This window comes from Hippocampus bargibanti, linkage group LG02 (assembly GCF_051943395.1).
Source record: "Hippocampus bargibanti isolate YZ-2025 linkage group LG02, ASM5194339v1, whole genome shotgun sequence".
NCBI lineage: Eukaryota > Metazoa > Chordata > Actinopteri > Syngnathiformes > Syngnathidae > Hippocampus > Hippocampus bargibanti.
Window position 1 is genome coordinate 31,509,643 of NC_142735.1, and position 71,277 is coordinate 31,580,919.

The 71,277-nt window shown below is 44.9% G+C and overlaps 3 protein-coding genes across 5 annotated transcripts; 1 reads left to right on the forward strand and 2 right to left on the reverse strand.

Annotated features, from left to right (window-relative positions):
* Positions 1–11,920: 11,920 nt before the first annotated feature.
* On the reverse strand, positions 11,921–36,444 carry arap3 (ArfGAP with RhoGAP domain, ankyrin repeat and PH domain 3). 2 transcript variants are annotated; one of them, XM_088991001.1, is made up of 35 exons: positions 36,287–36,444; positions 30,628–30,767; positions 29,818–30,528; positions 29,684–29,724; positions 28,231–28,316; positions 28,102–28,163; positions 26,767–26,889; positions 25,291–25,360; positions 24,341–24,461; positions 23,999–24,183; positions 23,070–23,176; positions 22,802–23,001; positions 22,609–22,694; positions 22,343–22,525; positions 22,013–22,154; positions 21,528–21,632; positions 21,303–21,456; positions 21,127–21,229; positions 20,849–21,047; positions 20,703–20,766; positions 20,468–20,631; positions 20,185–20,397; positions 19,990–20,095; positions 19,758–19,905; positions 19,597–19,665; positions 19,439–19,513; positions 19,230–19,347; positions 19,034–19,162; positions 18,823–18,959; positions 18,670–18,752; positions 18,002–18,037; positions 17,861–17,924; positions 17,640–17,777; positions 13,333–13,371; positions 11,921–13,261 (listed from the first exon to the last, which is right to left on the reverse strand). In XM_088991001.1, exons 2-35 carry the CDS (start codon positions 30,708–30,710, stop codon positions 12,956–12,958), a joined length of 4,650 nt encoding a protein of 1,549 aa, XP_088847127.1. In that variant the 5' UTR covers positions 30,711–30,767; positions 36,287–36,444; the 3' UTR covers positions 11,921–12,955. The 2 variants fall into 2 exon arrangements, with proteins under 2 accessions (XP_088847127.1, XP_088847126.1); XM_088991000.1 differs by having other exon boundaries at positions 29,684–29,727.
* Positions 36,445–44,163: 7,719 nt separating this feature from the next.
* On the reverse strand, positions 44,164–64,768 carry noa1 (nitric oxide associated 1). Of its 2 annotated transcripts, XM_088991003.1 has the most exons (9): positions 64,230–64,768; positions 54,445–55,353; positions 49,749–49,889; positions 49,567–49,680; positions 48,052–48,146; positions 47,849–47,980; positions 44,994–45,110; positions 44,804–44,921; positions 44,164–44,740 (listed from the first exon to the last, which is right to left on the reverse strand). In XM_088991003.1, the coding sequence occupies exons 1-9, from the start codon at positions 64,636–64,638 to the stop codon at positions 44,502–44,504; spliced, it is 2,274 nt and encodes a 757-aa protein (XP_088847129.1). In that variant the 5' UTR covers positions 64,639–64,768; the 3' UTR covers positions 44,164–44,501. The 2 variants fall into 2 exon arrangements, with proteins under 2 accessions (XP_088847129.1, XP_088847128.1); XM_088991002.1 differs by having other exon boundaries at positions 44,804–45,110.
* An 8-nt stretch (positions 64,769–64,776) lies between these two features.
* On the forward strand, positions 64,777–69,831 carry nipsnap3a (nipsnap homolog 3A (C. elegans)). The gene is made up of 6 exons (XM_088991004.1): positions 64,777–64,931; positions 66,160–66,364; positions 66,460–66,621; positions 69,222–69,371; positions 69,447–69,509; positions 69,595–69,831. Exons 1-6 carry the CDS (start codon positions 64,878–64,880, stop codon positions 69,669–69,671), a joined length of 711 nt encoding a protein of 236 aa, XP_088847130.1. The 5' UTR covers positions 64,777–64,877; the 3' UTR covers positions 69,672–69,831.
* Positions 69,832–71,277: the final 1,446 nt, after the last annotated feature.

A 71,277-nucleotide genomic window follows, 5' to 3' on the forward strand; every position in this document is an offset into this window, starting at 1 on the left:
TGGTCGACATGCTGTGTCACTTGGACAAACTGAACCTTACCCTGCAGAGTAAGTCAAAAATTCTGCCTGACTTGGTGAAAAGTATGTTTGCGTTTGTCAACAAACTGAAGCTGTTCAGGGCGCATATTCAAAAGGGGGATTTAACATCTGTTTCCACTCTGCTAAAAGCCAGCGGGCAAGTCACCAGCGCCGCCCTGAATAAGCACAGAACCAGATATGCAACACTGGTTGAAAACTTGCACGAAAACTTTGTGACCCAATTCCGTGATCTACAACTGAAAAGGCCGCAGATTACGTTCCTTGTCGACCCGTTTAATGCGGAGACGGACTGTTTGAAAGCCCCGCTAGTCACAGATGAAGCTGCGGCTGAGTTAGAGATGATCGATCTTTGTGAGGAAGATCAATTGAAACCTGCTTTAAGGGAAGGGGCCATTGAGTTCTGGAAACGCGTGCCAATGGAAAAATACCCCAATGTCAAACCGGCTGCGCTTAAGATACTGTCAATGTTTGGGTCAACATACGTCTGCGAGTCTGTGTTTTCTACCCTGAAACATGTGAAATCAAAGCATCGATCGGTTCTGACTGACACTCATGTAAACGAATTGCTTCGAGTGGCAACAACAGAATGCAAGCCAGATTTAATGAGGATTGTCCAAGACGAAGAATGCCAAAAGTCTCACTGAGCAACATGCAAACTATTGTAAATTATTACATTTTTGTTTGTGGACTTGGTTGAACTGAGTTTGTGTGTATAAAGACAGTGTTCTTTGTTGCCTGTGGTTTTAGTACTCTAGGAGTCAATTTCCGATATATTTGTTGATTTTGTATTTAAAAGGTGGTACTTAGAATAAATCTGTCTGAGCAGGTGTGTGAGGGATGGGGCGATGGGGTGTCCATGTGTGCCCATGTTTATCAAAGTCAGCGTTCTTGTCAAATATGCTCATATGCATGACATACAGCACAGATTAAATTACTGTCCTCTCGGACCCAGCGTGCAAGGCACTTATAATGACTTTAACAAACATAATAAACACAAAAACGCCAATTTGCCGGGAGAGAGAGGGGAGCCGCTGCGTGTTTACGCGCCGCCATCTTGATGTGGCTTCTTGCAGTAGCATAGTAAAAAATGTGGCTCTTAGTCTCTGACTGGTGGGCCACCCCTGGACTAGGGCATCCGTGTTTATAGTCCAGTCTAGTTTATTGTTGAGAATAACACCCAGGTACTTGTAGGAGGTCACCCTCTCTATGTCCGTACCCTGGATGTTCAACGGTATAGCTGAGGACTGTTTCCTGCAGAAATTCAAAAACAACTCCTTAGTTTTCCCGGGGTTAATCTGGAGGTGATTCTGCTTGCACCAGTCCACGAAGTGCTTAGTCCGTCCCCTGTACTCCTGATTATCTCACGCTGCAATAAGGCCGACAATAGCAAAGTCATCAGAGAACTTCTGAAGGTGGCAGGTTGGAGTGTCGTAATTGAAGTCCGAGGTGTAGAGGGTGCACAGGAATGGAGCCAGGACTGTCCTAGGCAGTGCTCCAGTACTGCAGAGAAGCCTGTCTGACTCACAGTTCTTTGCCCTCACGTACTGTGGCCGGTTTGGGAGGTAACCTGTAATCCAAAATGTGAGGTAGTGGTTCACTCCGGCATGATGCAGGTTGTCCCCCAGTAGATTGGGCTGGATGGTGTTGAAGGCACTGGAGAAATCAAAGAACGTGATCCTTACCGTGATCCCAGTATTCTCCAGGTGCAGCAGTGCTGACTGGAGGAAGTAGATGATGGCGTCCTCCACACCGATGCTGGGCTGGTGGGCAAACTGTAGCGTGTCCAGTGATGATGATAATCTCATCTCATCTCATTTTCTGTACCGCTTATTCCTCATTAGGGTCGCGGGGGTTGCTGGAGCCTATCTCAGCTGCCTTCGGGCACGAGGCGGGGGACACCCTGAATTGGTTGCCAGCCAATCGCAGGGCAAACAAAGACGTGCAACAGTCACTCTCACACTCACACCTAGGGACAATTTGGAGTGGTCAATCTGCCTGCCATGCATGTTTTTGGAGTGTGGGAGGAAACCGGAGGACCCGAAGAAAGCCCACGCGGGTCCGGGGAGAACATGCAAACTCCACACAGGGAGGCCGGACCGGGACGCGAACCGGCGACCTCTGCACCGTGAAGCCGGTGTGCTAACCACTCGACTACCGGGCCGCCCCTGATGATGATAATAATAATAATAATAATAATAATAATAATAATAATAATTTCATTTCTAAGCGCCTTTCAAAACTCTCAAGGTCACTTAACAGTCCCATGATCGGTTTTTCTGCGGTTGAGAAGCGGCAGCCACACGCGCCAGCATTCACTCAAGAAATAACTCAAATAGATAGAAAGCTAGCCAACAGATAGCTAATAGATAGCCAGCTAGACAGTTAGCTAACTAGCTCGATAGCCATATAGCTAATAAATAGCCAGCTACATGGATAGCTAGCTAGATAGTTAGATAGCTAATAATAATACATTTCATTTCTAAGCACCTTTCAAAACTCTCAAGATAGCAAATGTGTAGCAAATAGATAGCCAGCTAGGTATCTAGCTAATAGATAGCAAATATATTGCCAGCTAGGTAGCTAGCTAATCGATAGAAAATGGATAGCAAATAGATAGGTATCTAGCTATCTGTCTAGGTATCTAGACAGATAGCTAATAGAAAGCAAATAGATAGCAAAAGGATAGCCAATTAGGTAGCTAGCTAATAGATGTCTGTGTAAGCTCTCAGTCGTACAGGAGTGGTCCATCGATGAGAAGGTTTCTTCAGCCGTCATCTGTACAAAAGTGAAGGTTTCGGACATTTAACTAAAAACAGCGAACTAAAACTTTAGTTCGCTGACGAAGCCTCTTAGATAGGAGGCGAAACGTCCGAAACCTTCACTTTTGTACAGATGACGGCTGAAGAAACATTCTCATCGATAGCTAATAGATGGTAAATGTGTAGCAAATAGATAGCCAGCTAGGTAATTAGCTAATAGATAGCAAATAGATATAATTCCAGCCAAGCGGCACAGTCCGATTGGCCTTTCTTGGTCCCGGAAAGACACCAAAGTCGAGCTCACTAGCGGTCGCAGGTGGGCAAGGACGAGTCTCTCTAGCGTCTTCTTGTCTAGCGTCCACTGATCTGTAGCTGTTGACCTCCTTCGGGTGGGTGATATTGGACACTGGGACCAAGCATGACGTTTTCCAAAGCTGAACTGATGTTGCCAGCTTGGTGGCTAGCTAATCGATTGAAAATGGATAGCAAATAGCTAGCTAGCTATGTAGCTAGACAGATAGCTAATAGAAAGCAAATAGATAGCAAAAGGATAGCCAGCTAGGTAGCTAGCTAATAGATGGTAAATGGATAGCAAATGGATAGCAAATAGATAGCCGGACCTGCTGCCAGTTCTGACCAGTTGGACATTTTGAAGTTCAGTGATGACGGTTCATTTATTAATTTTTTTCCTCTCTCTCTCTCTCTCTCTCTCTCTCTCTCTCTCTCTCTCTCTCTCTCTCTCTCTCTCTCTCTCTCTCTCGACAATGGAAACTAGCCAATGAAAACAATTTCAAAGGAACCGGATTTCAAAAAGTCCAAACAAACTCAAAAGAGTTGAAAACTACCACATAATGGGAGAGGTTTCATTTAGCCCGTTTTTTGTTTTTCTCTTTCAGCAGTTGTGGTCATGACGGTCCCTTGCACGAGCCGGTGGAGTTCCGCGGGTGCACTTTATGGCGTCGTCACTTTGTTTGTGTTGAGTTGCCGGCTTTGCTTCTCTCTTTATTGGTTCTTTGTTCCCGTCGCGTAGCTCGGGGGAAGCTTTTCTCTCCTGCTGTTATTGCCAATTAGGATTTTTTTTTTGGGGGGGGGGGCTTTGTTGATATGGAATTTGCCCTTTTTCCCAGCGGCCGGGATCACATTTTCCATTGTGGAAAGCCAATCTTTCAATGTGTCACAAATGTTTGCCGCCGAGCATATCCCAAAATGTTACCTTCCCGTCGGACAACGGCACTGGGCAAATCAACTTGGCTGTAATTGTGAGACAGGCACAGGCCCGGCTGATAATTTGAACTATTAAAGTGTCCTTGACAATTTTGAAAGGCGCTTAGAAATAAAATGTATTAATATTATTATTATTAGTAGTTTTATTGGTATTATTAGTATTATTAGTATTAGTAGAAAAGCCGAAAGGAAAATAAGTAGTATTAGTAGTATTATTATTATTAGTAGTAGTATTAGTATTATTATTAGTAGTATTAGTATCAATATTATTAGTATTCATATTATTAGTATTATTAGTCCTTTTATGAGATAAAAGTGTCCTTGAGAATTTTGAAAGGGGCTTAGAAATAAAATGTATTATTATTATTATTATTATTAGTAGTAGTAGTAGTAGTAGTATTAGTATTATTCATATTAGTAGAAAAGCCGAAAGGAAAAGTAGTCATAGTAATATTAGTATTATTATTAGTAGTATTAGTGGTATAAGTATTAGTAGTATAACTATTAGTAGTATTAGTATTAGTATCAGTATTATTAGTATTATTACTCCTTTTATGAGATCAAAGTGTCATTGAGAATTTTGAAAGGCGCTTAGAAATAAAATGTATTATTATTATTATTATTATTATTAGTAGTAGTAGCAGTATTACTATTAGTATTAATTTCCCATAGGAAACCATTAAAATGAGAATAATCCGTTGCCAGGTCCCCATAAAACATAATTTTCGACTTTCCAAATTTCTAAGCCTTAAAACTACACAAACTATACCTTATTTTATGTATAATAAATGTGCTATGGTATTATGATTAAAGAAATAAACTGTACCATATAATAAAGTTGGCACATCACTCATTGTGGCAGCTCCGTGTGTATCCAGAAAAATATTTCATATGCCAAGGTAAAATGTTCATAACTTTAACGTCCGTAAACCGAAAAGTTCGTAAGCCAAGGGGTTCGTAAACCGAGAGTCATGATGTCAAAAGAAATGTTAAATAATTTCGTGTTTTCTGGAATTTGGATGGGAGAAAGGTGCACATTCTCCCCGTCCAAAACAGTAGAGTCGGGCGACCACTAATTGTGTCTGAGAAGGTGATTGCAACCACCTGCGAATGGCCAATTGTCGCTGGGACCTGATTTGCCAGAAGCTCAGGTGAACCGCCTTTAAAACCAGACTGAGGAAGAAGAGGGAGAAAGGACAGCCTGAAGAGCAGTGGTACCTGTGGTCTGCCCAAAACCGACATCCATTGAGACTTCAAATAAAGAAACCTCAAAATATCCTTCCTGGATCTGTCTGAGTGAACTTTTATCATCTTTCCACCTGCTTGCTGTCTCGCCGCACAACACCGAGGTATCACTGTATGAGTATTATAGTATCTTCTTCTACATACCAAAAACAGTCATGTTATTACCATGATATTGTGAATCATCATTGCTTTTTTGATTGTTGCTGTGCCGATGACCATTTTGTGTTTGGGAGCCATTTACTGAGCGAGTTGCTTGTTCTGTAGCCACAAGGGGAGATTCGTTGTGGAAAAGAAGAAAGTTGCGCTCTTAGGACGCCAATACAGCGATGTAGCGAAGGGTGTATTTGAAAAGTCGCGGTTGCACAACATGCGTCAGAGTCTCTCGGCCCTGGGCCTATTCCATCGACGAGGCAACAGGTGCGCGCTAACGTTAAATCGGTCAAAAACATCCACCTACGCAGAGTGGGAGTCGCGTAGCTGAGAAAAGCCCACCATTCCCTTTGGAAAGAGATGAAAAAAATGACAATTTGAGTCTCTTTCTTGACAGGTCAAGAAGCGGCATGAAGACCCTTGCTTGCCATAGTGGCGCGGCCAGGCTTGTCCTGCCGTGCGCTGGCAAAGCTCAGCTTCCCTGTGTCAGCGTGCGTGCCGAGTCACAGTGTTAACCAAAATCCTCGCTGATCCCCCAAAAGGAGCGTGAGGGTCGGCCAGGCCGGCCAGGGATAACGCAGGAGGTCCATTGAGGGGGGATTAACGCCCCAGATTTACCAGTCACTCAACCTCCTTTCAAATGCTGTTTGCGTGTGTCTGTGGTAGTCTCGTCTTTTTTCACCTCGCACACACGCACACAGACACACGCACAAACACATTCACACACACACACACACACACACTCACGCACACACACACACACACACACACTGAAGTGAAGCCATTTAAAGGTCAACCTACGTCATTTTTTTGTTTCCTAACTGACATCAGAAAAACGTTTTATAGCATCTAAAATACCCAACACACGTAGTATAATATTATTAGTCAAATGCAAAACACCAATAAAAATGACTTAAAGTGTCCCAAAACTGCCACAAATTGCACTTGGAAATGGCGAGATTCAGAAAGTCCCGCCCCCTTGTTCGTGACATCACTATTGGTCACACACTGCCTTCCCCCAGAGTCAAAACAATGGCTTCAGAGAGTTCAGATTCGGAGAAGATGCTTTCTTGTTACTGATCCAGTTATGAATATGATTCAAATAGTTCTGAAAAGGAAAGCATACATGTTTGCAATCGATTAAAGAAGTCCTTCCGTATCAATTCGAGCTGTCTGGACTCCAATGTAGCGCCCAGAAAATGCACAAGTTGGCTGGCGCACAAGCTCCATTGGAAATGGGCTGATTTGTATGCTGGGAGTTTGTGCCAACTTACACCTTCTTTATGCGCGTTACCGCAATTGGCTGCGACACACAACAATTCACCGAGGTTATTTATGTAGTTTTCCTTCTAATTTCGCGATCAACACGATGTTTTCACACACAAAAAAAGTACCTAAAATGCATTGTGTGTCGCTTTCTCGGTCAGGGGTGTTCCCTCCGTGACGTCACTGAGGGCATCGTCATCAACTGGAAAACAAGACTTCCTGAATATTCAGCGCGAGTCTTAAAAGGTAAAATATAGCTATATGCGGTGGAATCTTTGTAAAATGCGCTAAGTAGAAGTCATTTGAAGTGATTTTACAAATTATGGATGCAACATGTCTGGAGGTGTCGGTTGTCCTTTAAAACAAAGACACCGTTTCCTTTTGACTCTCACTGAATGATTGCTGAGAAGTGTGGCGTTGTGATGTGACGACAAGGCGGCACTGACCTGACAATGTCACGCTTTCACAAAGGAGCGCCGTGCGAGCGCGCGTCTGTGTCAAAGGTGAAGGTGAAACAAGGCGAGTCAGGAAGGGATGGAGAACGCTGCCGTTCACTGCAAAGGATGCCGGGCATCGTTTTGTTCAGGTAACCGTGACAACAGGAAGGCTGGCACCGCCTCATGGCCTTGCTTCAACGTAATTTGCTGACAAAAAAAAGCAAAAATGAAAACAAAAAGCAAAACAAAAGGTCTGGGAAGGTGGCAACAACAGGCAGCTCGGGTTACCCCTCTGGCCAAGAGTCACGCCCACTTTCGTGCAAACTGCGGTGAAGCCAGCCTCCGCTCGCAAAATCCAAGTCAAGTGAGCCTCAACTTCGATTGACAACAACGTATATATATTATATGTATATATATACAGTGGGGCCTTGGCTTCCGAACTTAATTGGTTCCCAGACAGTGTGTAAGGCGAAAAGTGTGTATCCCAAAAAAATTATTTCCCATAGGCAATCATTAAAATGAGAATAATCCGTTCCCAGGTTCCATAAAATATAATTTTCAACTAAATACGCCTTAAAACTACACACAACATACCTTATTCTATGTATAATAAATGTACTATTGTATTGTAATGAAAAAAATACACTGCACTGGATAATAAAGTCACTTTATTTACATTTGTGATGGTCGTTGGCTCTTAATTGACACCTGTTGCTTTCTGACTTGTAAGGTCTTACAAAACTGAAGCATGATTCTCGTAGCCTTTTCTGGATGGAACTGTTCAATAAAAGCCTGCACATCAACTCCTGAATGGCTTGCTTCTGCTTGTCCGCATGAAGGCAAATCAAATCCTCTGTGTTGAGGACTTCATCATGGTCAGCAAAAAGCTCCTCAATGTCATCTGCCTCCACTTCAAGTCCCGTAGGTGCTGGCAGAGATTTTATTACAACAAAAGGCGCGAGTCCGATGATTCCACGGACCCGGAATAAAACGCGACAAAAGAAGGCGGGCGGGGGGGGCGATCCGTTCAGCCTATCAAGCTAGTAAAAATAAAATGGCACACTCGCGATCCCAGAAAGCAGCAAACTTACGCGATCATGGCTAACAATCACCTCGGGTGAAGCAAACTCTTGTGCTGGCAAGTCCAAGACACTGGCGAGGCGCGAGGCGTCATATTCATGTCACTGGTGAGGTGACAGCGACTCGTTGAAATGTCCCAGTATTGGTGATTAGGGGATCAACACGCACACCTTGTTCGTGTTTCTCAATGATCTCCTTCTTCTCCTCGACTGTAATTTTCTTTTGTGTCTTCTTCGGCTGGCAGAGGTCGGGAGCGCCCCAGCTGTCAACTCGCATGTGACAATTTCGGTGTCATTAGTCACGTGAAAGCAACGAGAAAATAACACCTTTGTGTAAAGCTTTTTTGCGAAGGATGGTAGGAATGGTGGACTTCGCATATCGGGACCGGGCTCTTTATTTGTAGAATGGTAGTAGAAAGTCTCAGGGAAGTGACACACAGCGTGGGAAATGAGATTTACATGAAAGCCGCGGTGCTCACCTGTGACGCCACAAACGCACACCTCGTTCGTGTTTCTCAATGATTTCCTTCTTCTCCTCGATTGTAATTTTGTTTTGTGTCTCCTTCGGCCGAACACGAGCCTGTGGTGGGGTATTTTCCGGTCCCATAACAGCAAAAGTATCGGTAAAAAACTCCTTGGAGGCGATCGACGTCTCTCTCTCTCTCTCTCTCTCTCTCTCTCTCTCTCTCTCTCTCTCTCTCTCTCTCTCTCTCTCTCTCTCTCTCTCTCTCTCTCTCTCAATCGACGTGTACATTCATAGAAAGGGGGTGTGGAAAGGCAGGCTGGCTGGGGCACTTTTCGGTCATGTGCTTTGGTGTTCTTCCGCCGAAGATTACTCCGCCAGCCATGGCAGGGGGTGTGTATCGTGAAAAGTAGTGCTTAATCCAAGGTTTAATTTTCATAAATTTAACGTTCGTAAACCGAAAAGTTCGTATATATATATACAGTAAAGTCTCGTTATATCAATATTCAAGGGAGTCCGAAAAAATATCGATATAACCGGGACTATCGATATATCCGACCCTGTTTGCATGTAATTTTCTCCATGCGTGCATAGAAATAGTATCGATATAACCGGGACTATCGATATATCCGATATCGATATAACGAGACTTTACTGTATATATATATATATATATATATATATATATATATATATATATATATATATATATATATATATATATATATATATATATTCACACACATACATATATATATTTATAGCCCAAACAGGAAATGAACAGTGAAAAAAAGCCAGAATATCTATTTAGTTTTTATCTGCGAGCCAGATGCAATCATCAAAACAGCGCCATATATGGCTCGAGAGCCAAAGGTTCCCAACCCCTGATAACGGCTAGTCTTTATCTCTCACACGAGCACGCACGCACAGGTGCAGCAGGAACAGCAACACGAAACTCCTCTCAGGTCAATTTTTAATGATAAATGTGTGAACCACCTGCTCTCATGGAAGTGTGTGTTTGCATCACCTAAGGGCATTTACTCACTTAGTGACAGACCTAAGTGGTTTCAGTTTTCTGTTAGCGCAGAGGGTCAGATGGGGGCAAACGTCCCCTCTGTGCCAGGTGTCCAATACCTACCTCGCGACCCCTTTCCCGTATGCCCTTTATTCAAACTCACCTGCGTGTCACTACACACCATAACGCCACGCCGGAAGCTCTAAAAGAGGACACGCGAGAAAATTCCCGGATGTGGAAAGAGAAAATGTGCAGCTATCGGTGGCTTGTGCTGCAACCTGCTGGTCAATGCGAACATCGCAGACCGCCGAAACTTAATCCCGCCCAAAAGGCCGCGGGGGTGGAAGGATTTTTATAACAAAAATAATAATAATAATACATGTCATTTATAAGCACTTTTCCAAACTCTCAAGGTCACTTTACAGTCACAGGATCAGTTTTTCTGTGGGTGAGCAGCGGCAGCCACATGCGCCAGCGTATATTCAACCCGGATGTAACTCAAATAGGTAGAAAGCTAGCTAGCCAATAGATAGCTAATAGCTAGCAAGCTACATATCAAGTCAGCCAGCTAGATCTCATCAAAGACGGCGACGAGTCTGCGTACCGACAACAAGTGGAGCAGCTGGAGCTCTGGTGCAGCCGTCACAACCTGGAGCTGAACACGCTCAAGACAGTTGAGATGATCGTGGACTTCAGGAAACATCCATCACCACAGCTACCCCTCACACTATCCAACTCCCTGGTGTCAACCGTTGAGACCTTCAAGTTCCTGGGAATCACAGTCTCCCAGGACATGAAGTGGGAGGTCAACACCAACTCTATCCTGAAAAAGGCCCAACAGAGAATGTACTTCCTGAGGCTGCTAAAGAAGCATGGCCTGCCACAGGAGGTGCTGCAACATTTCTACACGGCTGTCATCGAATCCATCCTGTGTTCTTCCATCACCGTTTGGTTCGGGGCCGCCACAAAAATGGACAAAATCCGACTTCAACGGACAGTTAGGACGGCGGAAAAAATCATTTGCACCGCCCTACCCACTCTCGAGGACTTGCATACTGCAAGAATCCAAACTAGGGCGCGGAAAATCCTACTGGACCCTCCGCACCCTGCCCACCACCTTTTCCAGCTACTCCCCTCAGGCAGGCGCTACCGATCCATGCGCACCAAATCCAGCAGACATTTAAACAGCTTCTTCCCCCAAGCCATTAACTCTTTGAACTCTTTCAACAGTAGCCAAAATGGAACTGTATAGTGCCACTTAGCAGTTTTTTTTTTGACGATACTAGTGCAGCGTGTTCTATCGGAAACAAATTCCTTGTGTGTTCTACATACTTGGCAATAAAGATGATTCTGATTCTGAGATAGCTATATAGCTAATAGATAGCTCACCAGCCAGGGAGTTAGATAGCAAATAGATGGCAAATAGCTAGCTAGCGACATTGCTAGCTAGATAAATAAATCAAGATATTTATAATAATAACACATTTAATTCATAGCACCTTTCAAAACTCTCAAGGACACTTTTCTGTGTTTTTCTGTCAGGAATAACTGACTAAATTAGCATCCCAATTTTCAAAAATGGCAATTTTCTACATTAAAACAAAATCTAAAATGGCGCCAATCAACAAGAGAACAATTACTTCCGTTCAACTGTTACAAAAATTTTAGTGTTAAAAAAAAAGTGAAAAAGTATTTTAACCGTATGAGGTTAGCAATGTTAGCATTAGGCTAGTGGACGTTGGTATATTATAATATTATTGCTTTGTTGAATATTTTTGCTTTTAAATGACAATAAAAAGCTAATTGAAAAAAAAGTTACGTGAATACAGTATTCAATTCCAATTTTCAATATCAATTCCATTTTGAAACGCATGTTTCAAATGAACCAAAACACATGAAGATAGCTGAAATTAAAATTCAAAAAAGCAAATGTGAAACACAGAATGGGCTCGCTGAAATATATTTTAATTAATTGCTGTTAATTGAAATACCATTTTTAACAAAACAAGTCTGGCCCCCTTGCCGAAAATGTGTGAAATATGAGCATTCGCCATTGGAAGGAGGGCAAATTCCGTCTCATGAGAACCAGGCAAGGCATCGAAAACGAGCAAAGGACAACACTTGCATGAGCAAGTTTAAAAATGTGCAACTTTTAATATGCAATTCAGGACTGGCAAGATCCAAAACTAAAACGTGCGTATCGCTGAGAAAGTTTCTTCAGCCGTCATCTGTACTTCTTTAAAGGTGTTGGATGTTTCGCTTCTTATCCAAGAGGCTTCGTCAGCGAACTAATTTTTTTTTGCTGGTAATTTTGGCCCTTTATCCCTATAGTCCAGGGGTTTCTGAAAAACTACAGAGTCCTTTGGCAACGCAAAATTCCGACTTATTTCAAACCGATAAACACTTTAAGGCAAACATTAGTGCATCCAAAAGATAGGCTGCCAAATGAAAAACAAAGTCATGTAGTTTATTCAATACGTTGTAAAAATGAAGATTGTAAAGAGCAATACATTGGGGAGACTAAACAAATTCTCAAAAAAAGACTTTATCAACTTCGCAGGGATAATACTAGTGGGGCTCAATCTGCAGTACATATGCATCTAAAAGCTAGCAACCACTCATTTGACGACAATGAGGTTAACATTTTAGCGAAAGAAAATAGATGGTTTGAAAGGGTAGTAAAAGAAGCTATTTTCATTAAACAGCAAAACCCTTCACTAAATCACCATGGTGGGGTTAGGTTCAATTTGGATCGTTCCTACAATCGACTTCTTAGGCAACTTAGGCTTAGTTTATGCCGATGAGGTGATACCAGAGCAAATGGGGCAATCAGGCCAGTCGTAGACCCCATACTCAGGCAGGACAATAGCAGTAATCGGTATAGCCGCAGGGAGTAGTCCTCTGCTCCCCCTAACCTGAGAGCAGGGACCAATCATAGAAGAGTCTGACACCGCCACGTCTGGACAGTAGGGATATATATATAGGTCCCAAAATGTAAAATTCTCCACTGCGAGACTAATAAAGGCAAATCCATCCATCCACCCATCCAAAACTACCAGCAAAAGATTTTAGTTCGCTGACGAAGCCTCTTGGATAAGAAGCGAAACGTCTGACACCTTCAAAGAAGTACAGATGATGGCTGAAGAAACCTTCTCATCGATGGGCCACGACTGAGAGCTTACACAGACATAAAATGTGCATAGCTCCCATTCCACAGGTCGAGGTGGACGTAAAGCGAGTGGCATTGATCCCACTTTCTGTCATTTATGGGCTGTCAATCAATCCAGAGTCTCTCCCTCCTGTTGGTGATCCTCTCGCTCTCGCTCGGCTTTCCTGCCAAACGCCGAGGTCATTTCCTGCAAGAGGAGTTCTTGAGACAGCGTGCAGCCAGCCGGCGCAGCAGACGGCAGAGGAGCCTCGGCCACTTGGCGGGGGGCTGCGGGTAGCGTGACCGCGGGCGGCGCCCGCAGGAAGCTGCTTTCCAGGGACTTGAGCACCTGCAGGCCAAAGTCGCCTACCTCCTCGTAAAGCGGCTCAGGCGAGTCGCGGCGCTCCTCGCCACCGTCCTGCTGGGCCTTCATTGGCTGCGGACGTGAGCAGCAGAGTCAGAGCGTGTGCAAAGTCCAGCCACAAGTCCAAACGGGGTGAGACTCACAAAGTACATGGAGAGCGTCCTGCGGTCGTGAAGCTTCCTCTGCGAACGGCAAACCACATTTACGTTCAACGGACTCAGAGCCAAGTGGCCGACTTTTCACACTCGGGCGAGTGCCAGTCAAATAAGGCCAAGTTTGAAGCGGTTAGTGTGACAGTATTTTGGTTACAGTTAAAGCAAATCGCATAGTTACATTGCTTTACAAATGCTATACAGCAGTGGTCTCAAACTCGTGGCCCGCGGGCCAAACGCGCCCCCGAAAGAATATTTTGCGGCCCGCCTTGATATGAAAGATTAATGTTAGTGCGGCCCTTATGATTGATATGAATGAAACTTGTGTGTGGAGCTGAACAAGTAGGCAAGAGAAGCCATGTTTAGTTCATGTTCAATATTTTCTTTATGTTAATAAAGTTAAAGAACTGTGAATACAGACATTTGAAACTTTATTAAAATAATTAGTTTTCCTGTGTTTTTTTCTGTCGTCTGTATCTGCCTTATGATCATTAAATTATTTTATTTATTTATTACTGGTTCATGTATTGTTTATTCGTTTTTACATTTATTCATTGAATTCATTTTGCGTGTGTTAAAAATAAAGATTATGAGAACATTGGAATGTTTTATCTGTGATTTTCTTGTGGAAAAACCGATGCGGCCCAGGCTCACCCAGACTCTGCCTCCAGCGGCCCCCCGTGCAAAATTGAGTTTGAGACCCCTGCTATACAGTGAACCCTTGTTTATCGCGGGAGATACGTTCCAAAAATAGCCCGCCATAGCTGAAATCCGCAAATTACAACGTAGTCAGCTTTTCTTTTATTATTATTATTTTTCACACAATGAAAAACTGTACATAGTGCAGAATGAAACTAAAAATAAAACCTCTTTATTAATGGACCGACGTCACTTTTTTTGTTTTTTTTAACTGACATCAGAAAAACGTTTTATAGCATCTAAAATACCCAAAACACGCAGTATGATATTTTTAGTCAAATACAAAACACCAATAAAAATGACTTATAGTGTGTAAAAACTACTTCAATTTGAAACCGGAAGTGGCCAGTTTCAGAAGGTCCCACCTCCATGTTCGTGGTGTCACGGCAAGACGTCTTGCCTTGCTCTAGAATCAAAACAATGGCTTCAGATTCGGAGAATATGCTTTCTTGTTACTCACCCATGTTATGAATATGATTCAAATAGTTCTGAAGAGGAAAGCATACATGTTTGCAATCGATTAAAGAATTTATTCAGTGTCATTTTGAGGTGGGAAATGTAGCACCGAAAAGAGGCAGAAGAGGGAAACAAATAAATCTCAGTGGAAACTGGCTGATTAATTCCTTACAATTTTTGTCAGTGAATATCAAATAGATGCTCAGTGCCACACACAAGGATCCACCATTGCGTTATTTATGTGTTTTCCTTCTAATTTCGCCATTAACACGGATCAACACGAAGTTTTCAGACCAAACAAAGTATTGCAAAATGCATTGAGGTGATGCAAGGTATGTCCTTTCTCGCTGAGGGGCGTTCCTTCAGTGACGTAGGGTGAGGACTCGTCACCAACTCAAAAACAGACTTCCGGAATATTCAGCGCGAGTTTTAAAACGTAAAATATAGCTATATACGGTGGAATCTTTGTAAAATACGCTCAGTAGAAGTCATTTGAAGCCATTTTACAAATTATGGACACAACTTGTTCGGAGGTGTCGGTTGTCCTTTAAAGAATGGTGTAAAACAATATTTTGCTGCTGTGCCTATGCATCCTGACTCCGCTGCGCTGTAGCGTCTTTTTCTACTGAAGGAGTCTTTCTCTGAGAGAAGAACATTGTTATCTGTAGTTGTTGGCACTCTTGTTGGCAAGATTTTTATGAACCGACATGGCCCGATTTCGAGAAGCAGAATGCTCCATGACCTGTTCAAAGCCAGTGTGTTTGTTTTTATTCTGCTTTGTTTGCAGTGTTGTTTCTTTTACTTTCTTTGTTTGTACATTTGCAAGCCATAAAAAAAAGAAAAAAGTTTTTCCCCTGAAAAAAAATCTGCGATGCACTGAAGCAGCAATAAGTGAACCGTGAAGTAGCGAGGGATCACTGTACATCTAAAATGTTTATTTAAACAAGGAACCCCTGCTTTGTTTAGTGTTTCGTGTCGGACCGATTTACATTGTTGGACAGGAAGTTGTTTAAATAAACATTTTAGATGTATACCATTTGTAAACCAATGTAACTATGCGATTTGCTTTACCTGTAACCAAAATACTCAAGGTACTTTTTAACCTGTCACATTAGCGCCGGCCGGCTTTTTTCAGTGCGTGCAAAGTCGCAGGCAAGCAAGCAAGCAGGAAGGAGGGCGGGCGAGCAGTCCAGTATGTTTGGCCGGGCGAGCGACGTTTTCGGCGACCAGCGCAAGTCATTCCCATTTGAGCCGCATGAAAGAGAGGCCACTTCTCTTGTCAGACACATTCGCGTTCAGTTCCAAGTCCAGATTTCATGCTTTAATTTTGTCTCCAATCAAATACAGTGATACCTTGGCTTACAAACTTAATTGTTCCCCAGAGAGAGTGTGTAAGGCGAAAAGTGTGTATCCCAAAAAATAATTTCCCATAGCAACCCATTAAAATGAGAATAATCCGTTCCCAGGTCCCCATAAAACATAATTTTCCGCTTTATAATTCAAGCCTGAAAACTATACAAAATACACCTTATTTCATGTATGAAAAATGTCCTACGGTATTATAATTAAATAAATAAACTGTACTGTATAATAAAGTGGTCATAGTAACACCAGCCGAAAAAGGTGCGTCACAACAACATCCGTGACACTAGGACGAAGTATAGGCCGAAACATGTCAGGTATGTGAACACCTACAATACACTGTCTGTAAGAAAATAATCTGTTTTAAATTAAAATAAAATAAAATAAAGTGGTTTTATTTACCTTTGTGATGGTCGTTGATGGCTTGATGGAATGGAGTGTTCCTCATCAATTGTGTTCTGTTTAGCTGGGTTGATAGCTTTTTGCATCAAGTGTACAGATGGCTTGTGCAGGTTATTTGTGGAGCCTGATTGATGGGATATTTTAACCTTGCACTGTACACTCTGCTTTTGAACTATCAAAGTTGAAACAAGTCCAAATTTCACTGTTTTCTATGCATTTTATCACTCTCTCTCTCTCTGTCGCCTGCCTGTCTCTTTAATGTTTAACCCCCCACCCCACCCCTCACTAATGCGTTCTTGACCAATCACATGGCTTTAACCGAAGACTGCGGTCGGGGAATAGAGGACAAAAAAAGTCGGCTGCCATTTTCTTGTTAGGAGAACGGGCTCATTCGCCAACGACACATCACTCATTGTGGTAGCTCCGTGTGTATCCCGAAAAATAATTCGTATGCCGAGGTAAAATTTTTATAAATTTAACGTACATAAACAGATGTGTCACTGTAAGTGGTGGTTCCCCCCAGACCATGTGTATTTTTTAAATAAACATGTATATACAGTATATATATATATCCCTACTGTCCAGACGTAGCGGTGCCAGACTCTGCTATGATTGGTCCCTGCTCTCAGGTTGGGGGGAGTAGAGGACTATTCCCTGTGACTACACTGATTACTTCTATTGTTCTGCCCAAGTATGCCTATGTTAGTAGCCTATGTTGCCTAAGAAGTCGGTTGTAGGAATGATCCAAATTGAACCTCACCCCACCATGGCGATTTAGTGAAGGGTTTTGCTGTTTTATGAAAATTGCTTCTTTTACTCCCCTTTCAAACCATCTATTTTCTTTCGCTAAGATTTTAACCTCATTGTCGTCAAATGAGTGGTTGCTAGCCTTTAGGTGCAAATGTACTGCTGATTGAGGCCCACTATTATTATCCCTGCGATGTTGATAAAGTCTTTTTTTGAGAATTTGTTGAGTCTCCCCAATGTCTCTTTACAATCTTCATTTTTACAATGTATTGAATAAACTACATGACTTTGTTTTTCATTTGGCAGCCTGTCTTTTGGATGCACTAATTTTTGCCTTAAAGTGTTTATCGGTTTGAAATAAGTAGGAATTTTGTGTTCGCTGACGAAGCCTCTTGGATAAGAAGCGAAACGTCCGACACCTTCAAAGTACAGATGACGGCTGAAGAAACCTTCTCATCGATGGACCACTCCTGTACGACTGAGAGCTTACACAGACACAATTAGATTGCAATTCAATGTTAAGGCAGGACAAGCGTGGGGCAAGCCAGCCGAGAGAGGTACGGTGAAGGTCCTGGACAAGGTCAAAGCGGCGTTGGCGCGAAGCAGCCCTAAAAGCCGTCGGAAGCATTTACCAGCGTCTGATTAGCCGACAACATGCCCTGGTTGCTGTCGTTTCCTCGGATGGGCACCAGCGGCATGGTGCCAAACTTCTGCTTGGCGATGTCAGAGGACGAGTGGCGGCGGAGGACGGGAGGGCCAGGCTTGTCGTTCTGCCAAATGCAGCGAGTTTGCAGGTCAGGAAGTTGCCACGGTGCGCTACGTTATCACAGCGACAGACGTAGGAAACACTGACCTGAGCTTTGAGGAAGCAGCTCACCCAATCCCATAAGTCCACCTCGCTTGGGCAACACAGGAACCTGCCCACATAGACACATTCATCCGCTGGCGCAAATTGTCACACAGGAGTCGGCAGCAGTACATTCGGGCTACTTACAGTTGATGTTTGTGTGACATCACCGTGAAGCCCCACCTATGATTACAACTGCATGTTAGCATAATGATAATAATAATAATAATAATAATAATAATAATAATAATAATAATAATAATAATAACGGTAAAAATAATAATAATCATACAAATAGTAATAATAAAAATAATAATAATAATAATAATAATAATAATAATAATAATAATAATAATAATACATTTCATTTTAAGCGCCTTTCAAAGGTCTCAAGGACACTTTACAGTCACAGACAAGCATATAATATAAATAACTTAACCCATAATAGACAAACATAGGTACTATAATAAATAAAATACAATCACAAGTAAAATACAAGAAATAAAATACAGATATAAATAGAAACAAGAGAAAGAGTGACACAGAAAATGCGATTTTAAATAGGTGGGTTTTGAGATGGGATTTGAAGGCGGGAAGAGAATCGATGTTATGAATGTTGGGAGGAAGTGAGTTCCAGAGTTTGGAGCAGCTGAAAGCCCGTCTATCACGATAGAGGGATAGACGGGCTGGAGGGGGGGGGGGGGGGCATACAGAGGTGGAGGGAGGAAGCGGATTTGAGGAAACGAGAGGGAATAGAAATTTGAAGAACCCTAGCTTAGCCCAAAGACGACAGCGAAACATGGGGCGGCGGTCACCTGGTTGGTGCTTTGAGTTTCCGGCGGATCCCAATGTAGACCTTCATGGCCTTCAGCGACCACTCCTTCTCCGCCCTGGAGCTCTGAAGGGCAAAAAGGGCAAACGACATGTGGCCTGAGGCAAAAAGTTCCCGTCAATCCGTCATTCACTACCTTTTTCTCTTTGAGCAACAACAGTTTGTTGTTCTTGATCTGGAAGCTCCTCTCTTGAAATCTATTTCCCTGAAGCAGTTTGGGGGGCTCCTCCCGACACCTCAGCACGCCAACCTTCATCAGGTCACTCTTGTAGACTAAAGGTCACACACCCGTGTCACCGCTAGGCTACTGTCACACGCATGTGGAGTTTGACGCTAGCTCGACCTACAGGTGAGGATGTCAATGCCGTCACGTTTGGGCACCCTTTTCACCACCAGGTAGGCTGAGCTGGGGTCGGCCATCTTGCACCACTGCAAGGCCTGCTCGAGAACTTTCTCTTTGGGATGCAACGGACGCTCTGTGGAAGCACAAGCACCTCAGATGAAAGCGGGCGTAGCTGCGCGCATGCGTCGCGGTGGACGTACCCAACTGCCCGTCCTCAATGACCTCAAAGGTCATCCAGATATCTTTGTCCCCGGGTGGGACGTTCCTCATGTAGAGAACCTGATTGGTCAGCTCCTCGGCACACATGCTGGGCGACACCTGCGAAGGTAGGGCGAAGTCAAAGAAGGGCCAATTCCCGTGGTAACAACAGCATCCGCCTTTGCGTGTACAGGATGCAAACGTGCGTTACCTTAAGTGTGACACAGCTGTCAGGTGTCTTCGTCTCCAGGTAGACCTCGATGATCAGATCTCCCGCCTGAGACAACTGAATAAACACAACCAGGACACTGAGTCCTTCCACTCTGGAAGCGATCCCGCCCACCCCGTCAAGGGACCGGCGGCAGTTACTTGAGTGTCCTTCCAGGAGGTTATGAGACTGATCTCCAACTCCATCTGATTCTGGTGCTCCTCGTCAATCTGACAGGGAGAAGAAAGTCCGATCGGCCGCCCACTCTGAAAGCGGATGGATGGAGCGAACTCCCAAAGCCGACTGACAAAGTCGGACTCACCTCGAAAACATACAAGTAGTTGTCAATGAGATCTTCGACGATCTTCACTTCATGCTCTCCTTTGCCATCCGTTTGAAAGAGGCTGGGAGCAAAAAGCAGTGACAGGTTCTTGGTGCACATTTGGTTCAGGTCGGCACATTTCTGGACCCTGCCGGGAGCAATCGATCATAATCGAGTGAGACCAACGGGACGGGACGCCAAGCAGAGTCAGGCCAGGCCGACTGGAACTCACCTATAGAGGTGGCTCACGAGCGCAGCCAGCGTCATCCGATTGACTCGTGGGAGCGTCCGAATGATCTCTTTATAGCGGTCCAACCTCAAACCTTTCAGCTGAATTTCTGAGAAATGGAAACGGGAGTAAAGTGTGGGCGACTGCGAGCCCATAACCCGAAACTTGGAGCTCTACGTGTGCAGGAAGTGTACTCACTCGCCGCCTCCTGCCACAGCGGGTGGAGGTCAACCATGAAGACGGGATCTTCGATCTCCCTGAAGAAACGCTTGAGGACGTCAGTCACGTCCTCAATGAAGTGGTCTCCGATGCGCAGTTTGACATTGCGAGCGTCCTTCCGGAACTCCTCCATCAGCAGTTTGATGCGAGATTTGGATCCGTTCTTGCGATAGATCCCTTCGTGGCCCAAACCTGCGACCAGACAGTTGGAGATGTTGCAAAAAAGGGTCCCCAGGACCACCCTTCTCCCCGACACACTGACCGTATTGCGTGATGAAGGCAATGCAGCTGTCCACGATGATTGGGATGTCATTCCTACTCAACTGCTGCTCGCGCAGGGCATTTCCCTTCCCGCCGCCGGCCTGCTGGATGCCCGAGTACCACAAGTTGAAGTCGGTGCGGCCCACGCCCTGCAGGTGGAAGGTCCTGACACAACGGCTACATCAGACAAACGGGAGCGGCGCAGAGAGAAGTGGCAGAAGCCAAGGTCCACTTACCTCCCCTTCTCCACCAAAACTAAAATTTCTTTCTTCTCGTGGTTCTGGGTTTCCCAAGCGACACCTGACAAAACAAACAGTCAGGTGCATGGAACCCGGATGTACAGTCCAGAGGATGCACTGCTTTCGTGGTAGTAGGCACTGACTCAGCTCCTGGAGACGCTTCAGGTTAATGATGTCTTCTGCGGCGCCATCATTTTGGGGACAAATGAAGAGGTTGGACTTCTGCAAAACAAAGAACGCCTCCTTCCACTGCTGAGGGTCCAACATGGCTCGGTATCGCAGGCGCCCGATGCGCTCAAACTCCCGAGTCAGCAAGCAGTGACAGCTGAGCGGCGTCGCAGCCTGCAGATCAAACACGGTCCGACTGTTCTCTTTTCCGCGCCGGGGAAAGAACGCTTGCCATCAGAACAGCATATCAGACCTTCCCGATGGCGCTGGCCCATGCGTGCAGAGCCTCAGCCGTCTCTACGCCAAACTGATAGACTTTGTCCGAGGTCAAATACAATTCGAAGGTGTACCGGAACCTGAGCGGGGAAAAGCACTCAGGTGATTGCGGGTTTCGTTCGCCTTCTACACGGTGCCAAGCAAATGTGTCACCTGTCTACAGAGCCCGTGGTGGCAGATGATTCGGGTCGGGTGACTCCCAAGCACACAACGTCCTTCAGGCTAATCTCAACGCACACCTCTCCCGGTCGCTCCGATTGGCACAGGAGCAACGACTGATCCACGGAGCACCAGAACTTCTGGAAGTCTGTAGCAGCTCAGTGGTTAGGCAGTGAAGAAGGCAATGAGTTGGAAACCTACAGCCAATGGGACGACAACCTTCTCGACATTGGCGTAACAGTGTCCCCCTGCCGCTGCAGCTGGACCGGAAGAGGAAGCCCGAATGAAGAACAGTCTTCATGATCTCATCGTAAACGCCAGGATCTGTGGGACCAGATCCAGAGAAATTCTATTGTCCTTCCATGTTCGACACTCATCCTCATGAACGTCGGGGACGGGTTGAGATGACCCCAGCAGACTTTGGGGCGCAGCCGGGGACTCCTTGGACTGGACGCTAGTCAATCATGAGGACTATACAGAAAAACAAGCATCCGCTCTCACAATCACACATCCCTGCGACAACTCAGAGTCCTCCACAAACTCCCCACACATGCATGGAGGGTTTCACATTCCGACCGTTTGCTGATGCTTCCCAGGACTCAATACAAAATGTCGCTTGACGACTCAATTGTGTTGCAGTCATTAGATCGGTTTACATTAGTCGTAGTATTACAAGCCATAAGAGTAATCGCGGTATTTCTGACCAGAGGCGGCGGAGTGATCCAGTAGGTCTCGAGTTGGCTGCTGTCCATGAGCGCTGGCAGTCAGGTTATTGGATCGGGCCTCGGAGAAGATGCGGGTGACAGTTTTGAGGAGCGTGTGTTCAGAGACCGCAGAACACAAGACCTGAAGATGAACACGCAGCCACAAACAGCCCACCCCACACCCCCCAAAATAAGTCAATAAATACACAAATACATCGTTGCGGTTCAGAGAGCCGAGTTCTTTGCTTGTTCTTTGTTCCAGACAGTGTGATCATCATGTCAAAGCCTGAACTCCTGCTCAAGTACTTCCTGGAATGGAGAGATGCGCACTTTGAGAAGTTGCTCCTGGCTGCTGAAAGTAGGGTGCTCCAGTCGGAAGCGCCCTTCTTGGTACTTCTGACCAATGAACTCCCGCCGGAGACTGGGCGACGCATCGCTATGCAGTTCCTCAGATTGGGACAGATGGGCTGCCCAGAACTCGTTTGCACGGTCGTTACCGAGCATGATGAAGAGCTGCCGTGTGAACAGACACGTAAAACAAAGACTGGTCAAAGAGCTTCAAGTGTTTGCCCGTTTTGTGCTGATCCAGGTCTGACCTGCACGATCTGGTTGCTCCAGACGCTGGTGTCCAGTTTCAGACTCTGGACTTTAGAAACCATAGTGCCCAGGCCTCTGTGCTGACCTGCGCTTGGTAAATTTAATGACAAAATTAGGAATGGAAGTTCAATGCAGGAAATGAAGTGCACCAGGCCAACACACTCGCTATAAGTGTAGCAATTGCGGACACACCGGCGCAGTTCTTGCAGATGACCACACACAAGTTGATGGAGGCCCAGTCGGGGTTGACGGCCCGGCAATCGGCACAGGCGCGATTGGAGCGGTTCGACCATATCTTCTCGGCCACCTCGTAATCCGACAGGGTCTCGGTGATGGCCTCCTGCAGTGCCTCCATCCAGTCCCGCTTTTCCCGGTCAGTGTCGGCTGTGAGACTGGAGAGGTGTACCAACGGTGAGAGGTCGCTGTGGGCCACAGAACGGCCTAAGAGTTGAAGTTGCACCTGAAAGTTCTGTAGGGAGTGATGAGGTCGAAACCCCTGTGTTTCCCATCTCGAATGGTGGCACCGCGGGCCTCGATCACCGTGATTCCGATTCCGGTATGAAAACACTGAAACCGCCGAGAAAAGATATAGACACCTAGAAGCTGGTGTGTAGGTGTGTTTCTGCTTGCGCGCATGTGTGTGTGTTTTATGACTAGTCTTGTGAGGACCACTAACATTTGTCAAACTCCGGTCCTCGAGGGCCGCAATCCCACATGTTTTCCAAGTCTCCCAGGTGTGTTGCAACAGGGAGACTTAGAAAACATGTAGGACTGGGACCTCGAGGACTGGAGTTTGACAACCCTGTAATTTATACCAAAAGTAGTGAGGACATTTTTGACATGTGAGGACCTTTTGGCTGGTCCTCACAAGTTTTTCATTCTAAAGGCTTCGAGAGGTTTCTGTTAAAGTTTCAGAGAGGTCCTCACAAATTCACCCAAAAAGATTTTTTTGGTGTGTATTTTCATTTCACTTGGATACACACACTTTTTACTCACTGTGTGTGTTTGTGTGCGTGTGTGTGTATGTTGTGTGTGCGTGTTTAATGAGAGGAAAAAGTTCATACCACAAAAAGTAAAACAATATTTTAACCAAATTCACAACAGGGGTGAGGACTTTGAATGTACCCATTCAGAAACCTCACTCCTTCTGTTATTTCAGTTTCAAGTCCACTTTTTATTGCTTTGTTTTTAAAGAAATTGAAGTGGGAAATGGGGTGACATTTAGTGTTCAAATGTAACACTACTTCTTCTCTAAACTTATCAGCAATGGTGGTCCTCACTCCTTATCTGGAGTTTTCCGGACCTCACAAAACATTTGAAACGGTTTGGCCCAGGTTCTAACAAGAGGGCACATCCAGCCAAGGTGTGAACGTGTGGCGCCGACGTCACCTGTTGGCTTTTGTGGAGCCAAATCTGCTCCATGTTGATGGCGGCGTAAACTTTCGACTTGGTTCCTTTTAGCTCCAGGAAGCCGTGCTTCTGACACTGGGGACCAGGACCCAACCAGCGGCGCCCAAACGCCAGCTGGTCTTTGATGTAGTCCTGCAGCGTGGACACCCAACGTTGTCTCACCACTGACACAAGCACATCAACCCGCACACACACACAGTACAGAAGAGTATAAATCCATTTCTCCGTGTGTGTGTGTGTGTGTGTGTGTGTGTGTGTGTGTGTGTGTGTGTGTGTGTGTGTGTGTGTGTGTGTGTGTGTGTGTGTGTACAGCATATACACCTTCATTGTCAGCCTTAAAAACAAATATCCGCTGACTGGTGACAATTTCGAATTTGTTGTCTTTGGACAGCCGTGCCATTTGGATGGCAGCCAATGGAACAACTCCTCTAGCGTACACGTCCTGTGAGTGGGAACAAGATGATGATGAAGAATATCCTGATTATAGTAATAATAATAATAATCCATTTAATTTCTAAGCGCCTTTCAAAACTCTCAAGGACACTTTACAGTCACAGGATAAGAACTTTTTTGTGTGCGGGTGAGCAGCGGCAGCCATTAACGCCAGCGTTCACTCTACCCGGACGTAACACAGCAGCAAAGTGATGAAAAGAAGAGGAAAGGAAAGAAAGAAGTAGAAAAACAAAATACAGGAGCTGCTGGAAAGGCAGCATCTCTCGGGGCGCCATCTTGAAGTCAAAAGAACAAATAAAACGAAATAACAAATTATATGACAACACAAAGACAGTCATTCATTCTTCAGCACTTGCTGTGCCCTCTTTGTGACATAAAGCATTTCTATATGAAAGAGGATTTAAAGCGTCCTTTTCACCAGTGGATGTCATCGGATTGGATTGGATGTACCTTTATTTGTTTCACAGTGGAGAAATTTACATTTCAGAGCAGCAAAGTTATGAAAGGAAGAGGAAAGGAAAGAAGTAGAAAACAAAATATAGGAGCTTCTGGAAAGGCAGCCACTCTTGCGGCGCCATCTTGAAGTTAAAAAAAAAAAAACTCAATAAATAATTACAGTAAAGTCTCGTTATATCGATATTCAAGGGAGTCCGAAAAAATATCGATATAACCGGGACTATCGATATATCCGACCCTGTTTGCATGTAATTTTCTCCATGCGTGCATAGAAATAGTATCGATATAACCGGGACTATCGATATATCCGATATCGATATAACGAGACTTTACTGTATGTCAAGCATGGAATCAAACCTTACCTTTTCGTTCCCAAAATACATGACATTTTTGCCATCGAACTTGACAAAGCGCTTCTGGAAAACGTAGTTCCTGAAAAAAAGCGCAAATTCCATATCAAGGGGTCAAGCGCATGAAAGTTGCATTACGTAAAGAAAACGAAAAACACACCCACTTAAGAAGGAAGAAGAGAAGAACAAGAAGACCTGGGACAGCACCAAAAGAATGACGCGCAAATAGAGTGTGTGCCGAACATTCGACACCTCTGGACAAGTTGTGTCCATAATGTGTAAAATCACTTTGAATGCCTTCCACTGAGCAATTTTTGCAAAGATTCCACCTAAAATAAATATTTAAAAATATATATAAAATGTAAAACATAGCATATAGCTATATTTTACGGTTTAAGACTCGCGCTGAATATTGAGGAAGTCTTCTTCCTCACGTGATGTCACGTCAGGAACGCCCCTGACCAAGAAAGCGACACACAATGCATTTTGGGTACTTTTTTCATCTGAAAACACCGTATTGATCGTGAAATTTGAAGGAAAACTACATAAACAACGCAATGGTGAATAGTTTTGTGTTGCAGCCAATTGCGGTAACACGCATAAAGAAGTTCACACAAATTCCCAGCATACAAATAAGCCCATTTCCAATGGAGCTTGTGCGCCAGCCAACTTGTGCATTTTCTTGGCGCTACATTGGAGTCCAGACAGCTCGAATTGATACGGAAGGACTTCTTTCATCGATTGCAAACATTTATGCTTTCCTCTTCAGAATTATTTGAATAATATTCATAACTGGATGAGTAACAAGAAAGCATCTTCTCCAAATCTGAACTCTCTGAAGCCATTGTTTTGATTCTGGAGCAAGGCAGTGTGTGACTAATAGTGACGTCACGAACAAGGGGGCGGGACTTTCTGAATCTGCCCAGTTCCGAGCTCATTTTGTGGCAGTTTTGGGAAACGTTAAGTCATTTTTATTGGTGTTTTGCATTTGACTAAAAATATCAGCCAGTGTGTTTTGCATATTTGAGATGCTATAAAACGTTTTTCTGATATCAGTTAGGAAATTAAAAAATGGTGTCGGTTGTCCTTTAAGCCTGAGCCATATGCACAAGGACAAGCACACAAGTAGTAACGATGAGAAAAGCTAAAATGTCCTCATGATCCCACCTTTCACTGCAGCATAAAAAAAAGACTCTCTTCTTTCATCCGAAAAAAAAGTTAATTCCAAAGTTATATGGGTCTGGAGTTATCTGAGCTTGAAATGGGGAGGCTTTACAAAAGGCAAATGCTGCTCCCTCATGGGAGGGAAAAACATTGCCCGAGGTCTGACCAGCGCTTTATCGCCAAGAAAACTCTAAATCTACCTAAATGGCGCTCCATGTCATGCTTTTCAATTCCCGAATACATTTGGGAATGGCAGTGAACGAGTTAGTAAAAACAGAAGTTTCTTAGACTTGGCATGAGCAGCTACAAAAAGAACAAACGCACCCCTGCGGCGACAGTTTGTCCAGCCATCCGCTGACGATGGGCGTAGCGCTGGGGCTGAGGGCAGTGTAGCTGGCGTACGGCGAGATGGTCTGGTCCTCGTCGCCGTCCGGAGAAGGCACACAACTGCAAAAGGGAAAATGAAAACGCCTTTGCACACCCTTGACGTCTGACACGCCGGCCGACAGTCAACATCAGGAAGACACCGTTAATGTCAGGTGATCGATGAGAAGGTTTCTTCAGCCGTCATTTGTACTTCTTTGAAGGTGTCGGACATTTCGCTTCTTATCCAAGAGGCTTCGTCAGCGAACTAAAATCTTTTGCTGGTAGTTTCGGCCCTATATATATATATATCTCTACTGTCCAGAGGTGGAGGTGCCAGAGTCTGCTATGATTGGTCCCTGCTCTCAGGTTAGGGGGAGACGAGGACTACTCCCCTGCAGCTACACTCATTACTTCTATTGTCCTGAATGGGGTCTACGACTGGCCTGATTGCCCCATTTGATCTGGTATCATCAGCATAACTAAGCCTATGTTGCCTCAGAAGTCAGTTGTAGGAACGATTGTAATTGAACCTCACCACACCATGGCCATTTAGTGAAGGGTTTTGCTGTTTTATGAAAAATAGCTTATTTTACTCCACTTTCAAACCATCTATTTTCTTTCGCTAAGATTTTAACCTCAACCTGGACAGTAGGGATATATATATATATATATATATATATATATATATATATATATATATATATATATATATATATATATATATATATATATATATATATATATATATATCATCTCATTTTCCGTGCCGCTTATTCCTCATTAGGGTCGCGGGGGTTGCTGGAGCCTATCTCAGCTGTCTTCGGGCACGAGGCGGGGGACACCCTGAATTGGTTGCCAGCCAATCGCAGGGCACACAAAGACATACAACAGTCACTCTCACACTCACCCTAGGGACAATTTGGAGCGGTCAATCTGCCTGCCATGCATGTTTTTGGAGTGTGGGAGGAAACCGGAGGACCCGGAGAAAACCCACGCGGGTCCGGAGAGAACATGCAAACTCCGCACAGGGAGGCCGGACCGCGACGCGAACCGGCGACCTCTGCACTGTGAAGCCGGTGTGCTAACCACTCGACTACCGGGCCGCCCTATATATATATATATATATGGCCAAAACTACCAGCAAAATATTTTAGTTCGCTGACTCTTGGATAAGAAGCGAAACGTCCGACACCTTCAAAGAAGTACAGATGACGGCTGAAGAAACCTTATCATCGATGGACCACTCCTGTACGACTGAGAGCTTACACAGACGGAATGTCAGGTGATGTTTACCCGTGATCCTCAACGTGTTGCCCTTCCCGGCTCCGTGTTTCGCTGTGCTGTCTTGCGTCAATCTGAAAACAACCAAGGCAAAAAACGTGTGTGGACGCTGACATTAAACTGGCGGCGCGTCATTCTCACCTCACTGCTCATGCTATTGACTTCGCCTCTTTGAAAAACTGTTTCACAGTAGGGACTGATGACATCATCAACATCAACTGGGTCATCTACGAACACAAGCATGGAGATGCAGTGCAAATGCGTCACGATGATGCCACAATTATGTCATGGCAATGTTACGATGGGTGAAGACAGCAGCCGGGAGATCAGAAAGTGATTATTGTATTTTCCGCACTATAAGGCGCACCTAAAAGCTTTCATTTTCCTCAAAAGCTGACTATGCGCCTTATAATCCGGTGCGCCATATATATTGATAAATATTAAGCCGCAACAGGTGGCGCAACTACGGTAAGCAACCGAGATTGCCATTTCCCCCCGTAGAAGTAGTGCAATTGAATATTAAGAGTGTTAGTGTATTGTGATTGCACTTACTTTTAATTTACCGTAACAGCATCAGAATGTTTTTTACGTGTTTACTGAATGGAGGAAAAGTTCCCCTCCACTACTAGCACTAGCTTGCTGTTGTTAAAAGATAAACTGTGTCACGAAAATACGAATACTTCACCTCAGAGAAAATAATAAAACAGTTGTTTATTCATTTTGGGAGTGAATGGAGTTGTCAGAAAGCTGATTTGTAATCTATTAATAAAGTTTGACTGACCGATCTGACTGTTTTGTTTACATTCCCTATAGCGCAGCACCGTCTAGCACCGGATGCATAACGTAACCCCAGCCTCTACTGTAGCGCCTTATAATATATGAAATATATGGAAAAAGTTGTAAAATATGTCATTAATTGAAGGTGCACCTTATAGTGCGGAAAATACGGTACATTAGACAATGACATAGAGCGATGTGGCGTGATGCCGCCACACGATGACGCTGCATCAAGTCACACAACGGCACCTGACGCTGACATCTTGCTGCACGGAAAGATGTGAGAAATGACGACAGGGCAGAACATGTCGACGCTAGCCTGCGGCTAATTAACTCCTTCACTGCCATTCACGAATTTCTTCGGGAATGGCGCCATTCTTGAAATTTGTTTGGGTTTTGGTTTTTTTTCATGCTTGGGTGCCGATAAAGCGCTGGCCACAGCCTCTCGTAATGTTTTTCCCTCCCGCAAGGTGGTAGCATGCCTTTTTTTCCATGTTAGCGCTTTGTCCTAGCTTCAGCTGTTGTTAAAGCGCTATGTAAACCAGTATGTATGTGGCTAGCTAGCTAGTTCGCTGGCTATCTGTTGGCTATCTGTTAGCTAGGTATCTAGCGGGCTGGCTATCTATTAACTATCTAGTAGCTGGCTAGCTTGTTTTCTATTTGAGTTACTTGTGGGTTGAGTGAACGCTGGCGCATGCGGCTGCCGCTGCTCACCCACGGAAAAACTGATCCAGAGACCGTAAAGTGACCTTGAGAGTTTTCAAAGGCGCTTAGAAATCAAATGTATTATTATTATTATTAAGACGGCTACGCTCACCTCTCGCTGACCCCGATGAGTTGTTGCTCGATGGACCGCCACTGCTGAAATGATTTATGGGCAATCATTGATTGTTCATGAATCGATCGATTGATTTTCTCAACCGATGGACCGAATGAGTGTTTTTTCCACACCTGCTTCTCTGGTTCCTATGTGCAGCTTGCCGTGGGGGCGTCGGCGGGGCGGAAGCCACGGTTCCCCAATAAATGTCGGAGATCATCTCCATCGCGCTGGAGCAAGACCACCGCGAGGATCCGGACGGCCTGTCACAGTCGTGGGAATCTGGAACTGAAGGTGAAGAGGAAACGGGAAGCGGTTGCGCAGGAGGAGAAGCCAACGAGGGTGCCGTGAGCGGCACCCGGCGGGCCACCCTCGGGGGAATGGGCGGCCAGGCCGACGGCGTGGACGGAGGTGAGCCGATGCAATCTAAAAGCGGGAAGCAGATGGACTCCTGGGAGAGTCTCCTGTGCGGTGATGGAACCACGTCTGGTACAGGGAGGCGGAAATGAACTGGAGCGGTGCGACGCCGGTTGAAAACGGTTCTGGGCTTGGGCACCGGCTTCAGCACGGCGGCCAGGTCTGGAATCGAGCCCTTTCCAAACTCTTCCAAGCCGCAGGAATTTTGCGACGGAGACAATGGAAGATCTGTCACGGAACGGCTTGGTTCAGCCACCGCTCTCTGACCGCCCCCTTGAGCTGGCCACCTCTGGACATGCGACAGAAGTCTCAGGATGCGTTTGCGATGTCCCGTGGCTGTGATTCCCAGGCTGACCAGTGCCTCGTGATCCAAGTGGGCCACGTCGGCAACCAACAGGAGGCCCGCTCTCTGGAAAGAGGACTGGTACCTGTGCAGAAAAAACAGAGGCAGGAAATAGGGATTGTGTCAAGAATTGCAAAACAGCCCGCTTGGCTTTGCTTCCTGCTGCGAGTGAGTGACCTCTGACCTCTCCAGATGGATGGCGGCCAAAAGCGTTTCAACCGCTGTGTTAGCATCTAACGTTGCCATGACAAACAACGCCAGGGCCATCTCGTAACGCCGCTACGGGGCCATCATCAGTCGCAGAGACCCATCGGCAGCTGGACCCTATTCAGTGCCATGCAAAAAAAAAAAAAAAAACTTACAAAAACAAAACCATCAAGTGTCTATGTTGGCACATCAGATTAATGAAAAAAAAAAAAAAATCACACTGGACCCTCAGCACCCTGCCCACCACCTTCTCCAGCTATTTCACTCAGCCAGGCGCTACCGATCCATTCTCACCAAATCCAGCAGACATTTAAACACCCCCAAGCCATTAACTCTCTAAACAGTAACCCAAATAGAGGTGTATAGTACTAGTGCAGCGTGTTCTACTGGAGACAAATTCCTTGTGTGTTCTACATACTTGGCAATTCAGAAAAAAAGATGAAGCTACCATGTTAACATGGTAGCAGGAAATGATTGAGACATGTTGATACCACAAGGGATGGCGAACAGAATGTTTGTCATCCCGTGTTAAGGTAAATGTAGTGGCCAAGACATGGAAGGATGATCAAACAAGAGGCCTCCCACATGTCAGCGTAGCAGGGGGAGCATCTTGCTAACCTGCTGGTTACTGGTGGTAGTGACCCCCTGTCAGAGATGTTCGGTCGGACACTGTGGACAAAGGCTCGAACACAGGAAGATTGTATTTTACTGCCGGCAGGGGACATAGTCATTCATGACAGACGCCCAAATTCTGCAGCCCTTTGCCAAGCTATTTATTGAGAGTATATGCAAATTAAAGTGAGACATTAGTAAAACATAGTTTTCGTGATTAGAATACCACACCCCATGACGTTCTAAGCACCAATAGCTGTAAGCAATAAAACATAGATATTTTAATTGGTTGTCTTTTCCATGAACTGATAAATTTGTAACCTGGCTAATAAGCTCTTCCTGTGAGGGAGTTTCAAGTCCTAAATGCTCTTTTAGGAAGGAGTTAACCAAGTACTAAATTATGTCCAAGGCTAGATCTCCAAGATGACGATGACAGTTTAATAGGCTGTGTCTGTTCAATTCAGATTGACCCATGGTTTCTGTGCTTTCATTGTGTACTCGAGTCACACATGTTCACTAAGCATATAACAGCATAAAACTTTTAAATATGATAACTTCTATTCTGTCTAATCTCTATCAAAATCTTGGGGCCACATCCGGGCACTTGAGCACTTACTTGAGTCCTCCTGTGATGAAGCAGTTTCCCAAGTCCTAAATTCTGTCTAAGGCCAGATCTCCTAGATGAAGATGACAGTTTAATAGCCTGTGACTCTTTCACTTAGATTGACTGTGGCCATCTGCGCCTTTACCGTGGGCCGATTGTTTGGTTGGCCAGCTAAGCATGGGACTTTTAAATTTGATAACCTCTTATGCTCCATCACCCCCCCCCCTACCCCTCCGCCAAAAAAGGCATTTTCACATACTGTAACGAGAAATGATGACCACAATATGTTGCAAAGAGTTTTTAGGACTGCGGGAACAGAACAGGTGATGCCTCCCATGTTGAATGCAGACAATGGCCAAAACATGTGCTGCTAGTCTTGCTGGAAGTGACTCCAAACTTGTTACAATGGCAGGAAATGATAACAATCTTCAGGTTAAGAGTCAGAACGTGAATCCCAAAATATGTCGTTAGCGTGTTAGCGTAGTAAGAAGTCAAGGAGACAAATTTGGATTTTTGTTGGAGAGCATTTTATTTGAACAAAAGGAAGAATGGAGATTCTATGGTTCTAGCGAGGCAGTCAGTGTGCTTGGAAAGGCTGGGCGCGCCGGCAACTCGCAACCGGACATCCTTTTCCTCTTTTAGCACTCGTGGGAAGAAAATCAACCCTCTGTGATATTATTCACATGCATTGATGAACCATGTTGCAACTCATGGGAGGAGGATGAAAGTCATCCTTTTATCCATCCTTCTATCAATCCATCCATGATCGGAGCCGCTTTTGCCCCAGAGCCGCTTTTGCCCTAGGCCCAGATACAAGTAGTTTTCGGGCAGCAGGCAAGGGACAACCTCAACCGGTTGCCAGCCCAGCGCGGAGCACACACAGGCGCAAGCACTCACATAGACGGACCATGTGGTTCGTTCAATCAATCTATCTACACGTTTTTTTTTTTTGTTTGTTGGGGGGGGCAATGTGGGAGGAAACTGCTGGAGTAGACTGACAAAAGCCCCATTGGAGTGGGGGAGAACATGCATCCACCACTTTGCCCAGGATGAAACTCCTTCATGAACAACAGTTAAAGGAAATGAATTCTAGTGAGCGCATTTTACAAAGATTCCAGCGCATATAGCTATATTTTACCTTTTAAGACTTACGCTGAATATTCAGGAAGTCTTGTTTTCGAGTTGGTGACGATCCCCTAAGTGACGTCAGAGGGAACGCCACTGACCGAGAAAGCGACACACAATGCATTTTGGGTACTGTGTTTGGTCTGAAAACATCGTGTTGATCGCGTAATTAGAAGGAAAACTACATAAATAACGCGATGGTGAATCGTTGTGTCGCAGCCAATTGCGGTAACACGCATAAAGAAGGTGTAAGTTGACACAAATTCCCAGCGGACAAATCAGCCCATTTCCAACAGAGCTTGTGCGCCATCTTGTGCATTTTCTGGGACGCTACATTGGTGTCCAGACGGCTCGAATTGATACAGAAGGACATCTTTAATCAATTCAAACATTTATGCTTTCCTCTTCAGAACTATTTGAATCATATTCATAACTGGATGAGTAACAAGAAAGCATCTTCTCCCAATCTGAACTTTCTGAAGCCATTGTTTTGATTCTGGCGCACGGCAGTTTGTGAAGGAGTATCCTGGTGGGATGTCACAGACAAGGGGGCTGGACTTTCTGAATCTGCCCAGTTCCGAGCTCATTTTGTGGCAGTTTTGGGAGTCATTTTTATTGGATTTTTGCATTTGACTAAAAATATCAGCCTGTGTGTTTTGGGTATTTTAGATGCTATAAAACGTTTTTCTGATGTCAGTTAGGAAACAAAAAAATGGTGTCGGTTGTCCTTTAAACTCATCCTGAATGTGAATGGAGTTCCATAATGGGCTCCGAAGAATCCTAACGGTGCAACGAGTAGCTAGCATGCCAGCGTACCTGCAAGTGATGAAAACCTGAGTTTGTTTCATTCGTGGAGAGCCCAGTAACGTTTTTTGACCTCACATTTGAATCGGATGATGGGCTGCATTGATCGCCATGTGTGATGACTTCATGCGGGCGCAGACAAGGCAGTCGTTGTTGCACGCACACGCATGCACACACACGCGCAGACACACACGCACGAGTAAGGTGTTGTGAGTCTGCATGTATGTCGAGCTGACCTCGGCCCTCCCGAGGATGGAACGGGGGCGTGTTCGCAACAAAAGGCATTGTGTTCCTTTGCACTCCGCTCGCCGGGTCATGTCGCCTAAGCGGCAGCAACGTCGCCGTCCCGGCCTCGCTCGCTACTGGCGCTTACATTTTGGCCCCGGCCAAACACGTTACCGTGGCAACCAGTGGTGGGATGTCAGGGCCTGAAAGGCCTTCTCTGCTGGCCTAAACATATCTGAATCACATACTAATGTGAATTATATTTTGTCCATGATTCTAATGAAATAATCCAAAATTATCTTTCAGCTTCCTTTCATGACTTTTCCCCTGTTGCCCTGCTTCCAGATGTGTGTTTTCGTATTTAAGCATTTAAACAATCACATTTCAACCATCATTTGGTACCAGGTTCAGAAATCCACCTGGACGTCTTCACAATCAGTTCTGCAGGCCCTGTCGCATCAAATGTGTCAATCAAACTGTTGCTTTAACCAATCAGATTTTGAGTTGGCAACCTAAGGCCTGCATGCTGGCATTGGAAAAGTCAGAATTTGCGCAAACTATAATTAGCTAGTCACATGATTAGCTTGTCACTAGCCAATCGTAGTATCACTAGCCGCTAGTGATAAGACCATACTGGCCAGAGCTAGTACACTGTATCTAGAGCAAACTCCATAAACAAATATATTGTTGTGTTGATCTAACAAATGTTTTGTCATCCCACAATGGCTGAGGGAGAAGAAGAAATGGATTTGGTTGCAGATGTAGATGTTGTTAAAGCCATTTTCAAAATGGACTTTTCCAGGATAGAGGGACATCATTGAGGTCGGAAAATAGCAAATCATATTTAAATTTTATGATCTTATCATAAATCAACATGTTCATAGTAAAAATCCGAACAGTTTAATGACAGTATGACTTTAAGGACAACCGACACCATTTTTGTTTCCTGACTGACATCAGAAAAACGTTTTATAGCATCTCAAATACCAAAAACACGCAGGCTGATATTTTTAGTCAAATGAAAAACACCAATAAAAATGACTTAGAGTGCTAAAACTGCAACAAAATGAGTTGCAAATTGGGGATTTTCAGAAAGTCCCGCCCCTAGTTCGTGACGTCATGCCAGGATGTCTTGCCTTGCTCCAGAATCAAAACAATGGCTTCAGAGAGTTCAGATTTGGAGAAGATGCTTTCTTGTTACTTATCCAGTTATGAATATGATTCAAATAGTTATGAAGAGGAAAGCATAAATGTTTGCAATCGATTAAAAAAATTCTTCAGTATCAATTCGAGCCATCTGGACTCCAATGTAGCGCCTAGAAAATGCACAAGATGGCGCCCAAGCTCTATTGGAAATGGGCTGATTTGTCTGCTGGGAATTTGTGTATGGTGTTACCGCAATTGGTAGTCTTGGTGCAACACACAACAATTCACCATCGCATTATTTATGTGTTTTACTTCTAATTTCGCCATCAACACGGATCAACACAATGTTTTCAGACCAAACAAAGTACCCAAAATGCATTGTGTGTCACTTTCTTGGTCAGGGGCATTCCTGACGTGACGTCACGTCAGGCATCATCATCAACTCGAATATAACTTGTTCAAGTCACAAGTTATGTCCCGGCCAACAGCACCCTCTATTTGACGTGTAGTAAATCACACCACACTCGCAGCAATGGATTGATTCAGACGGAGCACTACAGATGGCCGAGGATTGACATGCACGGCCCGCCACTGGCAGCAACACAGGGGCAGGAAGAAAATAAAAACCCAAACTTCCGACATTCGCACAAACACCCGAGATTTGTGCATGTCTGGAGTGAGCCTATACGTAGATGTGCACATTTCCTGAAAAAGCCTGTGTGTTGGAATTGGAAGTCCTCAGAGAATACCAGAAAGAAAGCAAGAACCTCTTTTTTCCTTCACCAATTCACCCGCACAAATCGGGGTGTTCGCAGAACCGCCAATCGAAGCAGTGGCGCGTGATGCTGCTCACCAGCCAGCAAAGGAGTAGACCCGAAGCATCTGCTCAAAGTTGGGCCACAACCAAAACCAGAAGAACAGAACAGCTCATATTGTGTAACAAGTGAAACCCAGAAACCCAGTGAGCCAGCAAGACCAACCAAACCACAAAAACCGCTCGTACAAACAGATCTCTTCCAACAAGTCGAGAAGAACCCGGGTGCGTGAGTTTCCGCTGATGTCCAATGCCGACACAACCGAACGGTGACCCAAAATAACTTGACCCGAAGCGGTCACTCACTTGACTCGTGCTCAAGCTCCTCTTCTAAAATCGGTTAGTTTCGGTTCGGTCAAAACACACGCACTTCTGAGCGGCATCCGCTCAGGTGGTTCTTTCATGGGAAAGTGCCGGGCAAACTCTGAAAGACTGCGGTTGTTCAACACGCCCTTCTCTCCGAATGTCCAAGCAAGATGACATTGACGCACACGACTTCCGAGTGTCCGCGTTTCAAAATAAAAGCTATCCATCGGACGAATTTTCCAATGAGACTCACGAAATGTACACGATTAAATCGTCGGGACCTAAACTTGGAGCGTGCGTCGCCGAAGTGCTAGCATCACGGGATCATTTCTCACTTGGTGATGTGTTGTGGTTGTGGTTGTGGTTGTGGTTGTGGTTGTGGTTGTGGTTGTGGTTGTGGTTGTGGTTGTGACGGACTGTTCAGGGTGAAGTCCTTTCGCACCAAGTTTGCTAGGACATCCTCCAGCGACGAACCTACCTCAGCCCCCGCGACTCTGTCCGGGAAGAATACAGCATTACTGTACAGCATTTGGTGCAGGTGCGTGTCTGCAGAGGGGATTCGGCACGTATTTTCGTGCACAGTAGGGGGAAGCTTCAAGCGTGGTTGAAGTTGAAGAATCCATTCGGTAGGGTTTTAATACCATTAAAAATAAGTCACTTGATATAGATGAAGACAGAGAGAGATAGATTTTGTATTAATCGGCCATTACTGTAATTACTGTTGTGCGCGACGGAAACGAGACTCTCAGCGGGTGACGGGGAGCTGGTGGAGTTTCCTGTCCTCTCCTATCGGCATCCTTGCTGTCAAAGACAATCAGAAGCCCGCGTCCAGGAAACAGGAAGCGTCTGAGACAATATGGAGTCGGACATCAAAACAAAGTGAGGAAATGCCGCTTGACCTGACGCCTCCAAACGGACACCTGGGCCTCACGTGAGCGTCACCTTGGCGACATTTCGGCATGCCCCATCTATTATGTTGGCATCACTTGGAGCCACGTTAACTCGTTAACTGGACCTCTGCACTATACCAGAATCTGAATCATCTTTATTGGGCAAGTATGTAGAACGCACAAGGAATTTGTCTCAGGCAGAACACATATGATCATAGACAAGGACATGACAAATAAGTTTGTAAGGGCATTCCGTAATGTAAATTTGACCTCTCACTAACAACTGTGTGACAATGTGCAAAGCATCAAGCAGAGTGAAAGTGATCAGTGGTAGACTGGCATATTGGCATCATGTTATTTTTCACCTGCGTGCCGCGGTGGCCTCACCGCCACAAAGTGAGCCCAGTGGTCATGGTATGAGATGCTACAGCGATACCTCGGTTTATGAAGCCCTTCGCTTATAAACCTCTGAAGATGGAGCACACTGATTCGCTGTGGCGACCCCTTGAAGGGAAAAGCCGAAAGGAAAAGAAGAAGACATTTATGAAAATTTAACATTGGCATACAAACTATTTTTCGTGATAAACACGGAGCTGCCACAATGAGTGATGTGTCGTTCGCGAACGAGCCCGTTCTCCTAACAAGAAAAGGGCAGCTGATTGTTTTTGTCCTCTATTCCCCGCCCCCAGTCTTCGGTTAAAGCCACGTGATTCGTCACGAACGCAGCAGTGAGGGCAGATGTTTTAAACATTAAAGAGACGGGCAGACGACAGTGAGAGAGTTTCAACTTTGATAGTTCAAAGGCAGAGTGTAGACTGCAAGGTTAAAATCCCCATCAATCAGGCTACACAAATAACCCGCACAAGCCATCTGTACACTTGATGCAAAAAGCTATCGACCCAGCTAAACAGAACACAATTGATGAGGAACTAGGTAAAATTATCGCAGAGAAACCACCGACAAGGGATCATTTCTCAAGATGATTATAATACCATAGCTGCTATGGTATTATAATCATCAATTGAACAGATAAATGTGCTATGGCATAGCACTGTTATTATACAGTAAATCGATACTATTTCTATGCACGGATGGAGAAAATTACATGCAAACAGGGTTGGATATATCGATAGTCCCGGTTATATCGATATTTTTTCGGACTCCCTTGAATATCGATATAACGAGACTTTACTGTACATAAAATAAGGTATATTTTGTGTAGTTTTAAGGCTTAGAAAATTAGAAAGTAGAAAATTATGTTTTATGGGGACCTGGGAACGGGTTATTCTCATTTAAATGGTTACCTCTGGGTAATTAATTTTTGGGATACAAACTTTTCACCTTACACACTGTCTGGGAACCAATTGAGTTCGTAAGCCAAGGTATCACTGTATTTTGAAACAAATATTGTTCCAGAGTAACCTCAATGCCCAAATATCCATAACGTGATGTGTCCCAGTGAAATGCCATATTGCTATTTTGCTCTTTTGGACCAAATAGATTTTTTTTCAGCTCAACGCTCCTTTTTTGTCCAAGGTTGTTGCTGTCACACCACTGGAGGGAGCCTTGTGGCGGTGTCTCGTTTCACTTGATGGCTCTGTGAGCTCAAGTGCCCGGATGCGGCCCCAAGATTTTGATAGAGATTAGACAGAATAGAAGTTATCATATTTAAAAGTTTCATGCTGTTATATGCTTAGTGAACATGTGTGACTCGAGTATACAATGAAAGCACAGAAACCATGGGTCAATCTGAATTGAACAGGCACAGCCTATTAAACTGTCATCGTCATCTAGGAGATCTAGCCTTGGACATAATTTAGTACTTGGTTAACTCCTTCCTAAGAGAGCATTTAGGACTTGAAACTCCTTCACAAGAAGAGCTCATTAGCCAGGTTACAAATCTATTAGTTAATGGAAAGGACAACCGATTAAAATATTTGTTTTATTGCTTACAGCTGTTGGTGCTTCGAACGTCCAGGCTGTGGTTTTCTAATCATGAAAACTATGTTTTATTAATGTATCACTTTAATTTGCAAATACAGGCAACATCCGATTCACGACCGGCGCGAGTTGTGATCACGACCGCCAGACTTTTTTATTTGAATTCTACGGCTGCCACCGCTACAGCCACTAACGCGACAGAGACAGAGGTCTGTGCAGGATGATTTATTAAACTACAACACAAAGCACTGGTCCCAAAAAGAGGACCAGGGGAGTAATCAAAAATAAAGAATACCAAAAACGACAAGTGGGGGGGAGGCAATGGGAACCCCGACAATGGTGAGAAGCAACTCGCACACGGTGGTACAGAAACGGAACAATCCCAAAGGGGGGGGGGGGGGGGGGGACCGAGCACCGAAGACAAAGTCCAGGGTAATACAAAGTACAAATACAAGTTGACACCGTCTCGTTTTCGTACCCGGTGTCCTGAAAAAGGAAGTGGGGAGGCGTGGCCCCGCCACCAGCTGTGAACGCCGAACGTGACAATATCTAGCAAGTAGGATGTTTATTTGCCGGAGCAGCATCGCACAAAATGACGATACAAAATAACTGCTTCGTAACAAACGCGTACGACAAACGCGTTTCTCCAGCATGACAGCACAGCAATCGGGGGGCGGGAGGGGCGTCAACCCACGCCGAGGCGGAGCGCGTCGGCGTCGCCGCCTCTTTGAGACAGGTGACCTTATCTGGCTTCTCCGTTAGCAAGGAGAGCGATTTTTGGACAGCTGGTTTTTTGGACAGATCGCATGCATGGGAAGCTCTGCGGATTTGGGTCAGCAGAAAGCGTGTTCGCCGACATAGTAATAAACATCAATAATACGAAATATAAAAGTACAGTAAAGTCTCGTTATATCGATAGTACTGCTTATTACGATACTATTTCTATGAACGCAAGGAGAAAATTTACATGCCGCAGGATCGGATATATCTATAGTCCGGTTATATCGATATTTGTTCCGACTCCCGAGAATATCGATATAACGAGACTTTACTGTATTAAAATGACACTAAAAGTTATAAGATTTATAAATGAACTGTCAACATTTTGGTGTATAATATTATTCAATCGAAAACGTTGCTTAAAAACAACAGATTGACATCGTATAATTAATATCCTGTCGTATAGGAGATGCCAGTGTGTCATCATTTGTCATGATCACGTGATCAGCCATTTTGAATGCTTTTCGATTTACGACCTTTTGACTTACGACCGTTTTGTCGGAACGGAACCCGGTCGTAACTCGGATGTTACCTGTACTCTCAATAAATAGCTTGGCAGAGGGCTGCAGAATTCGAGCGTCTGTCTTGAATGGCTACGTCCCCTGCCGACAGTAAAATACAATCTTCTTGTGTCCGAGCCTTTGTCCACAGATCTCTGACAGATTTGCACTTTCGGTCTCGACTGCAGCGTGAAAAGGGTCACATCGTCAGCACCGCATCTGGCGATTTCTACTGGATAAGTTGAAGAAATGTTGTTCAATTACATTTGTATTGAATGGCGTTGGAAACCTGTTGAATTATATCACGATTGTCCGGACTATAAGGGCCCCCATTTTTAAATCGTTCATTGTTTAAAAAAACTGACTTCAAACAAGGGTCTTTCAGCATAGGGATACGTTGTCGGACATAAAACCTACGACCCATGAAAAGTAAGCTAGCTTTCGGGAAAAAAAACATTTCCTTTCCTTCCAAAGTGCCTTTGCTGTTAATAATGGAATTAAAGGAAAATAACCACTGACCGCAGTTTGGTTTGCGCTTCACCTCAACATCAGCATGTTTTCCTCACGTGATGTGATATCATTCTGGTAGGTAGTGCCGCAATCATGGAGCGACCCACGAAGTAATAATAATAATAATAATTAATACATGTCATTTCAAGCGCCTTTCAAAGCCCTCAAGGACAATTTACAGTCACAGACAAACATAGATACAATCATAAATAAAATACAATTATGTCTGCTGAGATGTTCCATCGGACACTGTAGTCAGAGACTCGAACCCAGAAAGATTGTCTTCTTACTGCCGGCAGGAGACGCAGCCTTTCATGACAGACGTCTGAATTCTGCAGCCTTCTGCCAAGCTATTTATTGAGAGTACATGTAAATTAAAGTGATACATTAGTAAAACATAGTTTTCTTGATTAGAATACCACACCTCTTGATTTCTAAGCACGAACAGCTGCAAGCAATAAAACATTGTGTTTTCCGTGAACTGATACATTTGTAACCTGGCCAATGAGCTCTTCCTGTGAAGGAGTTTGAAGTCCTAAATTACTTCTGTGATAAGGAGTTTCCCAAGTCCTAAATTCTGTGCAAGGCCAGATCTCCTAGACCTAGATGAAGCTGACATTTTAACTTGCTGTGTTGACCTGAGTGACCCCAGGTTGTCTGTGCTTCAATTGTGTATTCGAGTCACACATGTTGACTAAGCATATAACCGCATGAAACTTTTAAATATGATAACTTCTTATTCTCTATTAAATTATAAATAGACTCAAGAGATAAAGCTACACAGAAAATGCAATTTTAAATAGGTGGCTTTTGAGATGGGATTTGAATGTGGGAAGAGAATCAATGTTACAAATGTTGGGTGGAAGTGAGTTCCAGAGTTTGGGGGTAGAGCGGCTCGAAGCACAGTGACACACATCACCTCAATTGTCAGTCAAACCTCCATCGTAGCATGTGGATTACGCGCGGGTGTTATCACACTACAGTGATATATTGGTTTATGAACTTAATTGGTTCCCAGACACAGTGTGTAAGGTGAAAAGTGTGTATCCCAAAATATATATTTTCCATAGGAAACCATTAAAATGAGAATAATCCGTTCCCAGGTCCCCATTAAACAGACATGGGCAAACTACGGCCCGCCGAAGTTCTCCAAATTATAGTAAAAACAGTGTGTGAAACTCATGACAAAAAGTTTGCAAAGTTAGCGGACACCAGGGCAGACAACTCTGAAAAGTTGCCTGCCCCATTTTTCACAACTTGAAACACAATAAGACGACTAATCACAAAAAAAACAATTGTTGCAAAGTATAAAGGATTTTCTTTAATTAAGAATGTACATACCACAAATGCTCCCTTGCTTAATTTATGGTAAATATCCCTTGCTGAAGATTTTGCTCCATTGCGCTGTCTGCTACAAGCCGCGTGAACTCCTCTTTCCACAATGCTAAGGGCCTTTCAAAACTCTCAAGTACACTTTACAGTCACGGTATAATGTAAGTTTACGTTTTGTAGCGTCACAAATTTTGTGAGCTTCTTTTGAATCTTCTGTGGCTGAAGTTCTGTGCATCTACTTTGGAAAATGATATGCAAATGCACAACCTTATAACGCTCTGGAAAGTCCAAAGCACGAAGCAGGCTTCTGATTGGCTGCCATGCCGAGTATGCAAATTTCAACTGCAGGTAGCCTATGTCTGTGTGCTTGGCAACGATACACGTGTACTGTTTGCGCGTGAAGGCGAGGGCATCCGTGGCGAGTTTGTAGAGGTCAGGACAATCCATCCATAATTTTGCGGAGTTTGACCCAAGTAGATATTATTGAGCTTGAGTATTTCGTTGTGTAAAAAATAACGCGTTTTGAATGTTGAAAGTGACACTTGATGAGGAACGTAGCTTCTTTCACCATCTGAAGGAATGATCCCTTGGAGGTGCTTTCTCTGCGATAATTTTACCTTGTTCCTCATCAATTGTGTTCTGTTTAGCTGGGTTGACAGCTTTTTGCATCAAGTGTGTGGTGTCACCGGTGCGCACCGTCTTTCAAGCCCTTTGATCTCCTTGATGTGCGTCTCAGCCTGGCGCATGTCCCATGCTTGAAAATGGTATAAAAGTAGCCGTCACGGGACAGACAGAATCAGACTCATACAGACTCAAAGAGATTTGCAAAGACCCGTATAGGCACGCCCGGCACATGCCGGGCGTTGGATGGATATCACAGCACGACGAAATTCCCTGCTCGACTCCACGCCACAATCAAGCTCTGGGACACATTACATCTACGTGTCACTTGCCTGGGAGATCTGACGATGAACCTACTTACAAATAAAGAGAGAAACATCAAACTCTTTAAGTGTACAGATGGCTTGTGCGGGTTATTTGTGGAGCCTGATTGGATTGGATTTGCCTTTATTAGTCTCACAGTGGAGAAATTTACATTTCACAGCAGCAAATCGATGACATTTTGATGGGAATTTTAACCTTGCAGTCTACACTCTTCCTTTGAACTATCAAAATTGAAACTAGTCCAAATGTCACTGTTTTCTATCCATTTTGTCAGTCTCTCTCTGTCGTCTGCCTGTCTCTTGAAAGGACAAGGACGCCTCCGGACAAGTTGTGTCCATAATGTGTAAAATCACTTCAAATGACTTCTACTGAGCGCATTTTACAAAGATTCAAACACATATAGCTATATTTGTAAGATATGTTTTAAGACTTGCACTGAATATTCAGGAAGTCTTGCTTTCGAGTTGATGACGATGCCTGACATGACGTCAGGTCTGGAACGCCCCTGACCGAGAAAGTGACACACAATGCATTTTGGGTACTTTGTTTGGTCGGAAAACTTCGTGTTGATCCGTGTTGATGGCGAAATTAGAAGGAAAACACATAAATAATGTGATGGTGAATCGTTGTGTGTTGCACCAAGACTACTATTTGATTCTAGTTGACACAAATTCCCAGCAGACAAATCAGCCCATTTCCAACGGAGCTTAGGCAACATCTTCTGCATTTTCTGGGACGGTACATTGGAGTCCTGACGACTCGAATTGATACGGAAGGACTTCTTTAATCGATTGCAAACATTTATGCTTTCCTCTTCTAGAACTATTTGAATCCTATTCATAACTGGATGAGTAACAAGAAAGCATCTTCTCCAAATCTGAAGCCATTGTTTTGATTCTACAGCAGACGTCCTGGCGTGACGTCACGAACAAGGGGGCGGGACCTTCTGAAACTGAAACTTTCTCGGATAATTTTGAAGTAGTTTTGGGAGACTTTAAGTCATTTTTATTGGTGTTTTTCAGTTGACTAAAAATATCAGCCTGTGTATTTTGGGTATTTTAGATGCTATAAAATGTTTTTCTGATGTCAGTTACGAAACAAAAAATGGTGTCGGTTTTCCTTTAATGTTTAAACTAAGCTAAATAGTTCGTATGCCAATGTAAAATTTTGTTTTATTTTGGCGAATTGACATAGCGAAAATATCAAAGATGAATTCATTGACGCAGCTTTCTATCTGCCTTTTTGTCCACATCGGCGCTCACCACGTCAGACTTCGGTAGAATAAAGTTTTCTCAATTGAATTTTGCTTTCATGCATTCATAAGAGCGCAGGTGGTTTCCTCTTCTTTGCGTTCTTCAGCTGCCGCCTCAGGTTGCCGTCCCGCATCACTGCCGTCGTCAGCGTTTTGTAGGCAGTCGACTTATGGACGCGCGCCCCCTTCAGGGAAACCACGTGAGGAAGCAGCGGCGGTGTCCTCAGGCCATAAGCCGCCGCGGGCGGCCCGTGCAGCCTCAGCAGCGGCTGTTGGTCCTCCATGGCCGTCACCGCCACCCAACCTGGATGGGCGGGGTTTTTTTTTTGTCACTATAAGGCGGGCACCGGCGTCAGCGGTGGCCTACCTGCGGACGACAGCTTGATGTCGGCGGCGGCCTCTGTGTCACCTCGGCCCTCCAGCCGGAAATCCTGAGGCACCAACTCCGGGAAGTCTTTCATGCGCTGCGTCCCTCCCAACGGCACCTGTGGGATGGAAACCACAACAAAGCCGTCACCGCCATCACCCCAATTTGGAATGCGCAGGCCACCGCTCACCCCCAGCAGCTCACACCCGGCGTGTTTCCGATAAAGGGCGTCGGCTTTTTCCACACTGCTGATATGGACCGGAACTTGAGCGGATGCCATGACGGAAAACCAGCAGGACTTTTCTCCCTGGAAGTCAACAAGCCGAAATGTTGGGAGTCTTTCCCCAAGGGACGGATGCCAGCCCCCTTTAATACCAATACTACTAATAATAATAATAATAATACTAATACTACTAACACTAATGATACTGATAATAATAATGATAATAATACTAATATGTCTGTGTAAGCTCTCAGTCGTACAGGAGTGGTCCATCGATGAGAAGGTTTCTTCAGCCGTCATCTGTACTTCTTTGAAGGTGTCGGACCTTTCGCTTCTTATCCAATAATACTAATACTAATACTAATACTAATACTAATACTAATACTAATACTAATACTAATACTAATACTCATACTAATACTGACGAAGTTTCTTGGATAAGAAGCGAAATGTGCAACACCTTCAAAGAAGTACAGATGACGGCTGAAGAAACCTTTTCATCGACTAATACTAATAATACTAATACTACTAGTACTAATACCAATAATACTGATAATAATAATAATAATAATAATAATAATACATTTCATTTTAAGTGCCCTTCAAAGCTCTCAAGGACAGTTTACAGTCACAGACAAGCATAGGTACTATAATCACTAAAATACAATCACAAATATAATACCATTATAAATAGAAACAAGAGATAGAGCTACACAGAAAATGCAATTTTAAATAAGTGGGTTTTGAGATGGGATTTGAAGGTGGGAAGAGAATCGATGTTACGAATGTTGGGAGGAAGTGAGTTTGGGGGCAGAGCAGCTGAAAGCTCTGTCCCCCATCGTGCTGAGACGGGCGGGGGGAGGGGGCACACAGAGGTGGCGGGAGGAAGAGGATCTGAGGGAACCAGAGGGAATAGAAATTTGAAGGTCATATAGGTATGGGGGTCAAGGTTATGGATAGTGCAAAATGTATAAAGAAGAATTGTAATTATTTTTCGGATGATTATTTAATTTTCTTTATTTTGACATGCGCGTGCTGACACGCCACCATCACTTTCTTGGTCCCACTAGAACAGGGGTCGGGAAACTTTTTGACTTCGAGAGCCATAAAAGTAAAATATTTAGAAATGTTTTTCAGTGAGAGCCGCACACGCACACACGCGCGCCCACTTTTCAACAAAATGTCAGAATGTATTATTTAAAATAACTTTGTGATAGTACTCACCGTTAACATGAATGGTTTCCCATTCCTCATGATTGGTAAAAATCCAGCCAAACGATCGGAATGAAAGTCAACTTGCCGGGTCCATAGGCGAAGTTACTGCTAGCTAGCCTGCACACGGCTCATTAGCTTCCACACTTGCTTTCTGTTGTCTCGCGCAGAAGTATATTGATGCTAACGTTAGCATGGGGCTAGTTAAAATGCCACTGACATTTGACTGTTTCATCGATGGGATTGTTTCATTGCAAATTAGCCTCAGAACCTTTTCTCTCCACAAAGGCGAATCCTCCGGTGCATTCAAGCTGAAGTGTACTCGTCATTTGTTTGACTCGTCGGGCTTATTTAAAGGGGCCTTTACCTTTTTCAACATAACGGCCAGTATCATCCAATCAAAATTGTGCTTTCCACCAACTGCAGCCCCAACAGGAAATGAACAGCAAAAAAACGAGAATATTTATTTAGTTTTATCGGCGAGCCATATGCAGTCATCAAAAGAGCTATATATGGCTCGCCAGCCATAGGTTCCCGATCCCTGCACTAGAAGCACGCTGCTCTAAGAGACGAGATAATAATAATCCATTTAATTTCTAAGCGCCTTTCAAAACTCTCGAGGTCACTTTACAGTCACAGCATACGTTTTTCTGTGGGTGAGCAGCGGCAGCCACACACGCCAGCGTTCACTCAACCCGGAGGTTACTAAAATAGATAGAAAGCTAGAATAGCTAACTACATAGCCAGATAGCTAGATAGCAAATAGCTAGCCAGCCAGATAGCCAGTTAGCTAGCTAGGTATATAGAGAGCTGGATAGCCAAATAATAATAATAATAATAATAATAATAATCAATTTCATGGAGCAAGTGCAGTGCGACGGAACGTAAACAACGTCACAAAATGGCGGCGGCGTCCGCCTTCGCTCTTGATCGCCGAACGGTGCCGATGTCTGTTTCTACTTGTTCATACTTTGGGCTGGTTGTACTATTTTTTTCTCTTTTTTGTTTTGTATAGTATACTGATTTTTTGTCCCTCCCCGGAATTGTCAATTCCCGGATAAATTCGGGAATGACAGTGAATGAGTTAATATTCATTTATTTTCCCTCAAAATTGACAGGGTTGAGGTTTTTGTTGAATTTTAAATGTTTTAGTTTTTCCTTATAATATGTTAACATTCAGACAAATTACAGTCCAGTCAGCTCTGAAACATTCTGACCCAATTAGATATCTAGCTATCTAGCTTGCTATCTATTAGCTATCTATCTAGCTAGCTGGCTATCTATCCAGCTAGCTAGCTATCTATTAGCTGGCTGGATATCTAGTCGCTATGCATTAGCTAGCTAGCTGGCTATCTGTTAGCTATATATTAGCTAGCTGACTACCTATTAGCTCTTTATTAGCTAGCTGGCTAGCTTTCTTTCTATTTGAGTTATTCCGGGTTGAGTGAACGCTGGCGCATGTGGCTGCCGCTGCTCAACCAAAGAAAAACTTATCCTGTGACTGTAAAGTGATCTTGAGAGTTTGGAAAGGCGCTTATAAATGAAATGTATTATTATTGTTCATCTCGGGGGGGGGAGTGGTTACTTCTGGTTTTTGGACGCTAACTGACCTCCAAGAAGTCAATCCTGGCTAGCGCACCGACAAAGAGAGTCATTCCGGCCTTCAGGACGAACGTGCGAGGAACGATAGGCCGTGCAGGAACCACAGCTTTCACTTCCTGTTCGCAGAGAAGGCTCAGGATCTGTCGACAGTGATGCAACGTTCGTCTTGGTTGAGGATAAGCCGGCGAATCGCTGCGGCGGCGGGACTCACGTCGCGTTCCTTTGCGATTCCCGGTGTGTCAAAGAGCCAATGCGAATCTTTCAGCTCGTTGAAGGTCAGCGCGCTCGGACTGTCGTCCACATTTCCTGCATGAACGTTGATTTGTTATTATTATTATTTGTCATTTTGTATTTTTTTTCCCCTAGATGGCGGCGCGTGAACATGCAGCGGCTCCCCTCTCTCTCCCGGCAAATTGCCGTTTGTGTTTTTTATGTTTGTTAAAGTCATTCTAAGTGCCTTGCACGCTCGATCCGAGAGGACATTATAATAAATAACAATAACAATACTACTACTACGACTACTACTACTACTAATAATAATACATTTCATTTCTCAGCACCTTTCAAAACTCTCAAGGTCACTTTACAGTCACAGGATAAGATTTTCTGTGGGTGAGCAGCGGCAGCCACACGCGCCAGCGTTCACTCAACCCAGGAGTAACTTAAATAGATAGCTAGCTAGCCAGCAGATATAGATAATAGATAGCCAACAGATAGCTAGCTAGATAGCTAGCCACCTAGATAGCCCTATAGCTGATAGCTAGCTAATACACTGAATGTCACTATTAAATACAGATAGAAAGCTAGCTAGTAGATAGATAATAGATAGCCAACAGATAACTAGCTCGATAGCTAGCCACCTAGATAGCCCTATAGCTGATAGCTAGCTAATACACTGAATGTCACTATTAAATACAGATAGAAAGCTAGCTAGTCAGCTAGTAGATAGATAATAGATAGCCAACAGATAACTAGCCACCTAGCTAGCCCTATAGCTGATAGCTAGCTAGCTAATACATTGAATGTCACCATCAAATACAGATAGAAAGCTAGCTAGCCAGATAGTAGATAGATAATAGATAGCCAACAGATAGCTAGCTAGATAGCTAGCCACCTAGATAGCTCTATAGCTGATAGCTATATAGCTAGATAGTTAGCTAGTAGATAGATAATAGTCAACAGATAACTAGCTAGATAGCTAGCCACTTAGATAGCCCTATAGCTGATAGCTAGCTAATACACTGAATGTCACTATTAAATACAGATAGAAAGCTAGTCAGCTAGTAGATAGGTAATAGATAGCCAACAGATAACTAGCCACCTAGATAGCCCTATAGCTGATAGCTAGCTAGTCAGCTAGCTAATACATTAAATGTCACCATCAACTACAGATAGAAAGCTACCTAGCCAGCTAGTAGATAGATGATAGCCAACAGATAGCTAGCTAGATAGCTAGCCACCTAGATAGCTCTATAGCTGATAGCTATCTAGCTAGATAGTTAGCTAGCTAATACAATGAATGTCACTATTAAATACAGATAGAAAGCTAGCTAGCTTTTTGACGAGAACTCGAAATGTAACTACCGACAGACTGTTGCACGCAAACGCTGCTCTCCCAAAATTTCCCCCAGCTGTATGTCATGTATATTAGCATATTTGACAATAAAGCCGACTTTGACTTAAAACGGACGCCCAGCCACTTCATTCGACCAACCCCGTTTCTCACCGGAGGTCCCGCGCTCTTTGTCGTCGTCGTCGTATTCCCCAAAGGCCAGCGCGTCCGAATCAAAGGCGATTGTTCCTTGTTCGACTTTGGGCAGGAAAGTTCGACCCACGCGACCTGGGCGGAAAAGGGCAAGTGGGTTCGGGGGTCACGGCCCCGGAGTGCCTTCCTGTCTCACCCTGTACCGACTAAGTATCCCTGGCGGTGAAGATCTTTGAGGTTGTCCTCCGCCTGCCGGCGACATTCCTGGAGGCGCTCGTGCCGTCGAAACATCCGGTATGGCGTGGGGTTGATGATGGGGAACTTGAGCAGGTCCAGAGTGGTCCCTGCCCACGCCATTGGCGCAAAAGACAATCACAACAATTTGTCATACGGCAACCGGCAAAGGTTTCGCCTATCATCTCCATTAGCTTTTGGCGGCTAATTGAGGTCGCTGTTGTAGCGACCTGAGGCAAACCAGACCCAGAGCATTGAAACGCCAAAGATGGCTATTCGTTTTGCTCAAACCGCTGCGCTCCTCGGTGGTCGTGGAATTTGCCGGCGGAAATGACAAACGTTTCAATCTCAATTTAAAGGACAACCGACACCTCCGGACAAGTTGCGTCCATAATTGGTAAAATCACTTCAAATGACTTCTACTGAGCGCATTTGACAAAAATTCCACCGAATATAGCTATCTTTTACCTTTTAAGACTTGCGCTGAATATTTATGAAGTCTTGTTTTTGAGTTGATGACGATCCCCTAAGTGACATCACGGAGGGAACGCCCGTGACCGAGAAAGCGACACACAATGCATTTTGGGTACTTTTTTTCGTCTGAAAACATCATGTTGATTGAGAAATTAGAAGGAAAACTACATAAATAACGCGATGGTGAATCGTTGTGTGTTGCAGCCAATTGCAGTAACACACATAAAGAAGGAGCTTGTGCGCCATATTGGAGTCCAGACGGATCGAATTGATACGGAAGTACTTCTTTCATCGATTGCAAACATTTATGCTTTCCTCTTCAGAACTATTTGAATTACAGTAAAGTCTCGTTATATCGATATCGGATATATCGATAGTCCCGGTTATATCGATATTTTTTCGGACTCCCTTGAATATCGATATAACGAGACTTTACTGTATATTCATAACTGGATGAGTAACAAGAAAGCATCTTCTCCAAATCTGAACTCTCTGAAGCTGTTGTTTTGATTCTGGAGCAAGGCAGTTTGTGAAGGAGTGTCTGCCAGTCTCGAGCTGATTTTGCAGTTTTGGGACATATTAAGTCATTTTTATTGGTGTTTTGCATTTCACAAACAATTGAACCTGCGTGTTTTGGGTATTTTAGAAAAATACTTTGCTGATGCCCGTTAGGAAACAAAAAATGGTGTCGGTAGTCCTGTAAGACTTTTTCTTTCTTTTGACACGTCATGAACGGAGAGGTTGCACGCACTACAGGCTTCTTATCCGAATAGGGGGAACCTGTATGTGTCGGTATGATTTGCGGTGGATTCTTCTCAAACGCAGACCCGCGGAACCGCTTGGAAAGGCACTTCCGATAATGGTGTACGCAAAGAACACGGATGCGCCTTTGCACCCTGGGTTTAGAATTTAGGAAGCGTTTTCAATTAAAGGACAACCGACACCATTTTTTTGTTTCCTAACTGACATCAGAAAAACGTTTTATAGCACAGGTGTCAAAGTCAAGGCCCGCGGGCCAAATCCGGCCCGCCACATCATTTTTTTCGGCCCGCGAAAGCAAATCAAACTTGTTAAATTCAATGATGATTGCTAAAATCTGAGCCAAAATGTCATATTTTTGGATGTCAACCACAATAAAAGTCATTATTCTTGACTTCAGATATGAAAACGAGTTATTCATTAATTTGCTGTGTGCTCTATATGTAATATTTGAAGGGATTTAAACATTCTAATGGGTTCCCCAAATTCATAACGGGCCTCGAGAGGAAACCATAACTACAATGTGGCCCAAAAAATGCCTTTGACAGCCCTGTTTTATAGCATCTAAAATACCCAAAACACGCAGGCTGATATTTGTTAGTCAAATGCAAAACACCCATAAAAATGACTAAAAGTGTCCCAAAACTGCCAAAAAATGAGCTGGGATCTGGGCAGATTAAGAAAGTCCCGCCCCCTTGTTCGTGACGTCACGCCAGCATACTCCTTCACAAACTGCCCTGCTCCAGAATCAAAACAATGGCTTCAAAGAGTTCAGATTCAGAGAAGATGCTTCCTTGTTACTCATCTAGTTATGAATATCCACTCTTGGACTATTTTCACCGACACACCAAAATCTACAAGGTTTTTCGGGGCTGCTCGCGAGCGGCGTAGCAGCTCTGTATGGAGCTTTGAGACGCCGGCGTAGGAGGGGGAAGCGAGCCGGCGTGCTCGTCAAGCTACGGCAGCGTGGATTTCGAACGCCGCTCCCATCGATCCACCTCGCTAATCTACGCTCACTACCAAACAAGATGGACGAACTTCTGCTTCTCACAAAGACCAATAAAACGTTTGCCCGCTCTGCTGCGCTGTGCTTCACTGAGACCTGGCTCAGTGACCGCCACCCAGATTCCGCGCTACACCTAGCCGGATTCCGTCTCCTTCGGGCCGACCGTGACACGGAGCAATCGGGGAAATCCAAAGGCGGTGGACTATGCTTCTACATCAACGAAGAATGGTGCACCGATGTCACGATGCTCGACGCACACTGCAGCCCTGGTTTGGAATCGCTGTCTCTCAACTGCAAGCCATTCTACTTGCCACGTGAGTTCGCTTCCTTTATTCTCGTTGCGGCGATCGAGCAGTTTACAAACTCGCCCGAAACAGGCTGACGAAGGAAATTAACATCGCAAAGAAAAGTTATGCGGAGAGGCTTAAGAAACAGTTCTCCGCTAACGACTCTGCATCAGTGTGGAATGGCCTGAAAGCAATAACAAATTATCGTTTACCTTCCCCCCAAGCAGTGTACAACAATGGTATGGCTGATGAGTTAAATACATACTTTTGCCGATTTGAAAAGGACACCACCATTTCCCCGGTCTGCCCACCATTACCAGAAACTACCGTATCTCCGCCCTCTGCCCTACAGATCCACGAACTGGACGTTAGACGGCTCTTCAAGCAGCAGAAGATCAAGAAAGCTGCAGGACCTGACAGAGTGTCCCCCTCCTGCCTGAGAGTCTGCGCTGACCAGCTGGCTCCGGTCTTCACACAAATCTTCAACAGATCCCTCGAGCAGTGTGAAGTCCCATTCTGCTTCAAACAGTCTACTATCGTCCCAGTTCCAAAGAAACCAGCACCTTCGGGATTGAACGACTATAGACCTGTCGCTCTGACGTCTGTGGTCATGAAGTCCTTTGAACGCCTAATGCTGAACCACCTGAAGAACATCACCGGACCTCTGCTAGATCCTCTTCAGTTTGCCTACCGGGCAAACAGGTCTGTGGAGGATGCAGTCAACATTGGACTGCACCACATCCTCGACCACCTCGACAACACAGGAACCTATGCAAGGATCCTGTTTGTGGACTACAGCTCTGCGTTCAATACCATCATCCCAGAACTCCTCATCCCCAAACTTCTCCAGCTTGGTGTGTCCCCCGCGATCTGCCAGTGGACCCTCAGCTTCCTGACAGGACGGACACAACAGGTCAGACTGGGAAATATATCATCCACAACACGAACCACGAGCACTCGAGCACACTTCTCTCTCTACACGAACGACTGCACCTCAACGCACCCAGCTGTCAAATTCATCAAGTTCGCAGACGACACCACGGTCATCGGTCTCATCAAAGACGGCGACGAGTCTGCGTACCGACAACAAGTGGAGCAGCTGGAGCTCTGGTGCAGCCGTCACAACCTGGAGCTGAACACGCTCAAGACAGTCGAGATGATCGTGGACTTCAGGAAACATCCATCACCACAGCTACCCCTCACACTATCCAACTGCCTGGTGTCAACCGTTGAGACCTTCAAGTTCTTGGGAATCACAGTCTCCCAGGACATGAAGTGGGAGGTCAACACCAACTCTGTCTTGAGAATGGACTTGCTGAGGCTGCTAAAGAAGCATGGCCTGCCACAGGAGGTGCTGCAACATTTCTACACGGCTGTCATCGAATCCATCCTGTGTTCTTCCATCACCGTTTGGTTCGGGGCCGCCACAAAAATGGATAAAATCCGACTTCAACGGACAGTTAGGACGGCGGAAAAAATCATTGGCACCGCCCTACCCACTCTCGAGTACTTGCACACTGCAAGAATCCAAACTAGGGCGCGGAAAATCCTACTGGACCCTCCGCACCCTGCCCACCACCTTTTCCAGCTACTCCCCTCAGGCAGGCGCTACCGATCCATGCGCACCAAATCCAGCAGACATTTAAACAGCTTCTTCCCCCAAGCCATTAACTCTTGAACTCTTTGAACTCTTTCAACAGTAGGCAAAATGGAACTGTATAGTGCCACTTAGCAGTTTTTTTGACAACGATACTAGTGCAGCGTGTTCTACCGGAAACAAATTCCTTGTGTGTTCTACATACTTGGCAATAAAGATGATTCTGATTCTGATTCTGAATATGATTCAAAGACTTCTGAAGAGGAAAGCATAAATGTTTGCAATCGATTAAAGAAGTCCTTCCGTATCAATTCGAGCCATCCTGACTCCAACGTAGCGCCCAGAAAATGCACAAGATGGCGCACAAGCTCTGTTGGAAACGGGCTGATTTGTCCACTGGGAATTTGTGTAAACTTCTTTATGCACAATTGACTGCGACCCACAATGATTCACCATTGCGTTATTTATGTAGTTTTCCTTCTAATTTCGGCCTTTGCTGAACTCTTGCGGGACATAATGCAACAAGTAATCCTCTGGCTCACCAGGCCACGGGGAAATGGTCGCTTTGCCGATGACGTCGGAGGCTTTGGACTTGCAGTAGTCGGACTGAAGCAGCGTATTGAAGAGCGTGGACTTGCCGGAATTAGCGCTTCCCACCAGGTAGACGTCACCTTTGTATTTCCACGCCCTCTGCAGGCTGGAGATCAAAGCCTCGATGCCGTACCCAGTCTTGGCGCTGATCAGGTGGATGTCGCTCACCTGAGCCCCGAAGCCGGCATCCTGACACAAGCGGCCCAGGTGCCGTTGGATTCGTTGCAGGTAGTTGGGCGAGTCGGCGGGAAAGAGGTCAATCTTGTTACCCAGAACCACCACGTTCTTGTTGCTGCCCACCAAGTCCGGAAGGTCCGGTACGATGGAGTCAGGGACATCCATGAGGTCCACAGTGAGAAGCACCAGCGCCTTCTGCGAGCGGATGCGCTGCACCACGCGGCGGAACTCGTCCTTGGACACTTGCAGGTTCAGAGCCTTTTGGTGGTGGCGCAACAAGTGGCAGCGCTGGCAGGTGGCGCTGCCGAGACGGTCCTCCCGGAGCAGTACCTTGTACTTCTCGCTAGGCAAGTACCCCGGCGCGCCACTGTCGGCGCAATGCAGGATGGCGCCGCAGCCCGAGCAGCCGGTATCGCTAACAGGTTGCTCCGAATCCGCTGTCCCGTATATCTTGTGCTCATCTTTCGGTCTCTTCTTTTTCTTGCAGGAGGCCACCGTACTCGGGCACAGCGGGAAATCAGTGTCATGGAATTGAATGAGTGATTCCGACGTGGGGTCCGGTCCAGTGGTGTCCTTCAAACTAGGTTGCGCGCGAGTCCGCTGAGGAGCGCGGGGAGGCGATGAGGGTGGAGGCCGACTTTGCTGTAAAGTGAAAGTTGGTACGACCAACTCCTCCTCTGGATCTGAAAGGACATGAGAGCTGGTCAAAGAGCGACTGCGGCGGGAAATCTAACGACAACAATGTTAAAGGGCTCGTCACAAAAAAAGGAACTCTACTTTGCGAGGAGGGGTGTGGGTGAGGCTTGGCTCACGAATGGCATCATTTTCTACAGTCCCTGACAAAAGTCCTCCAAGCTCACGGGAGCCATACACGATATTAATTCTTTTTCTAAGGAATCGTGACTTTATGATCTGACGTTATTGTAGCATATTTGTGTATTCAAAATGAAATACAGTGAGACCTCAACTTACGAACTTAATTGGTTCCCAGACAGAGAGTGTAAGTGTGTATCTCAAAAAGAAAATTCCCATAGGAAACCATTAAAATGGGAATAATCCGTTCCCGGGTTTCCATAAAATATACTTTTCAACTAAATAAGCCTTAAAACTACACACAACATACCTTATTCTATGTATAATAAATGTGCTATTGTATTGTAATGAAAGAAATACACTGCATTGTATCATGAAGTCACTTTATTTACATTTGTGATGGTCATTTATGGCTTCATGGAATGGCGTTGGAGGTCGAAGGTCAAAGAGAATTGCTGTTTGGAAAGAGAGGTGCATTACATGAGGACTGTAATTAAAGAAATAAACTGTGCTGTAAAATAAAGTTTTATTCATGGTCGTTGATGGCTTATGGAAGGAGAGTCACCTTCCATAAGGACTGTTGGTAACTTAACCTCTGGTGCTGTTCGGTCGTGTGCTTCCGCCGAAGATCACTCCGCCAGCCGTGGTGGGTGTGTATTATGAAAATAGTGCTTATTATAAGGTTTAATTTTCATAAATTTGACGTTTGTAAGACGAGAAGTTTGTAAGATAAGGTGTTTGTAAGTTGAGGTCTCACTGTATATGTATTAATTCCTACATTATTTTGTATGTGACAAAACTTTTGTCCAAGCAAAATCTGACCTTTCTGTCCTAATTAAATAATAAAACTCAATGAATGATACAAAACTTTACTTTGGTATAATAAGCATAATCTAGAGAGCTTTGCTATCTATTCCCTAGGTATTAGCTATCTATTCGCTAGCCATTGGCGATCTATTCGCTAGCTATTAGCTATCTATTCGCTATCTATACGCTAGCCATTGGCAATCTATTCACTAGCTATTAGCTATCTACCCGCCGAAACATGTCAGCTAATTGAACACCTACACTGTCTGTAAGTAAAGAATCTGCTTAATATTATTAGCTATCTATTCGGTAGCCATTGGCTATCTTTTCACTCACTAGCTAGCTTGCTTTTTATTTGAGTTACTTCCGGGTTGAGTGAACGCTGGCGCGTTTGGCTGCCGCCGTTCACCCACAGAAAAAAATATCCTGTGACTGTAAAGTGACCTTGAGAGTTTTGAAAGGCGCTTAGAAATGAAATGTATTATTATTATTTGCCTTTCATATAAGCCATTTCTGATTCCAATAGATCAACTACAAGTCAGGTTATTATTTGTTGTACGTGTTGCGCTCTCCACTATAGTAAGGGAGATACGGTGTTGTGGGATCCAGAAAAAAACCACAAGACAAGCAATGTGATACGTCTTGACTCAACAGTGGTTTACTTCGAATGCCCCGATCTAATGCAAACGTACGCGCACAACAATTTCCGGTCCAACGATCTAAATCGGTCCGACACGAAACATGAACCGAAGCAGGCGTTCCATGTTTAAATAAACATTTTCGATATATATCATTTGTAAACCAATAGAACTACGCGAATGTAACCAAAATAGGAAATACGATAATTTACAACCTGTCACATACTCCCCCTCAAAATAGATGTTGTCCCCAACATATGTACTAGTAAATACATAAATACGCTGGACGACGTGCCCAAAACAATGACGCACGGTATTATGAACTGCATCCAAATATGAACTATAATAATGAACAGTTTACAGACTGGAACTCTTTTCATACATTCTGTTTACATTATAACAATCAACAATTCACAGACTGGAACTCTTTTCATACATTCCGTTTTACTTATACAGGGCTCATCGGGGTCTTCTTGTTTCCATCTCACTGTTCTATTAAACCGAAGTGTCGATTAACCATTTCTGTAGTATTTCGTGGCATAATAGGGGTGTGCGCCATACATCCAAGGCATTGTCTGTTCACCATGATATGGTACTGTCCCTACATTGTAGCAAGATGGCGAACCAAGGCGATCATACGTGAATACCTTGGGTCTCCTGTGTTCTCGTCGTGGCCGTTGATTTCCCCCAATATCAGGATTACTGGGGGGTGGCTGGGGAAAAGGGGGACACACTGTCACAGGTGGATCATTTTCCGGACCAATGTTGCCCTCCTGAGATTGGTCAACTTCCGCAGCTCCCGGCTCCGTCCCCGGCAGTTCATTCCCCAGTTGATTGTCATCATGGTGGGTTGTCTCCACAAAGCTCACGTCCCGCGGTTCTGGTGAGTCTGGTCGGGTGCTCTGGCGATGCAACACTGGATAATACTCATCCTCCTCATCATCCTCTTCCGGATCCATTTCCGGCATCTTGTTCGGTCGTTGCCGAGTGGACTTTTCCTTGGACTGGGACTGTAGTGAAGTCTCGAATGGCAAATGATCACATGGCAGCAAGAGATTGCGGTGGAGTATCCTAGATCTGCCCTTCCCCCTCTCAGGTTTCAGCTCATAAACTGGAATGTCTTGGCTGACTTGACGAACCACTGTATGAACAACATCCTCCCAGTGGTTTCTCAGTTTGCCTGAACCTCCACGTGGGGTTAAGTTTCGAACCAGAACACGATCACCGGGCAACAGGGTAGAATACTTTAGTTTACTGTCATATAGTCTCTTACTCCTGGCAGCAGCTTTGTTGTTATTTTCTTGCGTGATCGCATACGCTTCCTCCATGCCCTGTTTCCACTTCTTCACATAGTCCTTCTGGTTGGTTTCACCCTGGTTCGAGTCTGGATTCAAACTAAACAACATATCAACTGGCAAACGTGGTGAACGTCCATAAAGTAAGTAAAAAGGTGAGAACCCTGTCACCTCACTTTTGGTACAGTTGTAAGCATAAACGAGTTTGTTTAGTGAGTCTTTCCAGTTACTCTTTTGTTTCTCTGTCAGTGTCTTTAACATCTGGATCAGTGTTCGATTAAATCGTTCAACTTGTCCATTTCCCTGTGGATGGTAGGGGGTTGTCCTTGAACCCGCAACCCCACAATATTCCTTCAGTTGAGCAAAAAGTTGATTTTCAAATTCACCACCCTGATCATGGTGAATTCGAAGGGGGAACCCAAACTTTAAAGCATAGTCATTAAAGATTTTGTCTGCCGCTGTTTTGCCAGCTTTGGACGTTGTAGCATAAACTTGAGCGAAACGTGTAAAATGGTCTACTAGCACAAGCACGTATTCATAACCACCCTTACATTTGTCAAGATGCAAAAAGTCAACGGAGACAAGTTCAAAAGGCTGAGTAGTCACAATATTAGTAAGAGGGGCTCTGGTCTCACGGTTGGGCTTTTTGTGTTTTAGGCACACACACTCTCTCAGTACATAGTCCTCTATTTCTTTTTGCATAAAGGGCCAGTAAAAACGATCCCTTACAAGGGAAAGAGTCCTTTCTACACCATGGTGGCCCATTTCATCATGCAGCTCTTTTAACACTGTCACCTTGTGTTTTTCAGGAAGCAGTAGTTGGGTTCTGTTTGCCGTTTTTCTGTACAAAACACCTCTGTCATTAAAGTGTAGCTTGTCCCATTCCCTCACAAGACAAACAACTTGAGGACAATGCTTTCTTAGTTCAGTACCTAGCGGTTTCGTCTCCGCCAGTTTGTATCTAATAATATGTCCTATAATGGGGTCAGTCTCTTGATCTAGCTTGATCTGTCCAACAGTCAATGGGGCTATCGGTGTGTTTAGTGACACCTCGGCACACATAGCTGAGATTCCCATAGACCAAGCTGCACTAGACTCGTTCTGTTGGTCAACCGCTTGTACGGCAGCACTCACAGCATCATATGACATTTCTTTTGTACATCCTTCCATATATGTTACCATATCAAGGGGCATCCTAGATAAACTGTCTGCATCAACATTTTCCTTACCGGGACGATATTTAACAGTAAAATTAAAATCAGAAAGTTCTGCGACCCACCTGCACCCAGTTGCATTTAACTTAGCAGTCGACAGTACATACGTGAGTGGATTATTGTCACTATACACAGTGAAGAATGGTGCATAGTACAAATAATCACGAAACTTGTCTGTGATCGCCCACTTAAGCGCCAAAAATTCCAACTTGCCCGAGTGTAAATTATAATTCTTCTCAGCTGCAGTTAATGTCCGAGAGCCATAGGCTATCACGCAAAGTTTGCCATTTTGTCTTTGGTACAACACAGCACCTAAACCCCGGTTAGAGGCATCTGTATGCAAAATGAAAGGATGCGCGAAGTCAGGAAAACCTAAAACTGGTGGTTGAACTAAACAGTCTATTAGCTGCTCTAACACTGACTGATGCTCATCACTCCACTCAACACGTGTGTTGGAAGACACACTGTTATGTCTCACTTTCCATTTTTGTCTTTGATGCTGCTGAGTCTCAACATTCAGAGGGGCTTTAAGCAAAGCATACAAGGGACTAGCGATACAAGAGAAATCTTTGATGTATTGCCTATAATAGCTTAATAGTCCCAAAATGGCTCGAAGCTCACCGACAGTGCCTGGCTGCTTGTTTTTCAGGGCACGCACTGCTGCTGTATCTGCCGGGTCCATTCTGCTCCCCTCAGCAGAGACAATCCTGCCGAGGTACCTCACTTCCGGCTTAAAGAGGTCACACTTTCGGGCTTTGAGTTTTATTCCATTTTCCCTGAGACGTCGCAACACTCGTCTGACGTCCTCAACGTGGTTGTCAAATGTCCCGCTGAAAACAAGAATGTCATCAAGATAGGGGACACATATTTCGTCCCGTAACCCCTCCAGACATTGTTCCATACACCGCTGGAACGCTGCTGGTGCATTCATGAGTCCAAACGGAATTCGAATCCATTCATAAAGGCCCCAAGGGGTCACGAAGGCAGTCAGGTGTCGGCTCCCTTTGGACATGAACCCCTGGTGGTATGCTTTGCCTTGGTCCAGCAGCGAGAAGATGGTGTTACCCCCAAGGCTATCCACCACGTCCTGTACCCGTGGGATGGGGTGCCGGTCAGGGTGTGTTTTCCGGTTCAGCTCTCTGTAATCAATACATAAGCGCAGTGTACCATCTTTTTTCCTGACACAGACGACAGGGGATGAGTAGGAGGAAGTGGACTTTTCCACCCACCCCTGCGCTATCAAGTCGTGTAAATAGTCTTTCACCTCTCTGTACATTGGCTTTGGGACAGACATATATGTCTTTGAAACAGGCTCAGTGTCTTTCAACAAAATGTCCATTTGTAGGTTTTCCACACACCCTATGTCGTCGTCCGATTTTGAAAATGATGCCGATTCCTCTCTCAACATCTGCTGAACGGTCTTTCTTTTATCTTCGTCCAAATGAGAAAGATCTATTGGGGGGTCCCACTGCTCACTGAGAGCGATGGTGGTATTCTGGACATGGACCTCATTGACAACCACTGAAGGAAGGTCCCTTTTAAATATGTTAGCTGGGTAGACAGACCCTACCGACTGCACTGTACCAATAATAGCCTTTACTGGAAACCTAATATCATGATTAGTAGGGTTCTGGACACTAACAACTATCCTAGGGATGGAACCTGCCTTAACTGAGACCAACGAGTCACAAAGCTCGAGGCCATCTGGCCACTGTGGGTTTTCACTTGGCTCAAAAACCAATGTAACATCTTCCTTAAAGGGCTTAGCCTGTACTTTGCATGGAATAATAAGTGAGCTATGCCTGGCTATAGTGAATCTCTCATTTGTTGTTTTTACACGGTACTCATGTGCTTGTCCCAGACTAACTGCTTTTATGAAAGTGGCAGCTTTATTGCGCTTAAGGTGGGGAAAAGCTAGTCTAACCGATTTCAAGAGCTTTTCTGTATCCCCTGTTTGTGACTCATTAGAGAGGCTATCTAACACAAGACGCTCAATGACATTAAACCCTATGATAGGACACTGTTGCTGGTCACCTTTTAGTACTAATACTGGTACAAGTAGCCCTGGATCATTAGCACCAAGTTTAAATGATATCTCAAGCCATCCTACATAAGGCATATCCGTTCCATTAGCTGCCACAATATTGAGAGTGTTATCAGGGTCAATAAGTTCATTCACATTTTTCAATGACACGTCAGGTAAGTTTGTTTGTTTCCATAACTCATCTACAGCACACACCTGGGACCCCGAGTCCCAGAGTGCTTCAACCCTTTTGTTACCCAAAAAGCACCGAATAAGACATTTCTTTCCCACTAACTCCCTGACCGAAGGTAATTTGCCACACTGGTTCTTATCTGTACGCTCGACAAATGACTGCTTATGTCTCTTCTGAACGGGGCCACGTGTGTGGGGCTTACATTCCATTTTCATAGCACCACTGTAACACTGGGACCTATCTGTCTCTGTGGTCACACCATGTCCCACTGGAGTAACCCTTTCTAGTTTAAAGCATGGTTCCTAGCTGAGTTCTGTGCTTTGCAGCCTGCTCTGAAATGTTCACTACTTCCACATTTAAAACAGTGCTGACAATATTCTTCACCTGTCTGAATACAAGAATAACACCTGGGCTGAGGGCGACGGGGCATGTAGTACTGCGGAGGGGCGAACCGCTGCTGGAACTGTGCTGCCCCCCTCATCGGCCTGGGCCCTGGTGCTGGGTGGTACTGCTGAAGAGCTGATGGGGAGTGCTGGGTGTAGTAGTGCCTGGCTGGTGGATCTACCTGATATTGTGAAGGTGGAGTGAAGGCGACCTGTTCAGGGTAGTGGTCAGGCAGGCGTTCAGGTCCTCCGCTGGTGGGCTGAGAAGTGGCTGTTGGTTTCTGAATAGTCTCTTTGATCTGGGACACTTCTGCACGCAGCTCTTTTAACAGCATCATCTCTGACCTCATCTCTTTGATCTCTGAAAGGAGTTCATTCGGCACAGTAACAGTATTCTGCTTTAAGACTGTCTTCTTCCCAATCGGGACTGGTGTGTCATCTACCTGGACAGTGTTCAGCGTTGTCACCCGTGCAGCAGCATTTTTCTTTTTTTCCTGTCGCTCTTTTTCATTTGCACATGCCATGTTTAATTTTTCTAACAGTACTTCATCTGATGTGGTGGTTAGCAGGAGGAAAGGTTGCATGTCACTCTTTACATTGTCACTCTGTAACCCCGTCAGAACTGTGTGCAGGAATAAACTCTGGACCAACGTGGGATCATACTTCACCCCTGATTCAGCTTCTTGAGATGCAAAAAGAATCCTTTGACGAAGATCCATTGCACGCAGTAGAAATTTCTGTGGGGACTCTTTATTAGTCTGCACTTCCGATGAGAGCTGCTTGTACAACTCAGTGGCTCCTCTCTCTTGATAGTGAGATCGGAGAATCCTTCGTAAAGAAGTTAGGGTAAGATTTTCTTTCCCTTCGAGGTAGCTTCTCAACTGCAGACCTGGTGTTATGGCACGAACCACTGCATCGATGATCTCATCCCCCTGGTAGCCTTTACTGAGCCCACTTTCTATCTGTCTGACCAAATTAGGAAATGTGAGTTTATCTTTTTGTCCGAGTTCACCTATTTGTCCAGATATTTTGAAATCTTTGCGCCAGGGGGCAGTGTCTGGGGGCACTATGCTTCTCTTTCGCACTGCATCCCGACCTTTTTCACTTGGTTTGGCTATTCCTGGTTCAAAATCTTTTATACTTTCAATCAAGTCCTTTATACGTAGCAAATCTGACATTCCTCCATCTTCTAGCTCTAATTCAGCTCTTTCAATGTAGGTTGACACAATATTAATTAGTTGGCCTCGAGTCTTTCCTGTAAGTTGCTCTCTTTCCAGTCCAGATATTTGGATTTCAGCACATAACTCTGACAACTGTTGAAAATTCAGTCCAAATAACTTGCCTTTGATGTCCAACTGTAATTCCTCTAACGCCATTTTCGAGAGGGTAGACGCAGTTCAGCTGGCCGGATTCACTTCAAAGTCTTCCAGTGCCCTCTAGTGGTGGCTGTACGCACAGAGATGCAACTAGAGCACATGTAGAAACAAACCAGTAAACGGCGACGCCACTCCGACTGGGTTGATTGGGGATATTCGGCGCGAGCTTCTACCCACGGCGAGTAGACAACACTCGAACGCAAATATCCCAGCGGTGCCTCCAAAATGTTGCGCTCTCCACTATAGTAAGGGAGATACGGTGTTGTGGGATCCAGAAAAAAACCACAAGACAAGCAATGTGATACGTCTTGACTCAACAGTGGTTTACTTCGAATGCCCCGATCTAATGCAAACGTACGCGCACAACAATTTCCGGTCCAACGATCTAAATCGGTCCGACACGAAACATGAACCGAAGCAGGCGTTCCATGTTTAAATAAACATTTTCGATATATATCATTTGTAAACCAATAGAACTACGCGAATGTAACCAAAATAGGAAATACGATAATTTACAACCTGTCACATACGTACTTCAAAAAAATGCAATGATATACGACTGCGAGTAGAGTGCGCTCGGTTCACTGAACAGAAACAATCGCGGTGGAATATCGGTCACTGTAGCGTACCTAATTAATTTCTGATTCTGATTCCATCCTCCACACTCCACCCGTTGTGGACCAGTCTATTCAGAGAAAGGTAAACAACGCACAATACAAAAACCTACACATATGAGAGCATCCAACACAGTGAAAGCTCGACATTTTGTATTATGGTTGAGCGTGAAGTTCGTGTCCCGCGCATGCGCAATGCCGACCTTCGAGCTCCTCAAACCAGAAGCATTCTTCCCGGGCGGGATCCACCGTGCAGCTCCGTTCGCGTACACGCGACTGTCCGCCGTGCGTTTGGCTACTGGAGGCGCGTCCCGAAGGGGCCTTTGAACCTGGAAGTGGCAGGGTCCATCTTGCGGAGCGCCGGAGCGCGAGCCCCAAGGTTACAGCTACGCGCGCCGCATTCAACATGATCCTCGGGTCGTATTTATCGCAACATCGCCGTCTTTTTCCGCGCGGAAATGACGTTCCTCGGCTTCCGAGTGGGTTTAAGGGCTGTTTACGAACATTACCGCCATCTAACGATATTCCTCGGGTGAAAATGATACTAAGAAAGCCTTTAATAATCACACAATTGGGACATTTGTAAAAAAAAAAACAATCGATCACTAACATGGCCTTTTTAAGACCTACAAAAGTTCGCTTCTTAACTTGTTGTAAATTATCCACTTGTCCTCGGAAATTTAAGTAACAGTGACGGATTGGGTCTAAATGTTAACCCCACCGCCCTCTCCCATAAAATCAACAAAAAGTTAGAACACGTGACCGACCTGTTACGTGTGACGTCAACCAAATCGCCGCTGAGGATCTTTGGATGCTTGCTCGGCACTTCTTTTTTCTTCACGCTTTGAAAAATGATTGGCCTTTCACGCTTCCTGACTTGCTCTCCCCTCTCGCTGCATGCTCACGTGAGTCCACAAATACAACCGTATCACGCATAACTTTCTAAACGGACAGTTTTTGGGGACAATTTATTTCACCACTATGCAAACAAGTGTAGTAACCTTAATAGTGGACTTGTGCGTACTCTTCGCATCACGAAGCGCGACGCGTCAAGCTCACAATCAAATTACAACGTTTGATTCTGGCAATTAAACGGACTTCAGAACACAGGGTTGCTCTCTCTCTCTCTCTCTCTCTCTCTCTCTCTCTCTCTCTCTCTCTCTCTCTCTCTCTCTCTCTCTCTCTCTCTCTCTCTCTCTCTCTCTCTCTCTCTCTCTCTCTCTCTCTCTCTCTCTCTCTCTCTCTCTCTCTCTTTCTCTCTCTCTATGACACGCACGCACACTAACGCAGTTGATCTTTAGACTGGATGGAAAGAATATTTCAAGTTGAAAATTAACCAAGTCAGCATATAAACTAACACAAGTTTGATTTCCTTGACAAGCACCAAACACAAAACACAATCACGATGTCATCAAATGATTAGCTCAAAATTAATGTCTTGAAAAGAATGTTTCCAAACTGGAAATTTAAGAGTTTAAAGACGGATACACACGAATGTGTGTGTGTGTGTGTGCCGGTCCTCACAAGTTTTTCATTCCAAAGGCTTCTATGGGGTCTATATATGCATCTGTTAAAGTTTCAGAGAGGTCCTAACAAATTCACCCAAAATTCACCCAAATTTTTTTGGTGTGTATTTTCATTTCACTTGGATACACACACTTTTTACTCACTGTGTGTGTGTTCATGTGTATGTGTGCGTGGTTAATGAGAGGAAAAAAATAATACCACAAAAAGTAAAACCATATTTTAACCAAATTCACAGCAGGGGTGAGGACTTTGAATGTACCCATTCAGAAACCTCACTCCTGCTGTTAATTCAGTTTCAAGTCCACTTTTCATTTCTTTGTTTTTAAAGAAGTTGAAGTGGGAAATGGGGTGACATTTAGTGTTCAAATGTAACACTAGTTCTACTCTAAACTTATCAGCAAGGATGGTCCTCACTCCTTATCTGGAGTTATCAGGACCTCACAAAAGCATTGAAACAGGAATGTGTGTGTGCGTGCGTACGTGTGTGTGTGTGTGTGTGTGTGTGTGTGTGTGTGTGTGTGTGTGTGTGTGTGTGTGTGTGTGTGTGTGTGTGTGTGTGTGTGTGTGTGTGTGCGTGCGTGCACCTGTGCATTTTCATCCTCTCAGTTCTGGGCACGGCTCTCAACCGGGGCCCGAGAAGGAGAAACCCTGTATGAGTTCCGCACCTACCAAATCCGTCCGGACCAAAACTCCACCTTCTTGGCACTAACAAATGAGAAGATTCACCTCAGGACCGCCCACTCAGAGCTCATTGGCTACTGGAGCGTCGAGTATGGCGCCCTTAATCAGGTCTTCCATATTTGGAAGTACGGTGAGGAATGTCTCTTTTGGAAGTCAATTAGCATGTCGGTCGCCGGGGTCGTGACCCTCTGGGCCTTATGAATAAGTTCCGCCCATTCCCCTTAGACTCCTTCAGCCATCGCGCAGCGGTGCGCGCAGCGCTCGCTCAGGACAAGCGCTGGATAGCCGAGTACATCAATCTGGCCATTCCGATGTTAACATGTCAAGACAACCATATTGCCGTCCTGCTGCCCGGGAGCCACATCAGCACACCGCCGCATCATGGAGGTTGGCCATCCTGCATCACGTCATCTCACGAATTTCTGCACCACGTTACATCAAGTCATGCCACATCAAATGTAACACTACATTTGATGTGGCACTCTCTCTCCTCTGGACATGTCCAAACGATCTCAGTCTGGCCTCTCTGACTTTCTCTCCAAAGCCTCTAATATGAGTTGTCCCTCTAATGTACTCATTCCTGATCCTATCCAATCTGGTCACTCCCAAAGAAAACCTCAACATCTTCAGCTCTGCTACCTCTAGCTCTGCTTCCTGTCTTTTCTTCAGTGGCACTGTCTCCAGTCCAAACATCATGGCTGGTCTCACAACTGTTTTATACAATTTTCCTTTCATCCTAGCTGAAACCTTTCTATCACACATCACACCTGACATTTTTCTCCAGCCGCTCCAGCCTGCCTGGACACGCTTCTTCACCTCTTTTCCACACTCTCCATTGCTCTGGACAGTTGAACCCAAGTGCTTAAAAGGTCCAAGGAGATTCTTGTCTAACATCGTCTGTCAGCCTGTCCATCACCATAGCAAACAAGAAGGGGCTCAGAGCTGACCCCTGGTGGAGTCCCACCTCCACCTTGAATTCCTCAGTCACACCGACAGCACACCTCACAACTGTCTTACAGTCATGATACATGTTTTGCACCGCCCTGACATACTTTTCCGTCACTCCACACTTCCTCATGCAATGCCACAGCTCTTCTCTGGGCACCCTGTCGTACGCTTTCTCCAGATCTACAAAGACACAATGCAATTCCTTCTGACCTTCTCTGTAGTTCTCTATCAGCATTCTTAAAGCAAACACTGCATCTGTCGTACTCTCTTTTTGGCATGAAGCCATACTGTTGCTCACAAATGTTCACTTCTGCTCTTTGTCTTGCTTCAACTCCTCTTTCCCAGAGTTTCATTGTACGGCTCATCAACTTTATTCCTCTGTAGTTAGTACAACTCTGCACATCTTTGTTCTTAAAAATGTCCTCCTTAGATAGCCAGTCACCCAGATAGCTATATAGCTAATAGATAGCTAGATAGATAGAAAGCCAGCCAGCTAGTAGATAGGTAATAGATAGCCAACAGATAGCTAGCCAAATTGCTAGCCACTTAGATAGCCATATAGCCAATAGAAAGCTAAATAGAGAGAAAGCTAGTTAGCCAGCTAGTAGATGGGTAATAGATAGCCAACAGTAGGCTATCTAGATAGCCAGCCACCCAGATAGCTATATAGCGAATAGATAGCTAAATAGATAGAAAGCCAGCCAGCTAGTAGATAGCTAATAGTGAGCCAACAGAAGGCTAGCCAGATTGCTAGCCACTTAGATAGCCATATAGCCAATAGAAAGCTAAATAGTGATAAAGCTAGCTAGCCAGCTAGTAGATAGCTAATAGATAGCCCACAGATAGATAGCCAGATTGCTAGCCACCTAGATAGCCATATAGCTAATAGAAAGCTAAATAGTGAGAAAGCTAGCTAGCCAGCTAGTAGATAGCTAAAAGATAGCCAACAGATAGCTACCTAGATAGCCAGCCACCCAGATGACTATATAGCTAATAGGTAGCTAAACAGATAGAAAGCCAGCCAGCCAGCTAGTAGATAGCTAATAGATAGCCAACAGATAGCTAGACAGCTAGATAGCTATACAGCTAATACCTAGCTAGCTATGTGATCTCTGTCACGGCAGCTCACAATAAGTCACCCCAAGACTTGTCACCACTGCCACATCAAATCATCCCACTTTGCATCATGCCACGTTGCATCCTTTTTCAGGTGTCGATGAAAGGGTTTCTTCAGCCGTCATCTGTACTTCTTTGAAGGTGGCGGACGTTTCGCTTCTTATCCAAGAGGCTTCGTCAGCAAACTAAAATCTTTTGCTGGTAGTTTTGGCCCTATATATATCCCTACTGTCCAGACGTGTTGGTGCCAGACTTTGATGATTGGTCCCTGCTCTCAGGTTGGAGGGAGCAGAGGACTACTCGTTGCGGCTATACTGATTATTTCTATTGTCCTGCCTGCCTGGTTTACGAGTGGCCTGATTGCCCCATTTGGACTCGTATCACCTCATCAGCATAACTAAGCCTATGTTGCCTAAGAAGTCGGTTATAGGAACGATCCAAATTGAACCTAACCCCACCATGGCGATTTAGTGAAGGTGATGGGTTAAAAGTGATCGTTCGTCCCTGGTTCATCGCTCTTCAGGGTGTTAGAAGTGGGATGGTGAAATCAGCAGGAAGCCAGGTGTTGAACAGAATACGTTATTTTAATCTTGTAGACAGCAGGGACATTGTGAGGTCGGTTGAGTAGACACATAGAGAGAGAGAAATAGATAGACGTGTTGGGAGAACCTTTATAAAAGACGGACAGGATGTGACATATAGGATGTGACGTCATGTAAAGGATGTGACATGTCAGGGAGTCCATGAAAAACAAAACGATGCAAAAATGTGTTTGTATAGCGAATTGCCCTAACATAAGGGTTTTGCTGTTTTATGAAAATAGCTTTTTTTACTCCCCTTTCAAACCATCTATTTTCTTGAAGAAACCTTTTCATCGATGGGCCACTTCCTGTACGACTGAGAGCTTACACAGACTTTTTCAGGTGTATTTGAATTGGCCTCCTTCAGGACGCGCCCGGGTGCCGCCGTGCATTGGGCTGCTCCTCTCGGGGATTCCGCCGCCGGCCGTGACGTGCGCGGGCACGGCCACTTGATCGCCGCTTTCCACAGCGACATCGGTCAGCTGGACACAGGTCAGTGCAACATTGGTGTGAACACCCACGCCGATGTGTTGGCTAATGTGTGCGTGGTGCCGTCACCCTTGCCAGTTCATACCCTGCGCTGGTTTGCCAGCGCTGACGAGCGCCGTCGTCTGGAAAGTGATGCAACAGGTGAGAGCCCACCCACCTAGCTATGACATCATCGTGGATCATGTGAAACTGATCTCAATGTGCGAGTAACGTGAGTGTCCTTCAGTGGCCAGCGGACTAAGCCTGCTGCAGTCTCGGAAGACCAAAATCATGTTCCCGTGTTCCTTCTCACCGCTCAAGTGATTGTCTGAAAATGTCGCTGTCTTCCTAAGTTCGCGTGGCGGCGGCGGCGACTGGGCTTTCGCCATAAACCTCTTTTGGGCTTCCAAATAAACATACCGGAGACAATTTCCTTGTGTTTTCTACATACTTGGCAATAAAGATGATTCTGTTTCTGGAAAAATGTTTGTGCGTGGGTGCCATTTATACTACTACTACTACTACTAATAATAATAATAATAATAATAACACATTTCATTTATCAGCACCTTTCAAAACTCTCAAGGTCCCTTTACATACGTAAGATACGTTTTTCTGTGGGTGAGCAGCGACCACACGCGACAGCATTCACTCAACCCAGAATAATAATAATAAAAAAGCTAAAGAGCAAGCTAGCTGACTAATAGATAGCTAGCCAGCTAAGAGAACCAGCTAGACAGCCAACAGATAGCTAGCTAGCTAATAGATAGATAGCCAGCTACATGGCTAATATGTTTCCTGACTCAAATAGCTAGCCAGCATACGTATAAACAAACGTGGGACTGGTCACCACTTGACAAACAAGCATTGTCACATTTGGACATTTTGCGTTGAGTGCAGCAAAGAACTCAACGCTATGCAAACAAGCTAAATGCATCCAAGTTGAGTCGGGTTTGGAACCGTGAACCAATCAAGGTTCAACCTGCTGCCTTGCTAGGTCGCCATCTTTGCCGCACCGACTCCCTTTCCCTTTGTTTCTCTTTGCTGTGATAATAATTAATAATAATAATAATAATAATAATAATAATAATAATAATACGGGGCGGCCCGGTAGTCGAGTGGTTAGCACACCGGCTTCACAGTGCAGAGGTCGCTGGTTCGCGTCCCGGTCCGGCCTCCCTGTGTGGAGCTTGCATGCTCTCCCCGGACCCGCGTGGGTTTTCTCCGGGTCCTCCGGTTTCCTCCCACATCCCAAAAACATGCATGGCAGGCAGATTGAACACTCCAAATTGTCCCTAGGTGTGAGTGTGAGAGTGACTGTTGTACGTCTTTGTGTGCCCTGCGATTGGCTGGCAACCAATTCGGGGTGTCCCCCGCCTCGTGCCCGAAGACAGCTGAGATAGGCTCCAGCAACCCCCGCGACCCTAATGAGGAATAAGCGGTATGGAAAATGAGATGAGATGAGATAATAATACGTACATTTAATCTACAAGCGCCCCTCTAAATTTGTCATGTCAGCCATTCAAAGGACGACAACTTAGAGCCTGTTTGATCCTGACTCTCGTCACCATTGGCCAATTGTTCTGATGGACCTGCAAGCAGTGACTGTATTCTAAATGTTTTTAACACTGAGGCGTCGATGAGTGCGCCGAACTTCCAGGTCAAAGCCCGTGTCGGTGCTCCTACCGCTTTAAGAAAGTCACCTGACCTGTACCGGAACCACTGTTGCTATGGGAAACGTCGCGTTCTTAATAACGTCATTGTTAACCTTTTGGGGATTGCATCATCATTGCGTTGAAAGAAATACAGTGAGACCTCAACTTACGAACTTAATTGGTTCCCAGACAGAGTGTATAAGGCGAAAAGTGTGTATCTCCCAAACAAAATTCCCATAGGAAACCATTAAAATGGGAATAATTCGTTCCCGGGT

Coding starts and splice junctions, on each gene's coding strand:
- arap3 (XM_088991000.1), bottom strand. CDS start 30,710: ATGGCCCTGGCGTTGTTTGTCATGGCAACGTTAGATGCTAACACAGCG. Junction 21,230..21,302: donor ACCACGGGCTCTGTAGACAG/GTGACACATTTG, acceptor TTCCCCGCTCAG/GTTCCGGTACACCTTCGAAT. Junction 19,163..19,229: donor CATTGAGGACGGGCAGTTGG/GTACGTCCACCG, acceptor GTGCTTCCACAG/AGCGTCCGTTGCATCCCAAA.
- noa1 (XM_088991002.1), bottom strand. CDS start 64,638: ATGTTAGTGATCGATTGTTTTTTTTTTTACAAATGTCCCAATTGTGTG. Junction 55,354..64,229: donor CTGGTTTGAGGAGCTCGAAG/GTCGGCATTGCG, acceptor ATGTCCTTTCAG/ATCCAGAGGAGGAGTTGGTC. Junction 45,111..47,848: donor CCAGGATTGACTTCTTGGAG/GTCAGTTAGCGT, acceptor GTTGACTTCCAG/GGAGAAAAGTCCTGCTGGTT.
- nipsnap3a (XM_088991004.1), top strand. CDS start 64,878: ATGATTGGCCTTTCACGCTTCCTGACTTGCTCTCCCCTCTCGCTGCAT. Junction 64,932..66,159: donor CCCTCTCGCTGCATGCTCAC/GTGAGTCCACAA, acceptor TCATCCTCTCAG/TTCTGGGCACGGCTCTCAAC. Junction 69,510..69,594: donor TCTGGAAAGTGATGCAACAG/GTGAGAGCCCAC, acceptor AGTGTCCTTCAG/TGGCCAGCGGACTAAGCCTG.